The sequence below is a fragment of the Lolium perenne genome, chromosome 7, assembly GCF_019359855.2.
Source record: "Lolium perenne isolate Kyuss_39 chromosome 7, Kyuss_2.0, whole genome shotgun sequence".
Taxonomy (NCBI): domain Eukaryota; kingdom Viridiplantae; phylum Streptophyta; class Magnoliopsida; order Poales; family Poaceae; genus Lolium; species Lolium perenne.
The window spans coordinates 258,021,062-258,085,381 of NC_067250.2; the positions used below are offsets into that span (position 1 = coordinate 258,021,062).

At 43.5% G+C, this 64,320-nt stretch overlaps 1 protein-coding gene and 2 non-coding genes across 3 annotated transcripts; 1 reads left to right on the forward strand and 2 right to left on the reverse strand.

The window, feature by feature from the left end:
• Positions 1 to 31,088: 31,088 nt before the first annotated feature.
• On the forward strand, positions 31,089 to 31,283 carry LOC127318187 (U2 spliceosomal RNA). The gene has a single exon (XR_007861742.1). It is a non-coding gene; the product is annotated as a U2 spliceosomal RNA (small nuclear RNA).
• A 15,170-nt stretch (positions 31,284 to 46,453) lies between these two features.
• On the reverse strand, positions 46,454 to 46,525 carry TRNAP-AGG (transfer RNA proline (anticodon AGG)). Its single transcript has one exon. It is a non-coding gene; the product is annotated as a tRNA-Pro (tRNA).
• Positions 46,526 to 48,402: 1,877 nt separating this feature from the next.
• Positions 48,403 to 49,472, reverse strand: LOC127313530 (uncharacterized). Its single transcript, XM_051344017.2, has one exon. The coding sequence runs from the start codon at positions 49,313 to 49,315 to the stop codon at positions 48,713 to 48,715; it is 603 nt and encodes a 200-aa protein (XP_051199977.1). The 5' UTR covers positions 49,316 to 49,472; the 3' UTR covers positions 48,403 to 48,712.
• Positions 49,473 to 64,320: the final 14,848 nt, after the last annotated feature.

Genomic DNA, 64,320 nt, shown 5'->3' on the forward strand with positions numbered 1-64,320 from the left:
TGCCGTGGGGACTTAGGACTCCCCAGCCTCACCGCTTGCCCCCTTGGATTACAAGTGTACTACGGTAAAGCGCATCCATTGATGAACGAGAGGTGGAAACACTTTTGACTATTCTGTCCCGCTCCGGATCTTATGGTTAACACGGGTATTACGGCACAAGAATCACTGGACGACATTTGTTGTTTAATCCTAGATGGATATAAACCCTTGCAATGGAACCTCCACCATATCAACACAATCCATGGTTCCATTGCCCACCACATAGTCATATTCATAGTTATGAAAATAGTGGTTTTGGTTTTTATGCAATAGTGATAATCATAGTACTTTGCAAGTAATTTGATAAAGATACTCAAATGACATGAGCAAGTGATGAACTTGCCTTTCTTGACTGCAAGATTATGCAGGCAAGGTCTTCGTTACGCAATAACTCCAAATTCTGAAATAGCATCATTGTCCGGTAAGGACGATGTTTAAAAGATTGGCAAGGATGCAATAATGCATAAGTATGAGATGCAATCGCTCTAAACGTGACCTAACCCCAATGATTTAGGATTAGTGAGTGGTAATGATTAGTTCAGGGTGTGTTGCACTTTTAGAGTGATTCACAAACAAGGTTCTTATTCAGGTAGGATTACTTGGTATCATGGATAGGTGAATAATAAAGCATAGTAATCAATTGAGCACACAAAGAATGATATTTGGCATGACGTTAACATGTAAAGAACAATTGTCAGTTTTAGTATTATATGGCATGGTTAATGATTAATTATCATATACTTCAAAAGAATAACTTTTGAAGAACATGTTCTTTAATGAAGAACAAGTATGATAATTAGGGCTGTGGAGTTCTATGGTTTACTATGATTTTAATTGGTTTCTGGAGTAAGGATTAGATGGATCCTAACAAGGTTGGATTCATCAGTAACTAGGCTTGATTGGTTTTTCTTAAGCATAAGCAACTTAAGCAATTAATTATACATGGTTGCTATCATGGTGGGTTCATCTTGTTGGTGATAGCTAGCTAGAGTTTATAGGTTCTATAAAGTAGGGTTGATGATGATTCCTTATTTTCTTCAAAAGAATAACTTTCGAAGAACATACTTCTTAGGTAATAAGAAGTATATCAATTTGGGTTGAGGTGGTCTAGGTTTTACTGTTGGTTCTATTAAGTAAAGAATAATTGGCTCCTAAATAGGATGGTGGATAAGTATCCAACACTAGTAGGGTTTAGTGGAATATGGTATGTAATACAAAATCACATGTATAGTTGCTATTATGGTTCATCACAAGGATGTGATGTTAAGCATGGTTAATTAAGGATGATGATTTTTTTGTAATGGAATCTAGGGTTTACACTTGGTTGGACCTACTTGATTATTTAGGTCTGATGAAGATGAACACATGGGATGCTAATTAGTAGTGATAGGGTTCCCATATTTTATGTGGATTTGAACTAGTATTTAGTTGCTAGATATGAATCTATGATAACTAATGAAGTGACATGATCACATGTTACTTGGGGTTTAGGTTTGGAAACCATTTAGGTTTCACACATAAAATAGTAGAGCTAGGGTTTCTAGTGAATTAGGGTTTTGGGTTTACAAATGAAATGATAGGATTGTAATATCATTCCATGTGGAATTTAAGGTTTGCTATTTATCATTTAATGCTATGATTAATAACTTCATTTTAAAGTTGAAGTTATTAGTAACTTGGAATAAAAATAATATAAAATTTGGCATTATATTATTTTTTATAAATTAATAATTAAGGTAATTATTAATTAGGGTTTAAATTCAATATTAAGGATTAAATAAGTTATAACTAAAGAAAATTAGTGTTAATGTTTCCTTTATTTACTTAACTGGTTTTTATTTAATTTAGATAGTTTTCCTAATTTCTGAATTTTAATTGTATTAAGAATTAAATAAAAAAGCTTAAATAACAAGTATTAAATAATTGAATTTTTATTAAAAATAAAAATTTCATTTTATATTTTTATTGGACAGAGTTTACTTTTCTAAGAATTTTGATATATTATTTACCTTTTTCTGTGTTATAATGAATTTTATATGAATTTGCAAAGTATCAGATATTTCTTGGATTTAAATTTAAATGAAATGGCTAAATCTACCCGGCTAAAGTTACCCATGGCCACTGACTAGTGGACAAGAGCCCACGTCAGCTGCCACTGTGGCGTCGATGTGGCAGGGAAGTGGCCGGCCGACGGCCAGTTGCCGGCGGCGATGTCGATTCGGGGCCCCCGCGCCCATCCTGAGCAGCTGGGGAGACGCACGGCGTTGTGCTGAGCCAGAAGGTGGCGGCGCCGTGACCAAATGGTCGTCGGAGCCTTGCCGACGGCAAGTACGAGTGGCGGCGGACGATGAACGACGACGAGGCGGCGCTACGGGGCACGATTGAGCAGGCCAGGGGTACTGCGAGATGCGGGAGCTCACCGGGAGTCTGTAGAGCTTGATGGCGAGGCCGATGGAAGTTTGGTTCGCCGGAATTCATGGTGCCGGCTGTCGGAGGGTTGAGCTCGGCGACGACGCTCTGTGCTGCTCCGGCACGATTCCTTCTGCAGGAGGAGCAAGGAGAGGATGGCGATGACGATGGTGTCCTCGGCGAGGCTCGGGGTGGTCTCTGCCGATGGCGACGGCCGGACTCCGTACGGCTAGGGTTTCGGTTTCGAGCAAAAAATTGGGACAGAGGAGGAAGAAACTCGAGCTGGGGTTCGTCCAGGGTCTTTTATACGGCGAGGGAGCACGCCTCGTCACGCCTTCGGACGAGGAGAAGCTGCCAGCGACGCCACAAGCTGAGCACGGCTTCGTGCTGTCGACCATGCGGGGAAAAGAGGATGAGGACGAGCCTCTCCTCGATATTTTGGATGAAGGGTTATGCGGGCTGGCTTGGGCTGCTGCTGGACTGCGTTGCTGGGCCGCGTTAGTGGACTCCTGCTGGGCTTCTTCGGCTGGCAAGGTCCAGGTAAGCTTCTTCTCCTTATTTTTTTTCCTGTTTTCTTTTTCTTTCTTATTTTCTGTTGTTCAATTCTGTTTTATAATTCTTGTTTTAATTCACATTTAAATCATGTGATACCATGCAGGTATTTGATAATTTGAATTTCAGTAGTACTATTAAAAGGATGAATGCTTTCCTGCATTGTTTTTGGGATAAACATTTAATATATATGAGCTACATTGCAATTGTTTATTAATCATGATTTTATGCACTCATTTTAATTTCCTTGTTCTTGTGTAATCAAATCTGTTTGGAATTATTAGAATTGAGAATTTCTACTCTTAAGTGTTTTAGAGTTTATCATTATGGTTTGATCTTTTAATTGAGAATTTAGTCCCATGCATATGATTTTATGTGAACCTTTATTATTAAGATCTTGTAGTTTGGATTATAACCCTATTTCCAGATAGCACTATTATGGTATGTTAATATCACCTTGAAGTACTTTGAGTAATACAACTCTAATTATGGTTTGATCTTGGTTTTAAAGTTGAGTGGTTTATTACCACACATATGATTTCAATTATAAAATGTAGCACAAGGTTTGTTTCTTATGTTCAAGAAGTGAAGCATAAGATTTAATTAATATGCCATACTAGGATGCTAATGATGTTTACCTAATGGCAATTGGTTTGAGTTTCAATTAGGGCCTAGCTTTATATTTTGATCACCATAGGGATACACAAACTAAGGTTGAGATTAATTCTAGGTTGTAGATATGGGATGACACCATATTGCATTGGCTAGGGTTTAGTCTCCCCTAACCAAGATAAGGTGGTTGCTTACTTAACATTCTATGTTCTCCTCTAGTTACTAAGATATTGATTATTAGTTTTATCTTCTACCAATTGGCTTCTATTATTAATCTCAACTTATCATTTAAGTAACTACATTGGTTTTAGTTTCCTTTTTTTTATAGTTAACTTTGGTCATATGGATGGATGGTTTCTCACCATATTAAGTATGGAGTTTTACTCTAAGGTTTTCTTATGTTCTATAATTTATGAAATATAGATATGGTAGGATTCTACTTATGATCACCAAGTGATTCACAAGTAAAGGTTGGGATATAAGCCTAGATTTGATTACTAGTGATCTCCCTATAATTTCATGTGGGAATGGAATCTATTTATTCTAGTAGGGTTTAACTTATCCTCACATACCTCAAGAGCATGATCATGGATTAGGCATGATCAACTTGTTCTTAATATCTTTACCTCAAGTTCTTAGGGTTTATGATCATCACTCAATTTATAATGTTCAAGGTTTGGCTTCCTAAAGTATTTCTAATGGAATGGTTTTCACTTCCATGATCAAGTGTTGTCTTGATCAACTAAGCATAATATCTCCCTTATAGTTTCTTGGGTGGATATGGCTATGGTTGTCTCTATAGATTATATCCCAGGAGAATGCCTGAGATATTCTGTTAGGGTTCCACTTAAATAACGTTGATATTATCATCTGGGTATGTGGGTAGTTCTCTCCCTCACATCCAAGTGTTGGCTTTAACTTTCTTGAGTGTAACACCTTAGCTTGGGCTCTCTCTCATATAGGAATGGTTTATTCTAGGGTTTATGGTGTATTCTCCATATCTCAATAGATATCAAGTCTAATATTCCACCTGGCTATCTTAGTTGGATTAGTCTCCTCCCTATTTCATCTACTCATGGATATTATCTTATCCAATTGGGTATTTGGTTATCTCACTCCTCCAAGATGAAGTGGTTTACAAATCTAATACTTTAGTTCAATGGTTGTCAATTATTCTTAAATAGGTAAAGCTAAGATTGATATGAATGGTCTCTCTTATTTGGAAAGGACTTGAATACTACTCTAGGGTTCCTCTTGAAGATGATGTTGTGATCATATGGATATTTATATCCAAGGTTTGCCATTGCTTATCTAATAAATAATATAGAACTATCATCTCTCTAGGTTTGATGTATAATAATTTGGAATAGAGGAGGATATATATTTCTGGAGTTGATCTCATTGTCTTGTTTCCAAGAGTGAAGTCAATTGGATACCATGAGGTTCATGGTAGGATCAATGATTAGTCTTAGGACATGGAAAAGATAGATGAAGAATGGTTTCTTCATTTTATGGTTACTTGATTTCCAAATAGATGTATGCTCATATGTTATGGAAAGGATTTCCATGTTATGATCTTTAATAAGATCCAGTAGTTGTTCCTTGATTCATATGTTCTTGTGTTGGTTTTAATTCCATTTGATCTAACCCCTTAGATCAAATCATCTCTACCCAAAACAAGGTTTTAGCAAAGTCACATTGAGGTTTATAGCGCTTGACTTGATGAGCTACTTCAATTCCACCAAGGTCAAGTGAAACTTCAGTTATTGTGACTGTTTTACTTTAAAGCGCGAAAATTCCCCAGATTTTCTATGCATGAATGCAATGCACACATCTGTTTCCTCTATTTTTGTAACCCCATTACCTGGGATATTACAGTCTCTACCCCTTAAACTAAACTTCGTCCTCGAAGTTTGAACTCTCTCACGTTTCGGAGTGTGGATCTGACTTGTGCAGACTACGACTTTTCTCGAACTCCGTATTGTTCTGACTGGATATAATTGAATATATCCCTCGTCCAGATTCTTCCTGGAATCCAATAGTATTTGTCACTGAACAGTGGCTTCTGACTTCAGTTCCCTGATTTTTTTTCCTTGAATCTAATAATACCTGTCTCTGAGCCATGGCTTCTAACTTTAATTATTTGATTTCTTTCAACTCTATAAGCTTGTTTCCTTTCTCATTGAAGATTCAATGATTGGGACTTCTTCTGGTGTTGCTAATCTTAACTGAAGACTAATTTGATAACATACTCCTAATTGGTAACTAGGTCTTTGTTTTCCCTTACTACCAAAACTACAATAATGGTACTTGGTAAGGTACTTACCATGGAAATGGTCGTGATGGTTTATTTCCCTAAGAATGTATTAGACTCATTTAGTCCATCCAATCATGGTTTATAGTTGATACCTATAACTATTTTGGTTCTTTAGGTTCCATGAAAGGAATCATTCTTTTAGTCTTTAATTTTGGTATTGTTAAACTCCTTCAGTCTTTGACCTTCTTGAGCTATATTTGGTCTTCGGTATTTACTTCGTCCAACCTCATTAACCTTAGTTTACTTGAGCTATCATACTTCTAAGTAAATATTTCTCACTTTCTCAAGTTATAGTCCACTTCTTACTTCCTCGAGGTATAATCCTCGGCTTCTGGTTTGACATCCTTCTGAAAGTAGTGTTCAACAATCTTATGAAAATAAGATCGAGCTACCTTTCAGTTCACACCTTCTTCTTCTATCTTGCTCAGAATATTGAGTTATTGTACATCCAACTCAATCTTTACTCTACCCCTTAGAGTTTTCTTATGGTCTTCAACTCCTTTTCTTCCAACCATTGGACTTGTGGTTAGAATATTGGTCTAGGTCTAACTTATGGTTTATACTTCTTCTAAGGTCTCATGAAGAATGTTTGTGGTATATCCACTCAGTTGTGGACATCCAATGTGAATCCTTCGACTAAATGATTTTAGGTCATTGTTATTTGGCTAACAAAATTTTATTTGTTCACAACTACTTGGTACAAATAATCCAATAGTGGACTACTTGATACCCATTGTGGCTATTTGTTATCTAAAAATGGATTCTATTATAGGTTCTGATCAACTGGACGAGACATCTTCTACACTATCTCGCAGTATTGATCCTATACCAATTGTGGTCTTTTGATATCAACTATGGTCTTCTTATTTCTGCTATGGTTTCATATATCATCTTCCTTCATTCAGGGTTTATTTTGCAAGAAAACCACTAGCTGACACTTTGAATATAGTATCTTAAGTGATTTCCCATGCATTCCCTCGTCCATAATGACTATGGTTCTACTTCTACTACTCCATAATCACCAGATTTCTCACATTCATGCTTCTTATGTACTAAAGTACTCCTTTGTTGAGGTAAAGCATGAGTTTTGGTTGATACTTCCTTCCAAAGTATTGTGGTTACTTCCCACAACTTTGTTTCCTTTTTCTGATGAACCTTCATCTTGTCTTCAGAATCTTCCAAAATACGTCACTTCCTCACACGTTTACCATTACCCTCTAGGTCTATAGCACCAAGTAAGAACTTGATATTGCAACATGCATTTGCATATCAAAGTCAAACTTCATGTATGGATCTAGTCAATCAATGAAAATCCAATAAGATCCAAGAAGATTCAGCTTTGTGCATATAATACACACCATCATAAGCCCGAATATACTAGTTGAGTAAGACATCTCTAAACATCAGGCTCTGATGTGTAGTATATAACACCACATAAGATAGGTCTATATCGTGATACTTAGCACGAATATATGGGATTCTACTATTTGTCTCAACCTTTACCTAAATTGCACATTTGCAATGAGATAACTTGAAACAAAGTGGCCTAGGATAGCTAATGTTAACCTAATTTTCTTTGGAAGTATTAACTTAGCTTCCTTTTTATTGAGGACTATCTCACATTATATGTCTAGGTTCTAACATTGCTACTCTAAACACATAACTATGGAAAGATAGCTCCTATACTTCCATATTTTCTTACCATATAACTAGGGTTCTGATGTACTGGACACAGTTCCCATGGTTTTGGAACACAAATCTTACTCTATTGTTTCGCGTCTAACTTCTTATCAAACTCCTCCTAAGTATTTATGATATTCTAGTCCATCACATAACGATTCTCAAGTGAATCATATATGATTTCTATCTCTACCATATAAGTAGGCATATTTTATTCCTATCCCTCTTCCTTATTTTTCCATGATTGACTCATCATGGACTATACTACCTTAAATAACTTATATTTTTCACTTACTATCAGTTGTTTCACAAGTTGGGATAATTTACTTACCCATTACTTGTCTTGGTACACACCTTAATAGGATATTTTCCTCATACAACTATCTTCTTACAATTCTGAATACTTTTATTTAATCATAATAGGTGTTGGTACACATCTTCCAATAGGATATCTTCCTTATGGTTGTATCCTCTCTTTGGTCTACCATGTATTGTATACCAACTGGGGTCTACTCATCTATTGTTTAAGGACTTCATGGTGTCCTACATGTTTGGGATTAGCTAACTTTACTTAGGAAAGATAGATAAGAAAGGTTGACTTAAGTGTGTCAGGATTATTCTCAAGTGAATATCCATCTCAAGTCATAAGAATTTGGTTTAGCTAAGACAACTTCCTATAGACACTACCAATCCTATAGGTCTCCTTTAAAGGGTTTAATCCTAGGGTCAAAGCATTTGCTCTGATACCAACTATGGTGACCCGACATACCACTGCATGGTGTAGTATGCAAGTCTGATATAATACCAATGAAACACCGTTCCACTAGTATTATATCGCTCAGAGTGGTACAACAGAAACATATGCGGGTCCAAGGCATGTCTATAGAATTACATACAGACTCTGTTACATAAGATCAGCACAGCCTCCTACTTTACAATGAGGTAAATCTGCAAATAAACTCCAGAAGAACGACTCGTAGTCTAATCTTATCACGAACTCTATTAGTAGAGTATTTGACTAGCTATAGGGGCTATGAATAGATTCTAACTAAATAGGAACTAGGTTTAGGAAGCTAGTTCCCTTCTATGGCTAAACTAGGTTTTCTCCTTGTTGGATGTGGTATCTGACTCCTCTGACAGGGTCCTGTCTCTTGAAGTAGTTGTTGACTCCTCGGCCTTCGAGTTGCACTGTAGATCCTCCTTCGATGCCTCCATATCTAAGCAGGGGATTTAAGAGTGGGATGAGTACGAGCGTACTCAACAAGTTCATTATAGGAAAGAGGTGTTTTATGCACTAGCTACGGCATTAGACCAGAAAGTCTAATACCAATGCAGGTTTTCATAATCATTTCTTCAAAAGGTTGCTTTTATTCAGAAGAACTATGTCCGTCAGCCTTCACCGGTTTACTAGAACTTCATGGAGCTCCTTTCTGGCCGCGTTCGTAGTTCCATATCCCAGAACAAGGAGTGACAGGTCACGGTTCTTTACACTCTGCAGAGGTGTGTTGCTTTACCCATAAGAGATCTTAACCTTGGTGCCAACCGGGCGCGCAACCCGTCCACACTTCCTATGGTGTGAGGCCCGGTATAAGGTCTAGCTAATCATGTTCCTCCGCTACCTCGAACACCCACCCTTTGTTGCATGCCCCGACCCTGGGTCCACGCCGGTCCCATTATTCCCATATATTTCAGGGTGGACCCCGACCACGACGTCAATGCAGGGCTCTACCATACATTCCTACGCCGGTAGCTGCAACCCATCATAGACCGCAATACCGTGGGGACTTAGGACTCCCCAGCCTCACCGCTTGCTCCTTCGGGCGACAAGTGTACTACGGACAATGCCGTGGGGACTTAGGACTCCCCAGCCTCACCGCTTGCCCCCTTGGATTACAAGTGTACTACGGTAAAGCGCATCCGTTGATGAACGAGAGGTGGAAACACTTTTGACTATTCCGTCCCACTCCGGATCTTATGGTTAACATGGGTATTACGGCACAAGAATCACTGGACGACATTTGTTGTTTAATCCTAGATGGATATAAACCCTTGCAATGGAACCTCCACCATATCAACACAATCCATGGTTCCATTGCCCACCACATAGTCATATTCATAGTTATGAAAATAGTGGTTTTGGTTTTTATGCAATAGTGATAATCATAGTACTTTGCAAGTAATTTGATAAAGATACTCAAATGACATGAGCAAGTGATGAACTTGCCTTTCTTGACTGCAAGATTATGCAGGCAAGGTCTTCGTTACGCAATAACTCCAAATTCTGAAATAGCGTCATCGTCCGGTAAGGACGATGTTTAAAAGATTGGCAAGGATGCAATAATGCATAAGTATGAGATGCAATCGCTCTAAACGTGACCTAACCCCGATGATTTAGGATTAGTGAGTGGTAATGATTAGTTCAGGGTGTGTTGCACTTTTAGAGTGATTCACAAACAAGGTTCTTATTCAGGTAGGATTACTTGGTATCATGGATAGGTGAATAATAAAGCATAGTAATCAATTGAGCACACAAAGAATGATATTTGGCATGACGTTAACATGTAAAGAACAATTGTCAGTTTTAGTATTATATGGAATGATTAATTATCATATACTTCAAAAGAATAACTTTTGAAGAACATGTTCTTTAGTGAAGAACAAGTATGATAATTAGGGCTGTGGAGTTCTATGGTTTACTATGATTTTAATTGGTTTCTGGAGTAAGGATTAGATGGATCCTAACAAGGTTGGATTCATCAGCAACTAGGCTTGATTGGTTTTTCTTAAGCATAAGCAACTTAAGCAATTAATTATACATGGTTGCTATCATGGTGGGTTCATCTTGTTGGTGATAGCTAGCTAGGGTTTATAGGTTCTATAAAGTAGGGTTGATGATGATTCCTTATTTTCTTCAAAAGAATAACTTTCGAAGAACATACTTCTTAGGTAATAAGAAGTATATCAATTTGGGTTGAGGTGGTCTAGGTTTTACTGTTGGTTCTATTAAGTAAAGAATAATTGGCTCCTAAATAGGATGGTGGATAAGTATCCAACACTAGTAGGGTTTAGTGGAATATGGTATGTAATACAAAATCGCAGGTATAGTTGCTATTATGGTTCATCACAAGGATGTGATGTTAAGCATGGTTAATTAAGGATGTTGAGCTCGGCGACGACGCTCCGTGCTGCTCCGGCATGATTCCTTCTGCAGGAGGAGCAAGGAGAGGATGGCGATGACGATGGTGTCCTCGGCGAGGCTCGGGGTGGTCTCTGCCGACGGCGACGGCCGGACTCCGTACGGCTAGGGTTTCGGTTCGAGCAAAAATTTGGGATAGAGGAGGAAGAAACTCGAGCTGGGGTTCGTCCAGGGTCTTTTATACGGCGAGGGAGCACGCCTCGTCACGCCTTCGGACGAGGAGAAGCCGCCAGCGACGCCACAAGCCAAGCACGGCTTCGTGCTGTCGACCATGCGGGGAAAAGAGGATGAGGACGAGCCTCTCCTTGATATTTTGGACGAAGGGTTATGCGGGCTGGCTTGGGCTGCTGCTGGACTGCGTTGCTGGGCCGCGTTAGTGGACTCCTGCTGGGCTTCTTCGGCTGGCAAGGTCCAGGTAAGCTTCTTCTCCTTATTTTTTTCCTGTTTTCTTTTTCTTTCTTATTTTCTGTTTTTCAATTCTGTTTTATAATTCTTGTTTTAATTCACATTTAAATCATGTGATACCATGCAGGTATTTGATAATTTGAATTTCAGTAGGACTATTAAAAGGATGAATGCTTTCCTGCATTGTTTTTGGGATAAACATTTAATATATATGAGCTACATTGCAATTGTTTATTAATCATGATTTTATGCACTCATTTTAATTTCCTTGTTCTTGTGTAATCAAATCTGTTTGGAATTATTAGAATTGAGAATTTCTACTCTTAAGTGTTTTAGAGTTTATCATTATGGTTTGATCTTTTAATTGAGAATTTAGTCCCATGCATATGATTTTATGTGAACCTTTATTATTAAGATCTTGTAGTTTGGATTATAACCCTATTTCCAGATAGCACTATTATGGTATGTTAATATCACCTTGAAGTACTTTGAGTAATACAACTCTAATTATGGTTTGATCTTGGTTTTAAAGTTGAGTGGTTTATTACCACACATATGATTTCAATTATAAAATGTAGCACAAGGTTTGTTTCTTATGTTCAAGAAGTGAAGCATAAGATTTAATTAATACGCCATACTAGGATGCTAATGATGTTTACCTAATGGCAATTGGTTTGAGTTCAATTAGGGCCTAGCTTTATATTTTGATCACCATAGGGATACACAAACTAAGGTTGAGATTAATTCTAGGTTGTAGATATGGGATGACACCATATTGCATTGGCTAGGGTTTAGTCTCCCCTAACCAAGATAAGGTGGTTGCTTACTTAACATTCTATGTTCTCCTCTAGTTACTAAGATATTGAGTATTAGTTTTATCTTCTACCAATTGGCTTCTATTATTAATCTCAACTTATCATTTAAGTAACTACATTGGTTTTAGTTTCCTTTTTTTTATAGTTAACTTTGGTCATATGGATGGATGGTTTCTCACCATATTAAGTATGGAGTTTTACTCTAAGGTTTTCTTATGTTCTATAATTTATGAAATATAGATATGGTAGGATTCTACTTATGATCACCAAGTGATTCACAAGTAAAGGTTGGGATATAAGCCTAGATTTGATTACTAGTGATCTCCCTATAATTTCATGTGGGAATGGAATCTACTTATTCTAGTAGGGTTTAACTTATCCTCACATACCTCAAGAGCATGATCATGGATTAGGCATGATCAACTTGTTCTTAATATCTTTACCTCAAGTTCTTAGGGTTTATGATCATCACTCAATTTATAATGTTCAAGGTTTGGCTTCCTAAAGTATTTCTAATGGAATGGTTTTCACTTCCATGATCAAGTGTTGTCTTGATCAACTAAGCATAATATCTCCCTTATAGTTTCTTGGGTGGATATGGCTATGGTTGTCTCTATAGATTATATCCCAGGAGAATGCCTGAGATATTCTGTTAGGGTTCCACTTAAATAACGTTGATTTTATCATCTGGGTATGTGGGTAGTTCTCTCCCTCACATCCAAGTGTTGGCTTTAACTTTCTTGAGTGTAACACCTTAGCTTGGGCTCTCTCTCATATAGTAATGGTTTATTCTAGGGTTTATGGTGTATTCTCCATATCTCAATAGATATCAAGTCTAATATTCCACCTGGCTATCTTAGTTGGATTAGTCTCCTCCCTATTTCATCTACTCATGGATATTATCTTATCCAATTGGGTATTTGGTTATCTCACTCCTCCAAGATGAAGTGGTTTACAAATCTAATACTTTAGTTCAATGGTTGTCACTTATTCTTAAATAGGTAAAGCTAAGATTGATATGAATGGTCTCTCTTATTTGGAAAGGACTTGAATACTACTCTAGGGTTCCTCTTGAAGATGATGTTGTGATCATATGGATATTTATATCCAAGGTTTGTCATTGCTTATCTAATAAATAATATAGAACTATCCTCTCTCTAGGTTTGATGTATAATAATTTGGAATAGAGGATGATATATATTTCTGGAGTTGATCTCCTTGTCTTGTTTCCAAGAGTGAAGTCAATTGGATACCATGAGGTTCATGGTAGGATGAAGGACTAGTCTTAGGACATGGAAAAGATAGATGAATAATGGTTTCTTCATTTTATGGTTACTTGATTTCCAAATAGATGTATGCTCATATGTTATGGAAAGGATTTCCATGTTATGATCTTTAATAAGATCCAGTAGTTGTTCCTTGATTCATATGTTCTTGTTGTAGGATAACGTTGCATAGAAAACAAAAATTTTCCTACGGCGAACACGCAATCCAAGCCAAGATGCAATCTAGAAGACGGTAGCAACGAGGGGTTATCGAGTCTCACCCTTGAAGAGATTCCAAAGCCTACAAGATGAGGCTCTTGTTGCTGCGGTAGACGATCACTTGCCGCTTGCAAAAGCGCGTAGAAGATCTTGATCACGATCGGTTCCGGCGCCACGAACGGGCAGCACCTCCGTACTCGGTCACACGTTCGGTTGTTGATGAAGACGACGTCCACCTCCCCGTTCCAGCGGGCAGCGGAAGTAGTAGCTCCTCTTGAATCCGACAGCACGACGGCGTGGTGTCGGTGGCGGTGTAGAAGTCCGGCGGAGCTTCGCTAAGCTATGCGGGATGTGGAGGAGCGGGCGGCTAGGGTTTGGGGAGAGGGGGGCGCCGGCCACTATAGGGGTGCGGCCACCTTGGTGGTGTTTGAGGTGGCCGGCCCCCTCCCCCTTGGCCCTCATTATATAGGTGGAACCCCAAGAGGTGGTGTCCAAGTCTTCGAATAAGACCCGAACCAAAAACCTTCCATAGAACCTTCCGCGACATTTTATTCACATAAAATGACATCCTATATATGAATCTTATTCTCCGGACCATTCCGGAACTCCTCGTGATGTCCGGGATCACATTCGGGACTCCGAACAAATATTCGAACTACATTCCATAATTCAAGTACTACCATTTCAACATCCAACTTTAAGTGTGTCACCCTACGGTTCGAGAACTATGCGGACATGGTTGAGTACTCACTCCGACCAATAACCAATAGCGGGATCTGGAGATCCATAATGGCTCCCACATATTCAACGATGACTTTAGTGATCGAATGAACCATACACATATATTACCAATTCCCTTTGTCTCGCGATATTTTACTTGTCCGAGGTTTGATCTTCGGTATCACTCTATACCTTGTTCAACCTCGTCTCTCGACAAGTACTCTTTACTCGTACCGTGGTATGTGGTCTCTTATGAACTCATTCATATGCTTGCAAGACATTAGACGACATTCCACCGAGAGGGCCCAGAGTATATCTATCCGTCATCGGGATGGACAAATCCCACTGTTGATCCATATGCCTCAACTCATACTTTCCGGATACTTAATCCCACCTTTATAGCCACCCATTTACGCAGTGGTGTTTGGTGTAATCAAAGTACCTTTCCGGTATAAGTGATTTACATGATCTCATGGTCATAAGGACTAGGTAACTATGTATCGAAAGCTAATAGCAAATAACTTAATGACGAGATCTTATGCTACGCTTAATTGGGTGTGTCCATTATATCATTCACACAATGACATAACCTTGTTATTAATAACATCCAATGTTCATGATTATGAAACTAATCATCCATTAATCAACAAGCTAGTTTAAGAGGCATACTAGGGACTTCTTGTTTGTCTACATATCACACATGTACTAATGTTTCGGTTAATACAATTCTAGCATGATATATAAACATTTATCATAAACATAAAGATATAAATAATAACCACTTTATTATTGCCTCTAGGGCATATCTCCTTGATCTCCCACTTGCACTAGAGTCAATAATCTAGATTACATTGTAATATACCTAACACCCATGGCATTCTGGTGTTGGTCATGCTTTGCCCTAGGGAGAGCTTTAGTCAACGGATCTGCTACATTCGGATCAAGGTGTACTTTGCAAATCTTTACGTTTCCATCTTCGATGTACTCGCGAATCGAGTGGTAACGCAGCTTGATATGCTTCAGCCTCTGGTGTGACCTTGGCTCTTGTGCATTGGCGATGGCACCCAAGTTATCACAGGAAATCATTAATGGGTCCAATGCACTAGGAACCACACCGAGCTCTACAATGAACCTCTTCATCCATACCGCTTCGATGAAGCCTCCGAAGCCGCTTATGTACTCTGATTACGTTGAAGACTTCGCCACCGTGCACCGCTTCGAGCTTGCCCGACTTATCGCAGCACCATTCAATATAAACACGTACCCAGATTGTGACTTAGAGTCATCGAGGATCAGTGTTCCAACTTGCATCGGTGTAACCGTTTACAACGAGCTCTTGGTCACCTCCATAACAAAGAAACATATCCTTAGTTCTTTTCAAGTACTTCAGATATTCTTGACCGCTGTCCAGTGTTCCATTCCTGGATCACTTTGATATCTGCTAGTCAAACTAACGGCATGTGCTATATCCGGTCTAGTACATAGCATGGCATACATGATAGATCCCTCTGCCGAGGCATAGGGGATGTTACACATCCTTTCTCTTTCTTCTGCCGTAGCCGGTCCTTGAGTTTTACTCAATACCTTGCACAGTAACATAGGTAAGAACCCTTTCTTACTTTCGTCCATTCTAAACTTCTTTAGAATCTTGTCCAGATATGTACTCTGTGATAGCCCTATTAGGCGTCTTGATCTATCTCTATAAATCTTGATGCCTAATATATACGATGCTTCACCAAGGTCTTTCATTGAAAAACTATTATTCAAATAACCCTTAACAACGCTTAATAGTTCTATATCATTCCCGATCAATAATATGTCATCTACATATAATATCAGGAATGCTACATAGCTCCCACTCACTTTCTTGTAAATACAGGCCTCTCCATGACACTGTATAAACCCGAAGTCTTTGATCACCTTATCAAAGCGTCGGTTCCAACTTCTTGATGCTTGCTTCAGTCCATAGATTGAACGCTGAAGTTTGCATACTTTGTCAGCATTTTTAGGATCGACAAAACCTTTGGGTTGTACCATATACAACTCTTCCTCAATGTCTCCATTAAGGAACGCCGTTTTGACATCCATCTCGCCAAATCTCATAATCGAAAAATGCAGCTATTGCTAACAAAATCCTCACAGATTTTAGCTTCGCTACAGTGAGAATGTCTCATCGTAGTCAACTCCTTGAATTTGTCGGAAACCCTTTGCGACAAGTCGAGCTTTATAGACAGTAATATTACCATCGATCTGTTTTTCTCTTGAAGATCCATTTATTCTCGACAGCCTTTCGGCTATCAGGTAAGTCTACCAAAGTCCATACTTTGTTATCATACATGGATCCCATTTCGGATTTCATGGCTTCTTGCCATTTGTTGGAATCTGGGCTCATCATCGCTTCTTCATACGTCGCAGGGTCCTCATCATTGTTATCCACAATCATGACATTTAGACAAGGATCATACCAATCAGGAGTGGCACGTTCCCTTGTCGATCTGCGAGGTTCTGTAGTTTCCTCGTTCGAAGTTTCATGATCATTATCATTAGCTTCCTCTGTTGCAGGTGTAGGCGGTATGTACAACTTCCGGCATCGCGCTACTCGATCAACGAGTATAGATTCATCAATCTCATCGAGTTCTACTTTTCTTCCAGTCACTTCTTTAGTGAGAAATTCTTTCTCAAGAAAGGTTCCGTTCTTAGCAACAAAGATTTTGCCTTCGGATCTGTGATAGAAAGTGTACCCTATAGTTTCCTTAGGGTATCCTATGAAGACGCATTTCTCCGCTTTGGGTTCTAGCTTGTCCGGTTGTAACTTCTTTACATAGGCTTCGCAACCCCAAACTTTCAGAACGACAGCTTAGGTTTCTTATTAAACCATAATTCATACGGTGTCGTTTCTACGGATTTTGATGGTGCTCTATTTAAAGTGAATGCGGCTGTCTCTAATGCATAACTCCAAAATGATAACGGCAAATCAAGAAGAGACATCATACTACGAACCATATCTAAGAGAGTTCGATTACGACGTTCGGACACACCGTTTCGTTGTGGTGTTCCCGGCGGTGTCAATTGTGAAAGTATTCCGCATTTCTTTAAATGCATGCCAAACTCATAACTCAGATATTCACCTCCACGATCAGATCGTAGAAATTTGATCTTCTTGTTACGTTGATTTTCTACTTCACTTTGAAATTCCTTAAACTTCTCGAAAGTTTCGGATTTATGTTTCATGAAATAGATATACCCATATCTACTCAGATCATCTGTGAAGGTTAGAACATAACGATAACCACCGCGATGCTACGCTCATTGGTCCACATACATCGGTATGTATGATTTCCAATAAGTCGCATGGCTCGCTCCATCATACCAGAAAATGGAGTCTTTGTCATTTTTCCCATTAGACATGCTTCGCATCTATCAAGTGACTCAAAGTCAAGTGATTCAAGTAATCCATCGGTATGGAGTTTCTTCATGCGTTTCACTCCAATATGACCAAGACGACAAGTGCCACATATAAGTAGAATTATCATTAAGTTTAATTCGCTTAGCATCAATGTTATGTATATGCGTATCACTACTATCGAGATCTAATAGAAATAAGCCATTCTTTTGTGGTGCTCGACCATAAAAGATATTATTCATAAAAATAGAACAACCATTATTCTCGCACTTGAATGAATAACCGTCTTGCATTAAACAAGATCCAGATATAATGTTCATGCTCAACGCAGTACATAATAACAATTATTTAGGCTTAAAACTAATCCCGAAGGTAGATGTAGAGGAAGTGTGCCGATGCGATCACATTGACCTTGGATCCGTTTCCAACGCGCATCGTCACTTCATCTTTCAGCGGTTGTCGTTTATTCTTTAGTTCTGTTTCGAGTTACAAATATGAGCAACCGAACCGGTATCAAATACCCAGGTACTAGAACGAGAACCAAGTGAAATGGACATCTATAACATGTATATCAAATATACCTTCTTTCTTCTTCTTGACAAGGCCGCTCTTCGGATCAGCCAGATACTTGGAGCAATTACGCTTCCGTTGTCCCTTCTCTTTGCGATAATAGCACTCAAGATCGTGCTTAGGGCCGTTCTTAGGTTTCATAGGAGGCGTGGCAGCTTTCTTGCCACCCTTCTTGAATTTTCCCTTAGACTTGCCTGTTTCTTGAAACCGGTGGTCTTGTTGATCATCAACACTTGGTGCTTTTTCTTGATCTCAATCTCAGCAGCTTTTAGCATGCCAAAGAGTTCGAGTAACTCCTTGTTCATGTTCGCATATTGTAGTTCATCACAAAGTTCTTGTAACTTGGTGGCGATGATTGAAGGACACGATTAATCCCCGATCTGTTAGGAATCACTATTCCCAAGTCACTGAGTTTCTTCGCATGCCCGGTCATGGCGAGCATGTGCTCACTAACGGAGCTGCCTTCTTCCATCATACAGCTGAAGAAATGTTTCGATGCTTCATAGCATTCCATCGCCGCATGAGTCTCGAATATAGCTTTCAGCTCATTCATCAACTCATGAGGATCATGGTGCTCAAAACGTTTTTGAAGATCGGATTCCATCGCACAGGATGGCACACCGAACTTGAGAGTACCGAGTTTTCCGAGTCGCGTAAACAGCTTTTACTTCATCGGATTCATCTTCTGCAGGAGGGTCACCTAGCGGTGCATCAAGCACAAATTGCAGATTTCCGCCGTAGAGGAAGATCCTCACATGACGGAACCAATCGGTGAAGTTGCTACCGTTGCTCTTAAGTTTCTCTTTCTCTAGGAACCGATTAAAATTGATTGGGGACGCCATCTCTACAACATATATTTGCAATAGTTTAGACTAAGTTTATGACAAATTGAGTTCAAATTTTAATTCAACATAATTAAAAACCTAAGTGAACTCCCACTCAAAACAATATCCCTCGCATTGTCTTAGTGATCACACGAACCAAATCCACCGCACCTAAACCCGATCATCACGAGAAAAGGTGTGATTTCAATGGCGAACACTCAAAGTGTTCATCATATCAACCATATGATTCATGCTCTACCTTTCGGTATCACGTGTTCCGAGACCATGTCTGTACATGCTAGGCTCGTCAAGGCCACCTTAGTATCCGCATGTGCAAAACTGTCTTGCACCCGTCATATGTACTTATTGAATCTATCACACCCGATCATCACGAGGTGCTTCGAAACGACAAGACTTGGCAACGGTGCTACTAAGGATGAACACTTTATTATCTTGAGATTTTAGTGAGGGATCATCTTATAATGCTACCGTCGCGATCTAAGCAAAATAAGATGCATAAAAAGGATTAACATCACATGCAGTTCATATGTGATATGATATGGCCCTTTTGTTCTTGCGCCTTTGATCTTCATCTCCAAAGCACGGATATGATCTCCATCATCTTCGGGCATGATCTCCATCATCGTCGGCGTAGCGTCAAGGTCAATGGCGCCGTCTTCATGATTGTCCTCCATGTAGCAACTATTACAACTACTTTGAAATACTACTCAACATGAAATTTAAAGACAACCATAAGGCTCCTGCCGGTTGCCACAATACAATAATGATCATCTCATACATATTCATCATCACATTATGGCCATATCACATCACCAAACCCTGCAAAAACAAGTTAGACGTCTCTAATTTGGTTTGCATATTTTACGTGGTTTAGGGTTTTCGAGAGAGATCTAATCTACCTACGAACATGAACCACAACGTTGATACTAATGTTTTCAATAGAAGAGTAAATTGAATCTTTACTATAGTAGGAGAGACAGACACCCGCAAAGCCTCTTATGCAATACAAGTTGCATGTCGAACGAGGAACAAGTCTCATGAACGCGGTCATGTAAAGTTAGTCCGAGCCGCTTCATCCCACTATGCCATAAAGATGCAAAGTACTCAAACTAAAGATAACAAGAGCATCAACGCCCACAAACCATTGTGTTCTACTCGTGCAACCATCTATGCATAGACCTGGCTCTGATACCACTGTAGGATAACGTTGCATAGAAAACAAAAATTTTCCTACGGCGAACACGCAATCCAAGCCAAGATGCAATCTAGAAGACGGTAGCAACGAGGGGTTATCGAGTCTCACCCTTGAAGAGATTCCAAAGCCTACAAGATGAGGCTCTTGTTGCTGCGGTAGACGATCACTTGCCGCTTGCAAAAGCGCGTAGAAGATCTTGATCACGATCGGTTCCGGCGCCACGAACGGGCAGCACCTCCGTACTCGGTCACACGTTCGGTTGTTGATGAAGACGACGTCCACCTCCCCGTTCCAGCGGGCAGCGGAAGTAGTAGCTCCTCTTGAATCCGACAGCACGACGGCGTGGTGTCGGTGGCGGTGTAGAAGTCCGGCGGAGCTTCGCTAAGCTATGCGGGATGTGGAGGAGCGGGCGGCTAGGGTTTGGGGAGAGGGGGGCGCCGGCCACTATAGGGGTGCGGCCACCTTGGTGGTGTTTGAGGTGGCCGGCCCCCTCCCCCTTGGCCCTCATTATATAGGTGGAACCCCAAGAGGTGGTGTCCAAGTCTTCGAATAAGACCCGAACCAAAAACCTTCCATAGAACCTTCCGCGACATTTTATTCACATAAAATGACATCCTATATATGAATCTTATTCTCCGGACCATTCCGGAACTCCTCGTGATGTCCGGGATCACATTCGGGACTCCGAACAAATATTCGAACTACATTCCATAATTCAAGTACTACCATTTCAACATCCAACTTTAAGTGTGTCACCCTACGGTTCGAGAACTATGCGGACATGGTTGAGTACTCACTCCGACCAATAACCAATAGCGGGATCTGGAGATCCATAATGGCTCCCACATATTCAACGATGACTTTAGTGATCGAATGAACCATACACATATATTACCAATTCCCTTTGTCTCGCGATATTTTACTTGTCCGAGGTTTGATCTTCGGTATCACTCTATACCTTGTTCAACCTCGTCTCCTGACAAGTACTCTTTACTCGTACCGTGGTATGTGGTCTCTTATGAACTCATTCATATGCTTGCAAGACATTAGACGACATTCCACCGAGAGGGCCCAGAGTATATCTATCCGTCATCGGGATGGACAAATCCCACTGTTGATCCATATGCCTCAACTCATACTTTCCGGATACTTAATCCCACCTTTATAGCCACCCATTTACGCAGTGGTGTTTGGTGTAATCAAAGTACCTTTCCGGTATAAGTGATTTACATGATCTCATGGTCATAAGGACTAGGTAACTATGTATCGAAAGCTAATAGCAAATAACTTAATGACGAGATCTTATGCTACGCTTAATTGGGTGTGTCCATTATATCATTCACACAATGACATAACCTTGTTATTAATAACATCCAATGTTCATGATTATGAAACTAATCATCCATTAATCAACAAGCTAGTTTAAGAGGCATACTAGGGACTTCTTGTTTGTCTACATATCACACATGTACTAATGTTTCGGTTAATACAATTCTAGCATGATATATAAACATTTATCATAAACATAAAGATATAAATAATAACCACTTTATTATTGCCTCTAGGGCATATCTCCTTCACTTGTGTTGGTTTTAATTCCATTTGATCTAACCCCTTAGATCAAATCATCTCTACCCAAAACAAGGTTTTAGAAAAGTCACATTGAGGTTTATAGCGCTTGACTTGATGAGCTACTTCATTTCCACCAAGGTCAAGTGAAACTTCAGTTAGTGTGACTGTTTTACTTTAAAGCGCGAAAATTCCCCAGATTTTCTATGCATTAATGCAATGCACACATCTGTTTCCTCTATTTTGTAACCCCATTACCTAGGATATTACAGAAGCCATGCTTAAAGAATTTATTAGTACAGAAACTGCTTTTAACAAATCCGTTGAAGAAAAGCTTGGTAAAATTGATGTTCTTGCTTCTAAGGTTGATAGTCTTGCTGCTGATGTTGATCTTTTAAAATTGAAAATTCTGCCTAATGAAACTAAAGATATTAAGTCATTTGCTACAGCAAACGCTATCCAAGTTTGAATTAATGAAAATATTAGATTGATGGCTGAATTGCATGCTAGGTGGGAAAGAGAAGAAAAATTTGCTAAAGAGAGTAATGTAGCTAAAGTTTGGACTATTACCACCACTAGTAATGTTGATGCTTCACATGTTGCTAAACCTCCTACTATCAATGGTAAAATAATTGGTGTTGGCAATGTTTCTACTCCTAATGCAAAGCGTGCAAAACTGCCTGAAACTACTAAAACTGCTGAAACTGTTTGTGATAAAACTGCTGAAATTTTTCAAAATATTGGGGACAATGATCCCATTGCTTTAGATCATAATGGTTTAGATTTTGATGATTGTCATATCTCTGAAGTTATTAAGTTCTTGCAAAAACTTGCTAGAAGTCTTAATGCTAGTGCTATAAATTTGGCCTTTACAAAACATATTACAAATGCTCTCATTAAAGTTAGAGAAGAGAAATTAAAACTTGAAACTTATATTCCTAGGAAGTTGGAAGATGGTTGGGAGCCCATCATTAAGATGAAGGTCAATGATTTTGATTGTAATGCTTTGTGTGATCTTGGTGCAAGTATTTCTGTTATGTCTAAGAAACTCTATGATATGCTTGACTTGCCACCATTGAAAAATTGTTATTTGGATGTTAATCTTGCTAATAATTCTATAAAGAAACCTTTGGGGAGGATTGATAATGTTCACATTACGGTCAACAATAACCTTGTCCCCGTTGATTTTGTTGTCTTGGATATCGAATGCAATGCATCTTGTCCTATTATTTTGGGAAGACCTTTTCTTCGAACTGTTGGTGCTATTATTGATATGAAGGAAGGGAATATTAAGTATCAATTTCCTCTTAAGAAAGGTATGGAACACTTTCCTAGAAAGATAATGAAGTTACCCTTTTATTCTATTATTAGAACAAATTATGATGTTGATGCTTCATCTCTTGACAATACTTGATTCACACTTTATGCGCCTAGCTGAAAGGCGTTAAAGAAAAGCGCTTATGGGAGACAACCCATCATTTTATTTCTGCAATTTTGTTTTATATTTGAATCTTGGAAGTTGTTACTACTGTAGCAACCTCTCCTTATCTTTATGCCAAGTAAAGTCTTTGATAGTAAGGTTGATACTAGATTTGGATTACTGCGCAGAAACAGATTTCTTGCTGTCACGAATTTGAGTAGGTCTCTCTGTAGGTAACTCACAAAAATCAGCGAAAATTCATGAGTGATCCTCAGATATGTACGCAACTTTAATTCAATTTGAGCTTCTTCATCTGAGCATGTTAAGTGTCTCTAAAAAATTCGTCTTTACGGACTGTTATGTTTTGACAGATTCTGCCTTTTATTTCACATTGCCTCTTTTGCTATGGTGAATGGATTTCTTTGTTCTATTAACTTTCAGTAGCTTTGAGAAATGTCCAGAAGTGTTAAGAATGATTGTGTCACCTCTGAATATGTGAATTTTTGATTATGCACTAATGAGTTTGTTTTGAGTTTGGTGTGGAGGAAGTTTTCAAGGGTCAAGAGAGGAGGATGATACAATATGATCAAGAAGAGTGAAAAGTATAAGCTTGGGGATACCCCCGTGGTTCATCCCTGCATATTTCAAGAAGACTCGAGCATCTAATCTTGGGGATGCCCAAGGCATCCCCTTCTTCATCGACAACTTATCAGGTCACCTCTAGTGAAACTATATTTTTATTCCGTCACATCTTATATGCTTTACTTGGAGCGTATGTATGTTTTTTTTGTTTGAATAAAATCGGATCCTAGCATTCTTTGTTTGGGAGAGAGACACGCTCCGCTCGTTCATATGAACACTGGTGTTCTTAGCTTTACTTTTAATGTTCATGGCGAAGGTTGAAACTGCTTCGTTCATTGTTATTTGGTTGGAAACAGAAAATGCTTCATGTGGTAATTGGTATATGGTCTTGAATAATTTGATACTTGGCAATTGTTTTGCTCAAATAGATCATGTTTAAGCTCTTGCATCATGTACTTTGCACCTATTAATGAAGAACTACCATAGAGCTTGTTAAAATTTGGTTTGCATGATTGGTCTCTCTAAAGTCTAGATATTTTCTGGTGAAGTGTTTGAACAACAAGGAAGACAGTGTAGAGTCTTATAATGCTTGCAATATGTTCTTATGTAAGTTTTGCTGTACCGGTTCATACTTGTGTTTGCTTCAAACAACCTTGCTAGCCAAAGCCTTGCACTGAGAGGGAATTCTTCTCGTGCATCCAAAACCTTGAGCCAAAACCTATGCCATTTGTGTCCACCATACCTACCTACTATGTGGTATTTCTCTGCCATTCCAAAGTAAATTGCTTGCGTGCTACCTTTAAAATTTCATCCCTTGTCTTTGCAATACATAGCTCATGGGAAAATAGCCTTAAAAACTATTGTGGTAAAGAATATGTAGCTTATGTATCTTATTTCTTATAAGTTGCTTGTTGAGCGGTAGCCATATTTCTGGGGACGCCATCAACTATTACACCTTTGTTGAATATCATGTGAGTTGCTATGCATGTTCGTCTTGTCTGAAGTAAGGGTGATTTATCATGATTAAATGGTTTGAGTATGCATATTGTTAGAGAAGAACTTTGGGCCGCTAACCAAAGCCATGTATCATGGTGGAAGTTTCAGTTTGGACATTAATCCTCAACTCTTATGAGAATATTATCTGTTGTTGAATGCTTAAGCATTAAAGAGGAGTCCATTATCTGTTTTCTATGTTTTCCCGGTATGGATGTCCTGAAGTTGAGATTTATCAAAAACGAGAAATCAAATGCGATCTATCTCCTTGGACCTTTGTACAGGCGGCATAGAGGTACCCCTTTGTGACACTTGGTTGAAACATATGTAATGCAATGATAATCCATGGAAATCCAAGCTAATTAGGACAAGGTGCGAGCACTATTGGTATTCGATGCATGAGGCTTGCAACTTATATGATGTCTTATGCATAACACATATGAATTATTACTACCGTTGAAAAAATTGTTTCTATGTTTTCAAAATAAAAGCTCTAGCACAAAAATAGTAATCCATGCTTCTCTCTGCGAAGGGCCTTTCTTTTACTTTATGTTGAGTCAGTTTACCTATTTCTTTCTATCTTAGAAGCAAACACTTGTGTCAACTGTGTGCATTGATTCCTACATACTTGCTTATTTGCATTCATCATATTACTTTGTGTTGACAATTATCCATGAGATATACATGTTGAAGTTGAAAGCAACTGCTGAAACGTATATCTTCCTTTGTATTGCTTCAAAACCTTCTACTAAGAATCTATTGCTTTATGAGTTAACTCCTATGCAAGTCTTATTGATGCTTGTCTTGAAAGTACTATTCATGAAAAGTCTTTGCTATATTATTCAGTTGTTTAGTCACTATCTTTACCATTGTTTCGAATCACTTCATTCATCTCATATGCTTTACAATAGTATTGATCAAGATTATGATAGCATGTCACTTCAGAAATTATCCTTGTTATCGTTTACCTACTCGAGGGCGAGTAGGAACTAAGCTTGGGGATGCTTGATACGTCTCAAACGTATCTATAATTTCTTATGTTCCATGCTAGTTTTATGACAATACTCACATGTTTTATATACACTTTATATCATTTATATGCATTTTCCGGCACTAACCTATTAACGAGATGCCGAAGCGCCAGTTCCTGTTTTATGCTGTTTTTGGTTTCAGAAATCCTACACAGGAAATATTCTCGGAATTGGACGAAACAAAAGCCCAGGGTATTATTTTCCACGGAGCTTTCCAGAAGACCGAAGGAGATACGAAGTGGGGCCACGAGGTGGCGACACCACAAGGCGGCGTGGCCAAGGAGGGGCCCGCGCCGCCCTATGGTGTGGGCCCCTCGTGCGCCCCCCGACTCTACCCTTCCGCCTACTTAAACTCTCCGTCGCGAAAACCCTATCACCGAGAGCCACGATACGAGAAAAGTTCAAGAGACGCCGCCGCCGCCAATCCCATCTCGGGGGAGTCAGGAGATCGCCTTCGGCACCCTGCCGGAGAGGGGAATCATCACCCGGAGGACTCTACATCACCATGATCGCCTCCGGACTGATGTGTGAGTAGTTCATCCTTGGACTATGGGTCCATAGCAGTAGCTAGATGGTTGTCTTCTCCTCTTGTGCTATCATGTTTAGATCTTGTGAGCTGCCTATCATGATCAAGATCGTCTATTTGTAATGCTACATGTTGTGTTTGTTAGGATCTGATGAATATGGAATACTATGTCAAGTTGATTACTGATCTATCATATATGTGTTGTTTATGATCTTGCATGCTCTCCGTTGCTAGTAGAGGCTCTGGCCAAGTTGATACTTGTGACTCCAAGAGGGAGTATTTATGCTCGATAGTGGGTTCATGCCTCCATTGAATGCAGGACGATGACAGAAAGTTCTAAGGTTGTGGATGTGCTGTTGCCACTAGGGATAAAACATCAATGCTTTGTCTAAGGATACTTGTGTTGATTACATTACGCACAGTACTTAATGCAATTGTCTGTTGTTTGCAACTTAATACTGGAAGGGGTGCGGATGCTAACCCGAAGGTGGACTTTTTAGGCATAGATGCATGCTGGATAGCGGTCTATGTTATTTGTCGTAATGCCCTAAGTAAATCTCATATTAGTCATCATGATATGTATGTGCATTGTTATGCCCTCTCTATTTGTCAATTGCCCAACTGTAATTTGTTCACCCAACCTGCTATTTATCTTATTGGAGAGACACCACTAGTAAACTGTGGACCCCGGTCCATTCTTTTACATCTGAATATAATCTACTGCAATCATTGTTCTCTGTTGTTCTTCGCAAACAAATATCATTCTCTACACCATACATTTAATCCTTTGTTTACAGCAAGCCGGTGAGATTGACAACCTCACTATTAAGTTGGGGCAAAGTATTTTGATTGTGTTGTGCAGGTTCCACGTTGGCGCCGGAATCCCTGGTGTTGCGCCGCACTACACTCCTCCACCAACAACCTTCACGTGGCCTTCATCTCCTACTGGTTCGATAACCTTGGTTTCTTACTGAGGGAAAACTTGCTGTTGTGCGCATCACACCTTCCTCTTGGGGTTCCCAACGGACGTGTGCTTCACGCGTTATCAGTTGCTGATTCGCCGCCTCGTCCGGGTGTGGCCCATCGTCGTCGTTGTCCTCCCCCTCTGCCCCACCTCCTCCTCCGACCCCGCCTCCTCCTCTGTCTCCTCCTCCGCCATTTGCGCCTCCAGTTGCGCCGCCAACGCGTCGACCTCCCCCGCCAACGCATCCGCCCTCACACCCCAGGCTACCTTCGTTGCCGCCAGCGCCGCCTCCCGCTGCTCACGCTCCTCCACCGCCTGCCGCTACTGACACTCCACCACCTTCCGCTGCCGCTCCTCGATCACCTCCCGCCGTTGACGGTACTGGATCTCCCGCTCCATGCGCTGGCGCCATTGCTCTGCACACCACCGCTGGGCCATCTCCTCCGTCCGGCGCCGCCGCGCCTCTTCCTGCGTGGTGGCGTCCAACGCCGCAATGTTGTGCGCTAGCGCCGCCTCCTCCCGCTGCTGACGCTCCTGCTGCTCCATTGCCGCCAGATGATGCCACCGCTCTGCACGAACCCGCTCCGACCGGCGCCACCGCGCCACTTCCTCCGCGGTGGCATCGATGTCGAATTGCGGTGCTTCCGGTGGTGGAGGTGGTGGAGGAGACCATAGTGAAGGGAACTGGCCTGCGCCGGGGCGGTTCATCATTGCACAGTGGTGTTCGAGCGACGGGGGATGTGCTTGTGGCAGAGAAAGGGGTGTCACCGGCTGTGGTGGCTGCCATTGAGCCCGGGGGGGGGGGGGCTTTATAGACGCCGGCGTCGGGAAGAGGCTAGAAGCGGCGGGAAGGAAGCGCAGGAACACGCGGTGGCGTGCGAACGCCGGCAGCACGTGGAGGCTGTGCAGCACCGACGCGACGTCTCGCCTGCCCTTCCGTTGCCATTAAGGAAAAGCTGCAGCGCTTCGGTCGTGTGTCACTGTGCGCGAATAACTTCTATCGCGAGGTAGGCGACGGTTAGGTCCAAACTTGAATGTGACGCTGACGTGTCGGTCCCGCCACTACTCGCCTCGCTTTTCGTTGTGTCCGGCGTGCCCGGAGCATCCCCTGTGGGGCGGGGACGGGCTCGAGGCGCCAGACACTGTATCGGGGCGCCGGACAAAAATAGGCTTTGGAGGACGCGGCTGGGAATGTTTTTTTGTCCGAAACTCCCCAAATTTCTGTGGGGAACGGTTTAGGGAACGGGACTGGAGATGCTCTAAATGCTCCTACTTTTTAGGCTTTGATAACCACACTAGTCCGGCTATCCATTGCAGAAATGAACAGGATGGTGGATATATAATTATCAAGGTTTAACATAGCACACCATTTCTTTGATAATAGCACGCTATAGCATATTTCACAGTCCATGCTAAATTTGATTCCTCATAATCCCTAGTGAATCTTCTTACTCTTGGATTCTTTGGTTCCCTAGACGGAAGATTTCAGCCTTGAAGCTGTGTGCTTGGTGTTGTAAAGGTTCACTTGGAAGCCTCCAAACTGAAATGTGCAGAGATCCCATATCTTTTGTAAAGGTTCGATAGCTACCTTGAAGGTAATCCCTTAGTGGAGCATAAGCTTGCTTTCGTGGCTTGCGCAATAGGGTGAGGTTTTTGTGGTGTTGCTTAGCTTTTAACGAACCAAACCCCTTCTACGTATACCTACTTCACCTTCTGTGAGATGTGCTTTCGATTACTTATGTCCTTTACCACTTTACTATGTGTATCTTATTTATTTTCTTGTGTGTATCTTGCCTTATACCGGCTACCACTGAAAAACATATGATACACGAGTTAGGGTTTTGCCACATCTATCTGCTTGCGCTAACACCGTAAACTACTCAATCCCGCCCGTCGGCGTGCACCGGCGAACAGCAGGTCTCCGGACCCATTCGCCTTTGTGATCCTGTACGGGAGAGGGCAAATTAGGAATTTGGTTAGCGATCTGCACGACTGCTCAAACTCTTCATCACGAGTCGTCTACCGGACAAGTCGGATGGTGTCGCGTCGCGTACTGCCGTCTACTTCAACATGTCTTCATCAACGTAGTCATCAACAATGTCACCACTACATCGGCATCTGCTTCATCTTCAACCAATGGGTATGTGTGATATATTCCGATCTATTTAGCGGTGGTTGTTATACCGTATGCATTGTTGTTCATGTTACTTAATACATCTGGTATGTTCCATGTTAATAGCTGATGTAGTCATATTTTATATTATAAAATTAATCATGAAAATTATGCCTAATTATTGAACACCAACTTCTAGCACCGTCCAAAGATAAGAGCCGCTGTGATGAAAAGGTGAAGTGAACTCTTTAGGCGTCATTTTTCTTTTCCTTTTGACGTGACATATGGCTCTAATCTGCATGAGCAAGGAACCCCATCAGGCCCTCCTTTTCTATCAAAATGTCCACCAATTTATTAATAATTAACAAGTAGCTATAAAAGTAATAAAAAATATAATTAGTTTTTTAGACCACCTAGCGAATACTATAAACACTAAAGCAAATCGAAGGCGCGTTGCCGTCCTCGCCCCTTCAACACTGGAGTTGGGCAAAGTTTATCGTAGTAGAGTTTATCGCAATAGAAAATGAGAAATTATCATAATAAAGCATTAAAAAACCAGTGCACCAGTGTAGCAACCATTGTGAAAGATGACAACCATAGATAGAAAGGATCTGAAACCACACCAACTGACAAGAACATCGACCAGATTCCAGAAGATCATTCGGGAAGACAACCCCACACGCCCTCCGGCGAAGCTAGGCGCACCATCAAAATGGGGATATGGCAGAAGGACCTCATTCCGACTTCGGGATGTAGTCGCCGCCTCATCACCCAGAAGAAAACACTACAAATACCCTCTTGCCGGCAAGAGGCCATGGACCGCCCCATTTCCTAAGCCTTAAGGCCGCCGGAGGCAAGGCGGACAGGTAGCGTCTCTGACAAAGGGACAACAACTCGATCATCTTCTACTTGAGGAATCATGTTCTAGTTGAGGAATCGTGGGGTTTTTTTTTTTTTTTACTTACTTCTAGCCTGTTTCTTTTCTTACTTGACTTGGGGGATAATTACCTCGAGTGTCATTTTTCAATTCTTTTGTAAGGATCTTCCTTTTACAGTATGTTTGAGAGCGATCTTCTTTTCAGAACATTTCTTTTGCAAAGACGTAAACATGTTCTTTTTGGCAACGACAAGTGAAACAACATCCATCAAAGCTTCACGTTCTATATTCTGGGCCAGACAGGGGAAACCAGGCAACGAGTCTGCTGGGCCTCATCTTAGACCAACCGAACCGAACACGATGCGCTACTCTGTGTTTCTTCTGGCTTCGTTCGTTTAGTCCCACATCGGCCAGCGACGAACTTGGGGGATAATTACCTCGAGTGTCATTTTCAATTCTTTTTGAAAGTATCTTCCTTTTACAGAGAGCGATCTTCTTTTCAGAACATTTCTTTTGCAAGACGTAAACATGTTCTTTTTGGCAACGACAAGTGAAACAACATCCGTCGAAGCTTCACTTACTATATTCTGGGCCAGACAGGGGAAACCAGTCTGCTGGGCCTCACCTTAGACCACAGCCCAAATCTTACCGAACCGAACACGATGCGCTGTGTGCTTCTGGCTTCGTTTGTTTAGTCCCACATCGGCCAGCGACGAACGCAGTCCGGTAGAGACACGCTATATAAACCGACCCACGGCAGCAGCACAAATCATACCTTTCTCGGCCTTTTGGCTAAGATCAAGTGTAGTATCTGTTCTTATCAGTTTAATATCTGATATGTGGGCCCTCGTGTCCACACGATATTAAATTAATTTTTTGTGGGGGAGAGCCCACACGGTAGCTTGCTATCGGGCTCTCAGGCGTCGCCTCGTCGTTGCACTGCAGACTTGGCCTGGCGCGCCCCAACCAAAGCAAACATTAACATTTTCTTCATTACTTTTACTCTGAAAAATTAGTTGCTGGTTTGCCGGCGAAAGAAGGAGCTTTCCTGAAGCCCCTAGTTCTTGCTTCCATATGCTCCAAGACTATGGAGTCAAAACATTTGCGTTTCTGTTTCTTCTCTCAAAGCGCCACCAGGAGGGAGACAACTGATCAGTATTGAAAGTGCGCCTCGATGTTCAGACCTCGAACACATTGTACCACGCTTGTCTCGCATACACACACTGAATCAGAATATATTCAGTATTATCTTGTAGGCAGCCGAAACATTCCGAAGATTGATCCTGCTGCCCTTGTGTGCTCTTTTTTTTTTTGTTTTTGTCTTGCGAATGTCCTTGTGTGCTCTTGCGCCAGAGATCCACAGTATGTTGCAAGGCCATTCAGGTGAAGATTTTACAATTGATGGGCTCCCAGCTCTTTCAGATGGCTTTTGGAAGGGTGGAAAGTTCAGATTCAGAACAGAGAATGTTGTAAACCGCTTTTTTAAAAACAAATAAACCATCTTTTTTTAACAAGTAAACCGCTTTAGCTGAATATATTCCGGTTGCAGATCCCCTCCAAATGAGCTCATCCTTAACTCCAGTAGTCAATGGGCTGGCACAGATGACAGTGCCTATCAAAATCTTTCTAGCACCTTTTGTCAGCCAGGCATGAAGTTTTTAAAGAAGAGTCCAAATTTTTTTGCCAATCAGATATTGTCAGGGGTCCAATGGACAATTTCAGTACAAGCGAAAGTAGTAATCTAGCAGTTTAAAACTGAAGTCGCCATCTCCACATCCGTCTTCTCCGCTGATTACCACAACACTAGATTTCTCATAATTCATACAGACAAACCACAAGCTTCACCAAAGATTTTTAGTGCCTCATGGACAAGATTGAGCTCCGCGAACACTACTTTGGTAAACAAAGCTACATCATAGCAAATATGGAAATCCTCTGTAAAGGTGTACATCCTACCATTGCGCTCAATGCTCCCACTTCTTGGGATTTGATAACCACCCTAGTCAGGCTATCCATTGCAGACATGAACAGGATGGTGGATATATAGGATCCCCTCGCCTCAAGCCTCTGACATGCTTGATCCTCTGACCACAGCTTCCATTCACAAAACCTTTGGGCTGGCAGTAGATAGAATAATGGCAATAAGAAATTAAGAGACCGAGTCAAAAGCTGTAGATATATCAAGCTTTAGGAAAACTCCTTTCGCTCTTCTTTGATGATTATTTTCTGGCCACTTGTCTTACTAGGATAAAATTATTATGCAAATTTCTCCCTTTAACAAAAGTATACTCAGTTGCTCCAATGAGTCCATTCATGCAGGGCCTCAATCTCATTGCAAGAAGTTTCGAGAAGAGTTTGGAGAAACTATGGACAAGGCTAATCAATGGGCCTATAATGTCCAACTTCAGAGGCATCTGGCCTTTTAGGAATCAGAGTAAACAGTGCTTGGTTTAGTTTCACGAAACCCCTACCATCTCGAGTAGCTAGCTTCTGAATAGCTTCCATGATATCTCCTTCAAATAACTGGTCATGTTTTGATATATAATAGGTCAATGAACCCATAAGGGCCAGGTGCTCTGTCAGTCGGCATTTCTTTGATAGCTTCCCAGACTTCATCTTCAGAGAACACACCCTCAGTACTCTCTATGTTAACAGCCTCCATGCCAAGAAAATCCAAGTTTAGTGTGTGATCTCTTGGCTGCACTGTACCTAGTTGATCATGAAAAGCTTGAGTGAAGATTTGCTCCTTTCTTTGTTGATTAATTACTAAATCATTTCCCCACTTGGCAGCTAGTATGATTTTTTTTTGCTCTACGGCCATTTGCAACCAGATGAAACAACTTTGTACTAGCATCTCCCTCATGCAACCACCTCAACCTCCTCTGTCTATCAATTGTATGCTCTAGGGAAGCCAGCTGGCGAAGGATATGTAATTTCAGGGATCTTCTCAGCCATAACTATCCTTGTGATAGAAGCCTAAAATCGCGTGCAGCTTCTAGCATGAACATAATGATATTTGCCACAGCTAGCTGCAATTTAATATTTCCCGTCCTTCAAGTATTTAGTTGTGTTTCTGTAGAGGGCATCTAATCTCTTGATCCACAATCTGAGGATCACATTGCCAGGCCTCTTTGATTGCTTCAATCAAAACCCTCCAGATTCGCCCATAAAACATTGAACTTGAATCTCTTATGTGCCTGCATGTCTAGGTAAGAGACAGATGCAAGGGGACAGTTCTCTGAAATGTTGGAGGATAAAGCTTGAAGCAGACAATCTGAATGCTCCAATCCCCAGTCCACTGATACAAAAGCACGGTCAATTCTAGTAAGAGTAGATACATCGCGTTCATTGCTCCATGTATAGACTCTATCATCAAGATACACAACTCTTTTATCTCGTGTGAATCCACAAAGTGCCTAAATCCCCCCATCATCCTTTTGTCCAGGATTGCATTATTCTTATCAGCTTCCGCCAGGATAAGGTTGAGATCACCTATCATCATCCAAAGGTCCATTGCAGAGCAGCCTGTGTTTGCTCTGCTAGAACGTCTAGGTGTAGGATCTGTGCCGGGAGAGAAACAGTCTGTGAACATTTACCTTCTTCCTGGAGAAGGACGAAACCCGTCGACGTTGACATGGTGACGGCGGCGGATGGGTGAGGGAGTGGTGGCAGCGGAGCTTCCCGTTGGCACTGCACTAACCCTAATCTGTGGGTCGTCTGGTGGGGTGAGTGGCAGCTCAGGGCAACCTCGTGATGAGTGCCACTTGCCCCCACCACTCTATATAGTGCAGGCGACAGAGGCCCACCAACCAGCGAACGGTTGGGCGCCCCCGATCAGGGCGCGGGCGAGGTCAAGGGGTCATGCCAGAGCCGTTGGGCTCTGGTGCGGTGGAGATCAATCCTAACATTCTCCCCCTTGATCTCAACTTTTCTTTTAACTTTATACTTTCACTTTATTCGTTTCATTTTGGATCAGTCCATAGGGCATGTTTCATCGTCACAGCTCTATTGCCGATAGAATCAGACAGCCACAATATACTTCTCTGTTTTGAAACAAATTCTTTTACTTTTGGGCCTCTTATGATCCAGGATAGGTAAGACTTTCCCTTAAACTCATGCCGGCTACGTGCTCCTTGAACACGCTGGGTGGTAAGCCTTTCGTTAGCGGATCCGCAAGTATATTTTTTGTCCTTATATGCTCGAGACTTATAGTTTGATCCTGGACCTTGTGTTTCACAACATAATACTTAACCTCAATCGGTTTAGTAGCATTACTCGACTTGTTGTTGTGAGCATAAAATACTGCAGCCTCATTGTCGCAGTACATCTTTAGTGGTTTGTCAATACAATCTACCACTTTCAAGTCGGGTATGAATTTCTTTAACCATAATGCCTGCCCCGTGGCTTCATAACATGCTATAAATTCTGCATACATCGTGGATGATGCAACTATCGTCTGTTTGGAGCTTCTCCACGAAATAGCTCCCCCTGCGAGGGTGAATACGTATCCAGATGTGGATTTTCTATCATCTTTATCCCCCGCAAAATCTGCATCTGAATACCCTCTTATTTCTAGGGAATCAGATCTTCTGTATGTTAGCATGTAACTCTTTGTGCCTTTCACATAACACAATGCCTTCTTTACCATTTTCCAGTGTTCAAAACCTGGATTTTCTTGATATCTACCGAGTACTCCGGTGATAAATGCTAAGTCAGGGCGAGTGCACACTTGTGCATACTGTAGGCTTCCAATAGCCGAAGCATATGGAACCGCTTTCATTTGATCGAGCTCGTATTGATTTTGGGGACTTTGATGTTTCCCAAAACTGTCGCCCTTGACTATAGGGGCAGGTGTGGCACTGCACTTATGCATATTATACTTACTTAGAATCTTTTCTAAATAAGCCTTTTGCGATAGTCCTAATACTCCATTGTTTCTATCTCGGTGAATTTCTATGCCCAAAACATATGACGCTTCACCAAGATCTTTCATATCAAAATTTGAGGACAAGAAATTCTTTGTCTCTTGCAGTAGACTAACATCACTGCTGGCAAGCAGAATATCATCCACATACAAGATTAGGAAAATATATTTCCCACTTTTAAACTTTGCATAAACGCAATTGTCCTCAATATTTTCTTTAAATCCAAATCTCTTAATTGTCTCATTGAACTTTAGATACCACTGTCTGGAGGCTTGCTTTAATCCATAAATGGATTTCTTTAGGCGGCATCCCATTTCTTCCTTGCCTTCCATGATAAAACCCTTGGGTTGTTTCATGTAGACATTTTCTTCTAAATCTCTGTTTAGAAATGCCATCTTTACATCGATTTGATGCAACTCTAAATCAAAATGTGCAACTAGTGCCATGATGATTCTGAAGGAATCCTTACATGAGACCGGAGAAAATGTCTCATTGTAATCTATCCCTTCTCTTTGTGTAAATTCTTTTGCCACAAGTCGTGCTTTGTACTTTTCAGGAGGTGTCTGTTGTTGCTCCCATTTCATGCTCAACAAATTTTTCATTCGGCTCCTGACGGACAGATTTCGAACTTTCACTCATCGTTGTCATGGGTGGAGTCACAACAGGCGCTTGCACTACAATCGCAGGGATCATCGGTACAGGTGCACATGGTAGCGCAAAAAATGGCTCATGAGTCATCGGATTAGGTGCATGCATCCTCAAGATCAATTTTCGTAGCTACCATGCTCCCCCTCATCATTTCGTCTTCTAAGAAGACAGCATGTCTCATTTCCACAAACTTTGTGTATTTCTCTGGACAGTAGAAACGATAACCTTTTGACTTTTCAGGATAGCCAATAAAATGGCAGCTGATTGTTTTGGTATCTAACTTTGCGTTATTTGGATTGAATACTTTGGCCTCAGCAGGGCTCCCCCATACTTTTAGGTGGTTTAGAGAAGGCACTCTCCCTGTCCATAGCTCATACGGCGTTTTGGGCACCGATTTGCTTGGTACTCTGTTTAGAATGTGAATAGCGGTTTTTAGCGCCTCAATCCACAATCCCAATGGTAGGGTGGAATAGCTCATCATACTGCACACCATATCCATAAGGGTACGGTTGCGCCTTTCAGCTACCCCATTCTGCTGAGGTTCGCCCGACATCGAGTACTGGGCGACTATTCCAGTCTCCTGTAGGAACCTTGCAAAAGGTCCACGGACTTGGCCATATGGAGTATGTCGACCGTAGTACTCCCCTCCACGATCAGACCTGACTATCTTTATTCTTTTATCATGCTGATTTTCAACTTCAGCTTTGAATATTTTGAATTTATCCAATGCTTCTGTTCTTTCTTTTATTGGATAAATCGACCTTCTTTTCTCCATTCAGTGTAGTTGTCACCTTTGAGGGTTGGAACATCCTTGATGCAGCTCATCAAAGTAGTATTCTCCTTTAAACCATAATGAAAAGAGATCATAACAACAATTGCATGCAATAATCCAACGTTGGTCAAAATTAGAACATACAACTGTTTGTGCAATTAAATCTATATCACCGTTGGGCAGAAAATAGAGATAAATGCACACCTTATTGCAACAAATCATGATCATGTCATTAATAACGTTGGTTAAAAAATAACAGAACCATAATTGTCACAATAATCACTTTGATTATCACTTTTGCACATGTTATTACAACAAAACATGATCATGCCATCAATAACGAGGGGTCATAAGATGAGATATCATAATTGTTTCAACAATCACTTTTAAGCAACTTTTTAAATTTTAATCATCACTTTTGCATTTTTCCAAATTGAAAATGCATCTTAACTATTTGCAGCGGAAACTTTGAAGTCAAACTTTAAACTTTTCAGAGGCATTACTGTTACTTTATTTCCTAAAACAAATATCTCGTTGGTTCAATTTGCTTAGGAAAAAAACTAGACAAATTTGGCCCAAAAAAAGAGTCCAAAAAAAGCCTAAACTGTACAACTGTGCAGGCCTAAAGAAGCTCCCGCGGCCCACAGCCCACGTGAGCAACTTTTGTCTGTGCGCCGCTCGGTGTGTCAGACTTCGGCTCCTGGACGCGACCCGTGGCCCGCCACTGGCCTGTCAACGCGGCCCGAACGCGGCCTGTACGCGATGAGCGGCGCTCAGCCACGGCTCGCCCACGCGGCGGCCTGCTACGCGGCCCAGCCCACGACGCCCACACGGCCTGGCCACGGCGCCCACGTGGCCCACGCAGAGAGCCCGCACCGCACGTTCCAGGCCGTCGGATTAAATCCGACGGTGGGACGCTTCTTTCGGCCGGTATAAAAACCGAACCGCCCAGGGAAAACCCTAACCCTAGATGCATTTTCCCCTTTGCCCCCTTGATGTCTACGGGTGCTTCTATTCTTGTAGACAGTGTTGGGCCTCCAAGAGCAGAGGTTTGTAGAACAGCAGCAAGTTTCTCTTAAGTAGATCACCCAAGGTTTATCGAACTCAGGGAGGAAGAGGTCAAAGATATCCCTCTCATGCAACCCTGCAACCACAAAGCAAGAAGTCTCTTGTGTCCCCAACACACCTAATAGGTGCACTAGTTCGGCGAAGAGATAGTGAAATACAGGTGGTATGAATAAATATGAGCAGTAGTAACGGCACCAGAAAATAGCTTGATGCTACGACTGGTGTGTAGTTGATGGTGGTAATATTGCAGGCAGTACAGATGCAGTAGAACAGTAAACAAGCAGCGATAGCCGTATTTGGGAACAAGGCCTAGGGATTATACTTTCACTAGTGGACACTCTCAACATTGATCACATAACAGAATAAATAAATGCTATACTCTACACTCTCTTGTTGGATGATGAACACCACTAATTGTGTAGGATTACACGAACCCTCAATGCCGAAGTTAACAAGCTCCACAATATTCGATATTCATGTTTAAATAACCTTAGAGTGCATGATAGATCATTGCAATTACACCAAGTACTAACATAGCATGCACACTGTCACCTTCACACTATGAAAGGAGGAATATATCACATCAATACTATCATAGCAATAATTAACTTCATAATCTAGAAGAGATCACAATCATAACCTACGCCAAGTACTACACGATGCACACACTGTCACCATTACACCGTGCAGGAGGAATAGAGTACTTTAATAACATCACTAGAGTAGCACATAGATGAATTGTGATACAAAACTCTTATGAATCTCAATCATGTAAGGCAGCTCATGAGATCATTGTATTGAAGTACATAGGAGAGAGATTAACCACATAGCTACTGGTACAGCCCTTAGCCTCGATGGAGAACTACTCCCTCCTCATGGGAGACAGCAGCGTTGATGAAGATGGCGGTGGTGTCGATGGAGATGCCTTCCGGGGGCACTTCCCCGTCCCGGCGGCGTGCCGGAACAGAGACTCCTGTCCCCCAGATCTTGGCTTCGCGATGGCGGTGGCTCTGGAAGGTTTCTCGTACCGTGGCTTTTCCGTATCGAAGACTTAGGTCAGGGGCTTCTTATAGGCGAAGAGGCGGCGTCAGAAGGGGTCTGGGGCCACTAGACACTAGGGCGGCGCGCCCCCCCTGGGCCGCGCCGCCACCATGTGTGGGACCCCTGTGGCCCCTCTCTGGCGGCTCTCGGGTGTTCTAGAAGCTTCATGCAATCCTAAGATGCTGGGCGTTGATTTCGTCCGATTCCGAGAATATTTCCTTACTAGGATTTCTGAAACCAAAAACAGCAGAAAACAGCAACTGGCCCTTCGGCATCTCGTCAATAGGTTAGTTCCGGAAAATGCATAAATATGACATAAAGTATGCATAAAACATGTAGATATCATCAATAATGTGGCATGGAACATAAGAAATTATCGATACGTCGGAGACGTATCAGCATCCCCAAGCTTAGTTTCTGCTCGTCCCGAGCAGGTAAACGATAACAAAGATAATTTCTGGAGTGACATGCCATCATAACCTTGATCATACTATTGTAAAGCATATGAGATGAATGCAGCGATTCAAATCAATGTTAAATACAATGGTTAAACAATTGAATCATATAGTAAAGACTTTTCATGAATAGTACTTTCAAGACAAGCATCAATAAGTCTTGCATAAGAGTTAACTCATAAAGCAATAATTCAAAGTAAAGGTATTGAAGCAACACAAAGGAAGATTAAGTTTCAGCGGTTGCTTTCAACTTATAACATGTATATCTCATGGATAGTTGTCAATGTAAAGTAATATAACAAGTGCAATATGCAAGTATGTAGGAATCAATGCACAGTTCACACGAGTGTTTGCTTCTTGAGATGGAGAGAAATAGGTGAACTGACTCAACATAAAAGTAAAAGAATGGCCCTTCGCAGAGGGAAGCATCGATTGCTATATTTGTGCTAGAGCTTTGATTTTGAAAACATCAAGAGAGTATAAAAGTAAAGTTTTGAGAGGTGTTTGTTGTTGTCAACGAATGGTAGTGGGCACTCTAACCCCCTTGCCAGACAAACCTTCAAAGAGCGGCTCCCATTTTATTTTATTTTTGTGTGGCACTCCTTCCAACCTTTCTTTCACAAACCATGGCTAACCGAATCCTCGGGTGCCTGCCAACAATCTCATACCATGAAGGAGTGCCTTTTTATTTTAGTTTTATTTGGATGACACTCCTCCCCACCTTTGCTTTCTCAAGCCATGGCTAACCGAATCCTTCGGGTGCCGTCCAACAATCACATACCATGGAGGAGTGTCTATTTTTTTGTTAATTAATTTGGGACTGGGAATCCCATTGCCAGCTCTTTTTGCAAAATTATTGGATAAGCGGATGAAGCCACTAGTCCATTGGTGAAAGTTGCCCAACAAGATTGAAAGATAAACACCACATACTTCCTCATGAGCTATAAAACATTGACACAAATCAGAGGTGATAAATTTTGAATTGTTTAAAGGTAGCACTCAAGCAATTTACTTCGGAATGGCGGAGAAATACCATGTAGTAGGTAGGTATGGTGGACACAAATGGCATAGTGGTTGGCTCAAGGTTTTGGATGCATGAGAAGTATTCCCTCTCGATACAAGGTTTAGGCTAGCAAGGTTTATTTGAAACAAACACAAGGATGAACCGGTGCAGCAAAACTCACATAAAAGACATATTGTAAATATTATAAGACTCTACACCGTCTTCCTTGTTGTTCAAACTCTTACTAAGAATTATCTAGACCTTAGAGAGACCAATTATGCAAACCAAATTTTAGCAAGCTCTATGTATTTCTTCATTAATAGGTGCAAAGTATATGATGCAAGAGCTTAAACATGAGCACAACAATTGCCAAATATCAAATTATTCAGGACATCATACCAATTACTACATGTAGCATTTTCCGTTTCCAACCATATAACAATTAACGAAGCAGTTTCAACCTTCGCCATGAAAATTAAAAGCTAAGAACACATGTGTTCATATGAACCGGCGGAGCGTGTCTCTCTTCCACACAAGCATTTATTCAAACAAAAACAAAAATAAAAACAAACAGACGCTCCAAGTAAAGTACATACGATGTGACCGAATAAAAATATAGTTTCAAGAGAAGGAACCTGATAATTTGTCGATGAAGAAGGGGATGCCTTGGGCATCCCCAAGCTTAGATGCTTGAGTCTTCTTGAAATACGCAGGGATGAACCACCGGGGCATCCCCAAGCTTAGACTTTTCACTCTTCTTGATCGTAGTATATCATCCTCCTCTCTTGACCCTTGAAAACTTCCTTCACACCAAACTCGAAACAAACTCATTAGAGGGTTAGTGCATAATCAAAAACTCACATGTTCAGAGGTGACACAATCATTCTTAACACTTCTGGACATTGCTCAAAGCTACTGGAAGTCAATGGAACAAACAAATCCATCCCACATAGCAAAAGAGGCAATGCGAAATAAAAGGCAGAATCTGTCAAAACAGAACAGTCCGTAAAGACGAATTTTAAAGAGGCACCATACTTGCTCAAATGAAAATGCTCGAATTGAATGAAAGTTGCGTACATATCTGAGGATCACTCACGTAAATTGGCATAATTTTCTGAGTTACCTACAGAGAATTAGGCCCAGATTCGTGACAGCAAGAAATCTGTTTCTGCGCAGTAATCCAAATCTAGTATGAACCTTACTATCAAAGACTTTACTTGGCACAACAATGCAACAAAACTAAGATAAGGAGAGGTTGCTACAGTAGTAACAACTTCCAAGACTCAAATATGAAACAAAAATACTGTAGCAAAATAAACACATGAGTTATCTCCCAAGAAGTTCTTTCTTTATAGCCATTAAGATGGGCTCAGCAGTTTTAATGATGCACTCGCAAGAAATAGTATTTGAAGCAAAAGAGAGCATCAAGAAGCAAATTCAAAACACATTTAAGCCTAACATGCTTCCTATGCATAGGAATCTTGTAAATAAACAAGTTATGTAGGCATAATGCAACAGGCATAGGAAAACTAGACAAGCTCAACTTCAAAATTTTAAGCATATAGAGAGGTGTTTTAGTAACATGAAAATTTCTACCACCATATTTTCCTCTCTCATAATAATGTCCAGTAGCATCATGAGCAAACTCAACAATATAACTATCACATAAAGCATTCTTATCATGAGTCTCATGCATAAAATTATTACTCTCCACATAAGCATAATCAATTTTATTAGTTGTAGTGGGAGCAAATTCAACAAAGTAGCTATCATTATTATTCTCATCATCAAATATAGGAGGCATATTGTAATCATAATCAAATTTATCCTCCATAACAGGCGGCACCAAAAGACTACTATCATTATAATCATCATAAATAGGAGGCAAAGTATCATCAAAGTAAATTTCCTCCTCAACGCTTGGGGGACTAAAAAGATCATGTTCATCAAAACCAGCTTCCCCAAGCTTAGAATTTTCCATAGCATTAGCAACAATAGTGTTCAAAGCATTCATATTAATAACATTCACATTAGCATGCATATAAAGTTCCATGGGTTTTTTAATTCTCTCTTCAAACACATCATGTCCTAATTCAAGATAAAGTTCATAAAGAGCTCTCATATTTTTGTTGTTTTCCATTATGCCTAACTAGTGTAAACAAGAAACAAAAAGATGCAATTGCAGGATCTAAAGGAAATAGCTTCGAGCACACACACAATGGCGCCAGAAAAGTACTTAGTTACCTGGAACCGGAGTATGAGTGCCTTTTACCTTTCCTCCCCGGCAACGGCGCCAGAAAAAGTGCTTGATGTCTACGGGTGCTTCTATTCTTGTAGACAGTGTTGGGCCTCCAAGAGCAGAGGTTTGTAGAACAGCAGCAAGTTTCCCTTAAGTGGATCACCCAAGGTTTATCGAACTCAGGGAGGAAGAGGTCAAAGATATCCCTCTCATGCAACCCTGCAACCACAAAGCAAGAAGTCTCTTGTGTCCCCAACACACCTAATAGGTGCACTAGTTCGGCGAAGAGATAGTGAAATACAGGTGGTATGAATAAATATGAGCAGTAGTAACGGCACCAGAAAATAGCTTGATGCTACGACTGGTGTGTAGTTGATGGTGGTAATATTGCGGGCGATGATGCAGTAGAACAGTAAACAAGCAGCGATAGCAGTATTTGGGAACAAGGCCTAGGGATTATACTTTCACTAGTGGACACTCTCAACATTGATCACATAACAGAATAAATAAATGCTATACTCTACACTCTCTTGTTGGATGATGAACACCACTAATTGTGTAGGATTACACGAACCCTCAATGCCGGAGTTAACAAGCTCCACAATATTCGATATTCATGTTTAAATAACCTTAGAGTGCATGATAGATCATTGCAATTACACCAAGTACTAACATAGCATGCACAATGTCACCTTCACACTATGAAAGGAGGAATAGATCACATCAATACTATCATAGCAATAATTAACTTCATAATCTACAAGAGATCACAATCATAACCTACGCCAAGTACTACACGATGCACACACTGTCACCATTACACCGTGCAGGAGGAATAGAGTACTTTAATAACATCACTAGAGTAGCACATAGATGAATTGTGATACAAAACTCTTATGAATCTCAATCATGTAAGGCAGCTCATGAGATCATTATATTGAAGTACATAGGAGAGAGATTAACCACATAGCTACCGGTACAGCCCTTAGCCTCGATGGAGAACTACTCCCTCCTCATGGGAGACAGCAGCGTTGATGAAGATGGCGGTGGTGTCGATGGAGATGCCTTCCGGGGGCACTTCCCCGTCCCGGCGGCGTGCCGGAACAGAGACTCCTGTCCCCCAGATCTTGGCTTCGCGATGGCGGCGGCTCTGGAAGGTTTCTCGTACCGTGGCTTTTCCGTATCGAAGACTTAGGTCAGGGGCTTCTTATAGGCGAAGAGGCGGCGTCAGAAGGGGTCTGGGGCCACCAGACACTAGGGCGGCGCCCCCCCTGGGCCGCGCCGCCCCCATGTGTGGGCCCCCTGTGGCCCCTCTCTGGCGGCTCTCGGGTGTTCTAGAAGCTTCATGCAATCCTAAGATGCTGGGCGTTGATTTCGTCCGATTCCGAGAATATTTCCTTACTAGGATTTCTGAAACCAAAAACAGCAGAAAACAGCAACTGGCCCTTCGGCATCTCATCAATAGGTTAGTTCTGGAAAATGCATAAATATGACATAAAGTATGCATAAAACATGTAGATATCATCAATAATGCAGCATGGAACAAAAGAAATTATCGATACGTCGGAGACGTATCACCCCTCTCTGTCCTGTGTCCGGCGGCTGGGGAAGAGCGGCCGGCGCCTCCCGCCGGCGACGGCGAGCGGACCACGGCCGGCTTCCTTTCTGCTTCTTTCTCTGCGATGGCGCGGAGGCTACTCCTCCCGCCCGCGTGCGCGGCCTGGCAGCTCGCCGGTGACAACGGGGACCTCCCCGCGAGGCTCCCCCGCGCCTCTGTGTAGCGGCGAGGAGGCAGCGGCGCTACCCAGCATCTACTCGCGCGAGCACGCAAAAGTGTGCCGGCGTCGCTCTGCCCTTCCTCTCTTTTACCTTTCTGTCTTTTTTCTTTCTCTGCTCATCCTCCACCCAAAAACGATGACCTCCAGGGGAGAAGAAGCAGCAGCCGGCACCCTTATGGCCCTTTTGCCGTCGCATGCGTGCACCCGAGGGTGGACGCACCGGCGTCAAACGGCTCAGTGGTGGTGCCCTACACTTTGCCGGCGCCATTAGAGTAGCAGCAACCGGTGACTGTCGGGGTGGCGGCATGCTGGCCCTACTGCCCCTGTACTTTCTCGCCGGCGAGCCCAAGGACCCGGCCTTTAAGAATCTTTCTTTCCCCTTTTCAATCTAGGGTTTCTGTGCGGTGACGAATTAGGATCTGCTTTTTCTTTTTCTTACTGTCCCGAGCGCAAGATCTACAACTCTAGCGGCTCTGATACCAATGTTTGCTCTGCTAGAACGTCTAGGTGTAGGATCTGTGCCGGAAGAGAAACAGTCTGTGAACATTTACCTTCATCCTGGAGAAGGACGAAACCCGTCGTCGTTGACATGGTGACGGCGGCGGATGGGTGAGGGAGTGGTGGCGGCGGAGCTTCCCGTCGGCACTGCACTAACCCTAATATGTGGGTCGTCTGGTGGGGCGAGTGGCAGCTCAGGGCAACCTCGTGATGAGTGCCACTGGCCCCCACCACTCTATATATTGCAGGCGACAGGGGCCCACCAACTAGCGAACGGTTGGGCGCCCCCGATCAGGGCGCGGGCGAGGTCAAGGGGTCATGCTAGAGCCGTTGGCTTTGGTGCGGTGGAGATCAATCCTAACAGCCTGAATTCTGCGCTAACTCCTGCAAAAAAAAAATACTCGTAGTTAGCTAGCTTCTGTCCAATCAAATAGATTGTCCCAAGGGCGCCATATTCTAGGAGCCCAAGTTATGCTATTGAAAATGAGAAGTGCTCCGGTGTCCCCCCCTGGTTGAAGAGATAAGTTAGCCAAATAAGTTTAGATAGCTCACAGATGTTTCACGTTTTGGAAACAACACCCCTCAACTTCAAACTGACACAGATTAGGTTCAGCACGGTGCATAGATTACAAGGGTGGGTGTGAGCCTGTACCCAGATTCGTATGTGTGCGTGCGTTTGTTGCTATTAGCTTATCTTTGAACTTGCTAGCTAGCATATGATAATATACGCTGATCTGGTTGACCATTAAGATGCATGCTATCTTGATATAGATTTATACATTCGCGTATTGCTAGAGGTTTACCTAGGTGTTGTACACGCGACTCGACGGAAAGTCCGGTCAGCCCCGGGTCCATGGTGTTCTGTGCACTGTTCGATAAGTGCACGCCTTGTTCGTGGTCGTGGACCTGATGTGCGGACCGTGCAGCAGAGGAGCTCCATGACGTTACCATAGAACAATTTCCTCGAGAAAACCCGCTCTTCAAAATTGTTTATCAGAGTTAAGAGTGAATGACATGGTTTTAAGAAGTTGAGGGGGTTAACTGTACCACTTTTAACTTGAAGGGGTATTGTGTTTAAAACATAAAACATCTAGGGATTATGTGGAATGATTTTAAATTGGCCTACGAAGAGGTATCAGAAGATCCTAGCCATCCGCAAAAAACAAAGGTTGGAGAGGGGGGACACCGGAGCAAAAGCCATTGAAAATTAGTTCCTCTAGCAGTTTCGGTTTGAGCATTCCGTTTCCTTTTTCAAACTCCACTTCTTTTCATATAGCAATCCCTGATCAAAGAGAGAACAATATCCATTTCAAAACATTTCTAACGGATTCCTTGGTTCGGACCGACGAAGTAATGGCACTCGATTATTATCAACACGCTGAATCCTATTATCGTTGTCATCTGCGTTTTGTTTCAGTCAGACTGTCACAGTTAGTTAAACCATTTGTACGTGGCCAGAGCTTTGAGTTTGTTTTCTATGATGGCGCGTCCCCACTTCGCCTGAAAACTGATGGTCGTCTCATATCGATGAAGCAGGAGTTGGTTTGGATTGTAGTGACAGCTAGTTTTGATCCAGCTGCACAATTCTTCTGCAAGTCCACACAAAGCAGGAATAACAAAACGTTGCTATGGGTGTGTTGTTACGAGCTGGAAGGAACCAAATCCAAAAGGGAATCGAAGATTCCTTTCATACAAAAAGGAGCAAAAATGGGGCATTCCGAGAATTGAACTCGGGACCTCTCGCACCCTAAGCGAGAATCATACCACTAGACCAAATGCCCTTGAGTGTTTTGTTGATTGTACCGTATCTTATTACCGTACGTGAAAAGTGCATTCTGCAAAAATACCCCATACAAGAATTGCTGCTTCAATGAAATAATCGCATTTTGTAGTCATGTTTTTGGCGTAGCAGTTCGTGTATGTATTTCCTTACTTGGTGAAGGGCTTTCTCACACTTTTTGTCACAACCGCCACGGATCAAGACACTTTTGTGTGCCGTACATCGGATCCCACATCCCGTTGTGCGATATAGGCACTGGTGGTGCCGACGGTCGCAAAGGCGACACAATCGTCAGCTAGGGATGCGCGAGTAGTCATGGCGACGGTGGCCTCCATGTGTCATTGCGGTAGGGGGGCGACCCTCGATGACCGCAATAAGGAGATCAAGTGGCGCATTAGCGCATATGTAGGCGCGTCAAGGAACAACAGCCATGGTCACCAGAGGCACTCGCTGGCTGTGCAAATAAGTTTTTTTTTTCGTTGCGTGGGCAGCTACCATTGCATGAGGATGCTTGAGGCGCCATCGGCAGAGTATGGCGCTGATGAGGACAAAGGCACATTGACACTGTTGGTTTCCGCCAGCTTCTAGCACTAGCGCAAAGGCTCTGACGGTATTGTGAATTGTGTAGTGTGCTTTGTACCGATGTGGAGTAGCGGTGGCCAGTTCTGCGCTGAGACATGGGCGTCCCATAACAGCCGTGGCAGTGGTCTAAGGTGGGAAGTTGTCCCAAAAGTTTCCTAATGTCATTTTGGCCTAGCGCGGAGTACTGACTGATGCAACTGACGACCAATATGCTGATTTGAACATTGCTTCGTACCCGAGGTGAAAGCCCTTGTATTGGTCTCATAGGATCAGCTCAACTGCGACAACTATGTGTCATTTCCTTGTTGAATGTGTTATCTAATTGCTATATTATGATGGTCTTCATTCGTTGGTCTTGACATATATTTACAACCTAATTTGTATCTATAACTAAAATATGTCTAAATACATTTATATTAGCGATAAGTAATTAATAATATGGATCTTGGAACCTCCAAAGTTCCAATAGCACAGTCTGAATTTCTTGCTATGTCACCCTGTCAGTACATATGGTAATGGAAAGAAAACTGCAATACAATCTTTGCAGCTCCTAGCATTCTCACAACTTTCTCATATAATACCCTAGGAAAACCGGTACCGCGTATGCCAACTCTCTCAAATCTGGCCACCGTGATCAAGGCATCAAGCTGTACGTAGCTAGCTAGATACTATATCACAAGTGGATCAACGAGAGTTCTTCTAAATTTCTCCAAGTAGAAGTGGTCTGCATGTACGCAATGAGTTCTTTCGAATCAATTAAGCACATAGTTCATAAGATCATTTCCATTAGTCGTCTTGATTTGGTAGAAGAAACAAATTTATTACTTGTGTGAACCTATCAGTACATCTATATATGTATTCCTATATTTGGCAAAGGGCTTGACCCACATGTTTTTGTTACCCCTTGAGCATGATAAAGTTATCAAGACTAGACCCCCACAAGGTTCCACATATTAGTCTGAAATTTCTCGCTCTGTCAGTACATCTAGTCAAGGAAATCTCCTTATCTCCTCGATGAAAAATTGATACCGGGTATGCCAAGTCGCCAACTCTTTCAAATCTGGCGCCACGGTGATCAAGCTGTACATAACTAGCTAGATACTATATCGCTAGTCGATCAACCAGAGTTCTGCTTAATTTCTTCTACTAGCAGAAGTGGTTTGCATGTACGCAATGAGTAATGAGCATTGAGCAGGATATGTATTCTTTGGAGTCAATCATATAGTTCATAAGTTAATTAACCAGCTGTTGCAATCACCTCCCTGTCAATTACAACTTGCACACAAACTAAGCGAATCAACAAATAAATCAATTTCATATATCTCGTGGGTGCACCGATATGTTATTACAATTAATGTACAGCAAGAACTGCAACCAAAACCAAGATTAACACCAAGCACATAAAATCAATACCGCAAGAACCTACACTATTAATTTACAGCTTTCGGAACCACGCTAGATGACACCGGGCTAATTTGATCATCGTGTGAGGGGGAGCATGCGAGTTGTTCATGCAGAAACCCTAATGCATTTTGAGTGTAGAAGATTTCTGAGTTCTGACGTACTTCTGAACATATGTCACCACCGGTTGAGGGGTTTGATCCGATCACTGATTCTGCGAGGACATCGGCCCGAAGATGTCGAGGAAGGCAGACGGCGAGCCGAGCGCCTGCCCGCCGGCGGGGCTCAAGAAATGGTCGCTGACTTGGTGCATCCAGGGGGAGATCATGGGCGTCTCGCCCTTGAGCGCGCCGCCGCGGAGCGGGCTGAGGTCGGTGAACAGGAACCCCGTCGTGGGGGACGGCGACGGCCCCGCCCACGACGGCGGCACGGCCTGCTGCTGCAGCCTCGTGGCCGTCACCGACACGGACACCGCAGGGCCGGGACGGTTCAGGGCGCGCGCCTTGACGCGCACCGGCTGCGCGGACCTCCCGCCGGCTCTCTCCGTGCCCCTTGGGGACGACGACGTCGACGCCCTCTCCTGCCCGTCGTCCCCGGCGCCCTCCGGGCCGGTTAGTCGCTGCACGAGCGACATGAACTCGTGGGCCTCGACGTGGATCACCTTCGGGGACACCATGTAGATGATGACCGGCTTCCGATTCTGCTGCTGCGACGGCGAGGGCGACGACGACTTGCCGATCTTCCGCGACGCGCCGTGCACGCCGAGGCCCCTATGCCGGGCATCCCCCTCGTAGCTCGTTGCGGCCATGGAAGGAAGGACGTACGGGCCGGCGACGGCGACGACGATGGATACAGCTAGCTACCTTGCGCGGTAATGGAATGGATATGTGCGACTTGACTTGAGGGCGAACACGAAAGGTACGAATGGGACAGCAAGAGGTTTAAACCGATCTATCATCGGTGCTGTGGGGGCAGAATGGGTTATATAGCCATGACGCCGTCGTGGCCTCTTGGAGTTTTTATGGCTAAATCGAATGAGACAAGAGTTTTGAGGCGCGGCACGTGCTCATGTTTCATCCGGTGTGGTCGCGTCTTCGCAGCCCCAGTTGTGCTGCATTGTAGACACGCCACCATCCTTTTTTACCAGCTAGAAGAAACCCATTTGATGTGTAATACGTGATGATGTTTATTTACAACAAAATATGATGTTCGGTAGTAACAACACGTGTTGAATATATATGAGAAAGTTTTTAATTAAATGATCACCATAAATTACGCACGCACATGGACAAGACTTGGAAAACCCTATCCGCTACCTCCCTTGCCTCCGCCTCCAACCTACAGTATCTTCCATCTGTTGATCGCGGCACCTCGTGTGCTTTTGCGGGACATGGAAGGCTACCATCAACTGGGTGGCATAGCATGTGTGGTTAGAGTTTGTTTCCAGGTTATGTTTTGGTCATCGGTTGCTGGTGGCGAGCAACGACGTTACACTTGACAAAATTTGGTGTCAAGTGTTTTAGATCGATTTGAGACACTAGTAGAAAACCTCACATCCATCTAAGCCATTGGTACCGGTTCCCTTACGAACCGGTACCAATGGGCCCATTTGTACCGGTTTGAGGGCTCAGGTGGGCGAGGAGCTTTCGTACCGGTTTGGTAGGGGCTTTCGTACCGGTTCGTGTTAGGAACCGGTACGAAAGGTCTTCGGCCAAAATTAAAACGCGTGGTGGGGCCCGGGCTGGACCTTTGGTACCGGTTCGTAACACGAACCGGTACCAAAGGGTACCCAGCCATATCAAAAATCGCCCAGATCGTCCCGAGCCCCCTGGCTCTCATTTTTCTCTTCTTCCTCACACTCTAAATTTTTCTCCACCTCTCACACACTCCAATAATCTTTATTTTTCTCCACCATTTTAACAAGATTAACGGCATACATCTATCCAAGGGTTAGCAATATCATCCTTCCTTCCGGCGTTCCTAATTTAGCTCAGTTCTTTGGTAGTTTTAACTCGTACTATTTTTGTAGTGCAATCAAGGTGTTCGATGAAATGCCTAAGTTAGTGATTTTATTTTTTTATATGCAATTTGAGCTGAAATTATGGTATGTTTTGTAGGTTTTAATTAGTATCATCCCCGTCCTCACCGCCGTCGATCGCTAGCGTCGTCCCCTAGCCGGCACGGTACCACCTCGGTGAGCCCCTCTTCTTTTTTATAAAAAACAATTAGTTTTATGTGATGAACTTGAATATTAATTAAGTTGGTCACTCATATATCCATGATGTTGTGTACTTAATGATTTTTGATATACATATAAAATGCAGATGAGTCGACAATGGATGTACGGTGACCGGTGCCATCCCGAGTTCATTATCGGCATGCATTATTTTCTCAACGTGGCCGAGGCAAACAGCAAATCGAATGGTTTCATGTATTGTCCATGTAGTTCCTGTAAGAATATGAAGGATTACTCTACCTCGAAGACCCTTCACGTCCACCTGCTGGAGAATGGTTTCATGCCCAGCTATAATTGTTGGACCAAGCACGGAGAAAGAGGGGTTATATTGGAAGACAACGAAGAAGAAGAGGATAGTGACAACTATCCCAGCTTATTCACTGAAGACGGTGGTAGTAGAATGGGGGAAGACGAAGTGAAGAAGAGCTCATTTTCGATGAGCCGATTTTTGATGACCCGGATGACGATTTGGGTCGGGCCATTCTTGATGCGAAGATGAACTGCGGAAATGAAAAGGAGAGGTTGAAGTTGGAGAAAATGTTAGAGGATCACAACAAACCGTTGTACCCAAATTGCGAAAATGGTCAGAAAAAGCTGGGTACCACGCTGGAATTGCTGATGGAAGGCAGAGAATGGTACTTGACAAGGGATTTGAAAAGTTGCTGAAAATAATAAAGAAGATGCTTCCAGTGGGAGAACGTGTTGCCCTCTAGCACGTACGAAGCAAAGAAGGTTGTCTGCCCTCTAGGATTAGAGGTGCAGAAGATACATGCATGCATCAATGACTGCATCCTCTACCGCGGGGAGTACGAGAATTTGAATGCATGCCCGGTATGTAGTGCATTGAGGTATAAGATCAGGCGAGATGACCCTGGCGATGTTGAGGGTGAGTCCACCCCCAGGAAGAGGGTTCCTGCGAAGGTGATGTGGTATGCTCCTATAATACCACGGTTGAAACGTTTGTTCCAGAACAAAGAGCATGCCAAGTTGTTGCGATGGCACAAAGAGGACCGTAAGAAAGATGTGATGTCGAGACACCCCGCCGACGGGTCGCAAGTGGAGAAAAATCGACAGAGAGTTCAAGTCATTTTCAGATGACGCAAGGAACTTAAGATTTGGTCTAAGTACGATGGCTTTAATCCTTTCGGGGAGCAGAGCTCCACCATAGCACCTGGCCAGTGACTCTATGTATCTATAACCTTCCTCCTTGGTTGTGCATGAAGCGGAAGTTCATTATGATGCCAGTGCTCATCCAGGGCCCGAAGCAACCCGGCAACGACATTGATGTGTACCTGAGGCCATTGGTTGAAGAACTTTTAGAGTTGTGGCGTGACGAAGGTGTACCTGTGTGGGATGAGCACGAACAAAAGGAATTTAACCTACGAGCGTTGTTATTTGTAACCATCAATGATTGGCCTGCTCTTGGTAACATTTCAGGGCAGTCAAACAAGGGATACAATGCATGCACACACTGTTTAGGTGAGACTGATAGTATTTATTTGGGAAACAAGAATGTGTACCGGGCATCGTCGATTTCTTCCAAAACAACATCACGTAAGAAAGAGAGGAAAGCATTTCGGAGGTGAGGCAGATAACCGAACCAAGCCTACCCGCCCTAATGGGGAAGTTATATATGATATGGTCAAGGATTTAGAAGTGATCTTTGGAAAGGGTCCCGGCGGACAATCTGTTCCGCATGATGTTGACGGACACGTACCCATGTGGAAGAAGAAGTCGATATTTTGGGAGCTACCCTACTGGAAATTCTTAGAGGTTCACTCTGCAATCGACGTGATGCACGTGACGAAAAATCTTTGCGTGAACCTCGCTAAACTTCTTGGGCGTGTATGGGAAGACAAAAGATACACCGGATGCACGGCAGGACCAGCAAAGTATCCACGAAGGAAACAACCTGAATCCAGAGAAGTATCAAGGTCCTGCCAGCTATGCTCTTACCAAAGAGGAGAAGGAGATCTTTTTTGAAGTCCTGAGTAGCATCAAGGTCCCGTCTGGCTTCTCGTCGAATATAAAGGGAATAATAAACATGTCGGAGAAAAAGTTTCAAAACCTAAAGTCTCATGACTGCCACGTGATTATGACACAATTACTTCCGGTTGCATTGAGGGGCTTCTGTAGGAAAATGTTCGAGTACCCATTGTGAAGCTATGTGCGTTCCTCAATGCAATTTCTCGAAGGTGATCAATCCACTTACTCTACAAAATTTACGAAGGATGTGGTCCAATGTCTAGTCAGCTTCGAGTTGGTGTTCCCACCATCCTTCTTCAATATTATGACACATCTCCTAGTTCACCTGGTCGAAGAGATTGGCGTTCTCGGTCTGTATTTCTACACAACATGTTCCCCTTTGAGAGATTCATGGGAGTCTTAAAGAAGTACGTTCATAACCGTGCTAGGCCGAAGGAAGCATCTCCAAGGGCTATGGAACAGAGGAGGTCATTGAGTTTTGTGTTGACTTTATTCCTGACCTTAAGCCGATCGGTGTTCCTGAATCGCGCTATGAGGGGAGACTGCGTGGAAAAGGCACGCTAGGAAAGAAATCAGCAACGTGTATGGACGGACATTCTTTCACTCAAGCACACTACACTACTTAATTCCATCTTGGTGGCTCCGTACAAAGAGGAACACAAGGAGATCTTACGCTCTAAATACCCGGAGCAACGTGAAGATTGGATTGATGGAGAACACATGAAGACTTTCGGCGGTTGGTTGCAAACACGTCTCATGAATGTCACCGATGACGAGCAGCTGTACTTGTTGGCCAAGCAACCATCTTCTACTATATCGACTTTTCAAGGGTACGAGATTAATGGGAACACATTTTACACTTTCGCCCAAGACAAAAAGAGCACCAACCAAAACAGTGGTGTCCGCTTTGATGCAGAAGATGGCAATGGGAACAAGGTCACATATTATGGGTACATAGAGGAGATATGGGAACTTGACTATGGACCTAATTTCAAGGTCCCTTTGTTCCGGTGTAAATGGTTCAACCTGAAAGACGGGGTACAGGTAGACCCGCAGTACGGAATGACTACAGTGGATTTCAAGAATCTTGGGTACGACACCGAACCATTCGTCCTAGCCAGTGAAGTGGCTCAGGTTTTTTATGTGAAGGATATGTCTAGCAAACCGAAAAAAAGAAAAGAAATGCAAGAGGACACATCATACGATGAGCCAAAGCGGCACATAGTTCTTTCAGGAAAAAGAAACATCGTGGGAGTAGAGGACAAGACAGACATGTCAGAAGATTATAATAAGTTTGACGATATTCCACCCTTCAAGGTAAAAATTGACCCAAGCATCATCTTAAACAATGAAGATTGTCCATGGTTGCGTCGCGATGAAGAAGAAAGGGAAACGGGCGAAGAAAACTCAGAAGACTAGAGGAGATGGAGTATAACTTGTGTATCTCAATATGGAAATCACTTTTGTGTAATGATGTTACTGTATGTAAGATATTAACAATGGAGATGGTTGGCTTGTTTTACTAGTTAAGTCACGGGCTTGCAGGGAAATTTTTCCGAGGCGGAACTTCCGAATATGCCATATATAGGGCATGTGCACCAAGGGCATATTCGAGAAGTTCCGCCACGGGTGATTTCCCAACCCTTTCCGCAACATTGTTAGAGGAGATGGAGTCTTCCACGGGCTTGCAGGGAAATTTTTCCGAGGCGGAACTTCCGAAGATGCCATAGGGCGTGTGCACCAAGGGCATCTTCGACAAGTTCCGCCACGGGAGATTTCCCAACCCTTTCCCCAACATTGTTAGAGGAGATGGAGTCTTCCACGGGCTTGCAGGGAAATTTTTCCGAGGCGGAACTTCCGAAGATGCCATAGGGCGTGTGCACCAAGGGCATCTTCGACAAGTTCCGCCACGGGAGATTTCCCAACCCTTTCTTCCATCCATGGTGATGAAACTCTCCATCCATGTTGGCTTGTTGAGCTGCTTCCCATGGTCTATCGATGCTCCTTTTATAGGCAGAGCGTCCTTATCCTGCGACGACTTTAGTACCGGTTGCAGACACGAACCGGTACTAAAGGTTACCCACGCGTCCTTATCCCACCGACAGGGCGTCGTGCGCTACATACTTTATCTCATCGAGCAGGGCGTCCTTATCCTGCCGACAGCTTTAGTACCGGTTGCACCTACCAACCGGTACTAAAGGTTACCCACGCGTCCTTATCCCACCGACAGGGCGTCCTTATCCTGCCGACAGCTTTAGTACCGGTTGCACCCACCAACCGGTACTAAAGGTTACCCACGCGTCCTTATCCCACCGACAGGGCGTCCTTATCCTACCGACAGCTTTAGTACCGGTTGCACCCACCAACCGGTACTAAAGGTTTGCCTCTGTCTTCCCGCCTATTTTCTTCCCACGCTTTCCACCGGTTCCCGCCTTTGTCTTCCCGCCATTTTTTCACTATATATATGTAGGCTTGGCCACCATTTACATATCACATCTAGACTCATATCTGCAAACCTCATCATTCTCTCCCATGGCTTCCATCGCATCTCTAACCCCCCGGGAGGCGGAGGCGCTTTGCGCCTCGAACTACCCTGCCCGCCGGGCGACCGCGTCCCGACCGGCTGGTTGCTAAGCGTCGGAGGCGTACCGGTCCCTCCAGTCCCTCTAGGTGTGGCGCGCGAGATGGCCATCACGAACCACTACTACTTCGAGCTCACGCCAGAGCAGCGGAGGAATCCCCAGTGGCATCCCGACTACAGCCCGACTTGGGAAAGCTTCTTCATCAATCGGCGTGAGAGGGCGCTTTCCAGGCATGAGGAGGGCGGTCCGCCTCCTTCGAACTTCAACGAGGCCGGCCGTCGGCTGTGGTGGCGCGGCCGAACTCTCCAGGGCGTCATGGCCTACCGTGGCCCCCGCCTGCGCTACCCTCAGTCCCAGCCCACGCGTGCTCACCCGCCGACCGGAGAGTACCGCGACCCCGATGCGCCGACGATGATGACGGCGACTACGACGACTACGGTGGCGACTACTACGGGGCTAGGCACGAGTATGACTGAATGACTCCAACGAGTAGAATTTGGCCATGTATCTTTAATTTTCGGTTAAGCTATGTACTTTTAATTCGAGTTCAATCGTAATAAAAATTTATTCCCGCCCTTTCTTTCTCGCCTTTTTTCTCCCACGCGGCGTCGTGGCGGGAAAGTTTCTGCGCGACGTCGTGGCGGGAAAGTTTCTGCGCGACGTCGAGGCGGGAAACTTTCCCGCGAACGGCGTCGTGGCGGAGTGTAAAGAAAGAAATAGAAACAATAAATAGAAAAGAAAATAAATAGAAAAGCAATAGAAAAAATAAATAGAAAAGAAACAGAAAAGAAAATAAATAGAAAAGCAACGAGAAAAAGAAATAGAAAAGAAATATAAAAGAAAATAAAAAAAAAAGAAACAGAAAAAGAAAAGCAACAGAAAAGAAAATAAATAGAAAAGCAATAGAAAAAATAAATAGAAAAGAAACAGAAAAAAAAAATAGAAAAGCAACAGAAAAAAGAAATAGAAAAGAAATAGAAAAGAAAATAAAAAAATAAAAGAAACAGAAAAAGAAAAGCAACAGAAAAGAAAATAAATAGAAAAGCAATAGAAAAAATAAATAGAAAAGAAACAGAAAAGAAAATAAATAGAAAAGCAACAGAAAAAAGAAATAGAAAAGAAATAGAAAAGAAAATAAAAAAAGAAAAGAAACAGCAAAGAAACAGAAAAAGAAACAGAAACAGAAAAGAAAAAGAAAAGAAACAGCAAAGAAAAGAAAACAGAAAAAGAAAAACAAAAAACAAAAAAAAACCTTTGGTACCGGTTGGTACCACCAACCGGTACGAAAGGCCTTTCGTACCGGTTGGTGGTACCAACCGTACCAAAGGTTCTTTCCCCAGAAAACACTTAGCCGCGCGGCCATCTTCTTCTCCATTCTCACACTTAGCCGTGCCGCGCGCCGTTCGCACCCACGCCGCACCGCCGCGCACCCACGCCGCGCCGCCATCGGAGCCACGCCGCGCCGCCATCCGAGCCACGCCGCGCCGTCCGCAGCCACGCGGTCGCCGTCGCCGTCGCCGCGCCCCGCAGTAAGTCCGCCGCTCCCTCCCGGCCTTCTTCCCTCCCCCGCTCGCACGCGCGTCGCACATCCGGCGTCGGCGCCGCCGACTTCGCCTCACCACGCCCGCCGTGCCCCGACGTCGCCTCGGCACGCTCCGCCGTTCCCCGACGCTCGCAGACGCCCACGCCGACGACGCCAAGCCGCACTCTGCGGCTTCGTCGACACCACCCTTAGGGTGTTCGACGAAATGCCGCGAGACGCCCACGCCCATGCCCCTGCCCTGCCGCTGCTGCCGTGCCTGCCCGTGCCGTGCCGCTGCCGCTGCCGTTGCCGTGCCGTGCCCTGCCCGTGCCGTGCCACTGCCCGTGCCGCCGCTGCCGCTGCCGCTGCCGTGCCCTGCCCGTGCCCTGCCCGTGCCCTGCCGTGCACCGCCCGTGCCCTGCCCGTGCCGCTGCCGCTGCCCTGCCCTGCCCTGCCCTGCCCTGCCCTGCCCTGCCGTGCCCTGCCGTGCCCTGCCCTGCCCTGCCCTGCCCTGCCCTGCCCTGCCCTGCCCTGCCCTGCCCTGCCCTGCCCTGCCCTGCCCTGCCCTGCCCTGCCCTGCCCTGCCCTGCCCTGCCCTGCCCTGCCCTGCCCTGCCCTGCCCTGCCCTGCCCTGCCCCGCTGCCGTGCCACTGCCGTGCTGCCGCTGCCGTGCCCTGCCCGTGCCCTGCCCGTGCCTCGCCCCCTGCCGTGCCCTGCCCCTGCCGCTGCCGTGCCGTGCCGCTGCCCTGCCCCAGATCAATAGTACTCATAAAAGTGAACAACTTGGTTAAAGTCAACCTTGCTGATTCAAAGTCAAACTCTTAATATAAGCATGCAAAGTGGCAACTTTGAAACAAATTTTAGATTTCCCCAAATTTTGGAATATTCACAAACCGCCGCGACATAGAGAGAAGAGCGAGAGGAGGAGCGCCGAGTGTTAGGGTTAGGGTCTGTAGCGGTGCCGAGTCCGTGGCGGTGCCGCCGTGTCATAGAGAGAAGAGCGAGAGGAGGAGCGCCGAGTACATGATTGTGTTTTTGTTTGGCATATTCATTTCAAAAGGAGGGCATATGTGTTTGTATTTCACATGATTATGCTATTAATTGCTTTCTTAATTTTGCAGTGACATTGAGGTATGGAGGACGGCACCTTCGTCCGAGATGAGGAGGGGGAAGAAGCGGTGCAGCGATTGATCTATGAGAGTGCCCGTGGTCCGGAACCCGACGATGGAGATGACAACGAGTACGCCGACTTTCTGAATGATTTTGGCGAGGGACTTGAGTCTGAACAAGTTAGAAAAGACAATGAAGTGTCCATCACAAACTCCGGCGAGGTGTATATCTATGTATCAATTAGTCTGTGTTCATCCCTAGATGCATTCATTTATTTGTATTGCACTTATTAACGAATAATTTTTTCTTTTAGCCTTCTGGATCATCGAGCAAGTCTGTTAGAACAAAACGAGGCCCGACGCGGGTGCTAAAGGGCGAGGGCAGGTTAGCCCTCACGGCATTCAAGGCTAATGGTGAACCAGTGGAGCCCAAGGAGTTTTGCCGCAAATTTACAAGTCAATCCGGAGTTATTGTTAGGGACCATGTACCGATCAGCATTCAAGAGTGGCATAAGCCGAAGAACCCGGAGAGTGGTGCTACTTATGTCAACGACGCATGAAAAAATTTCTTTGGGAAACGCTATCGACAAAGTTCAGCCTACCGAAGACATGACGGAAGGCCGGAAGGATAAAGTCAAGGAATGGACATGGAAGAAGATGGCCATACAATTCCAGAGCTTCAAGAAAAATTTATGGGACAAATATAAGAATGAAGATCCAGTATTCGATGATAATACCGAAAATCTAGTGAAGATAAAAGATCACTGGGCCGCATTTAAGGAGTATAAGAAATCGTCTAAGTTTGTGTCCCGATCGAAGAAAATACCGAAAATGCTGCAAAGAAGAAACTTCCGCATCATTTGGGGTCAGGTGGCTACAAGAGTGCCATTCGAAGTGGACAGCGTTTGAGAATAAACTGATGGATCATGGAATCACTCCACGTACATGGGGTGGCCCGAACGGTCCAAGTTCTGGTTGTTCGCTCATGGGGCAGGGTTGGACCCAAAGACAGGGTTGATCGTTGCGAAGGGAAAATGGAAGGAAAAAATTGAGGCAATTGTACCGAAGCTGGTAGATGCAATTGAAAAGGTCGAGAAAGGAGAGTACATTCCCGATCGAGAGAATGACGAGCCGACACTCGCTCTGGGAACCCCGAACATGTTGGACGGGTACGAGCTCGCCCAGGTCTCACCATGAAGGAAGCGTGGCCGGACAGCGCCGACACTTATAGAAGCCGTTCGCGAAAGAAGAAGAAGGACGCCGACATTGTAACGGAGTTGTTATCTAGGGTGGAGGCTCTTGAGAGAAATCAGAGGGCACCCGATCAGCCGCTGTTTCTACAGATCCACAAGCCGATGCTGCCCCATCTCGGCGAAGAAGCGATGTCGGTTCCTCGCATCTTGACGGATGTGGAGGAAGCTACCCCGTGGATTATGTCACGGAGAAGACAGAGTGCGAGCTACAATTCTTAATCGGGACCGCGTACGTTAAGGGGGCGGTCGTCTATGTGTACATTAGTGAAGTTGGAGCAATGCAGCTTCATATGGCGATAACACATGGTTGTGTTCGTGTCGGGGTGGATGACGTTGTTACGGGGTTTGAAAAAGTGGAGCTTGATATTCCTAGAGGTGAAGATGAGAGGACACCGGGCGATGTCAAGCACGGTTTCGCCCTATGGCCGAAGAAGTACGTCGTCCTTTTGCAAAGGCCACCGACTCCTACACATGAGCAGCAAATGCCATCGACTCCTCCTGGTGGCAGTCCTGGTGAGCAGCCAAGTCCACACCTACGAGAGGGACCCCAGCGTGAGTCCACCATCTCGAGATCCTCCGCGTAAGACAGCGTCCGTTAAGCGGAGCAGTACGCCGCCTAGGAAGAAAGCTAGAAAGGAGAAACAACCGCCGCCTCCCGAGAAGTTACCTTGGGAAAAAACTCCGAGAGGAAAACGCGGGAGGCCGTTAAGGCCGAGGTGAAGAAATTTTTTGCGCCGAAAGTGCCAGTAGATACCTTTCGAGAAGACACTAGATCGGGAGAAAGTTGTGCGTACCGTTGACAATCTATATGACCCTGTACCATCGCCGCCATCCGACTATGCGCGTTCTATTGAAAGGTCGTATGACAAGATGATCGAGGCGACAAAACCCGTTAAATCGGGTATCGGGGAGATAAAAGGGATACACAAAGGTGTCTACCAGCTCGGACAACAACCCGTTCAATCGGTCGCCCCTCTCAAGGTGTTTGACGGGAAGACCGTTCAAAGTTCTCGACAAGACGCAACTGATTACGCCTTAGCTGAACGAGCATATCGGTTTGTTCAAGGGAAAGATTTGGTCGAGAATCTCAGGAAGGTACCAACATGTATGCGTAACTTGCATTCGTGGTACCTTAAGGCCTCAAAGGAAGGGATCGAGACTATCATGGTGCGAGTTAGGGAAGAGCACTACTTCCAGAAGTACTTGTGTGAACGTTGACTTCGCCGAACTCTTTCGGTTATATAATCTCCGGGCCCTCGACAAATCAATCATCGGTTGCTATTGTCTCGTAAGTGATTTATTTATTTAATTTGAGAAGTCGTTCATTGTCTGCAGATTATAATCTTTTGTGCGCTATATTATGCAGATCGAAGATGCTCGAATGCAAAAGGGACGATATCACGTACATTGGGTTCATTGACCCGAACACAATGCATGTCAAAACCATAGATGATCCCCTCTATAACAAGGATACACCGCAGACTTTGCTAAGGTTTTTGAAGCGACAACGTGACAAAAAGCTAATACTTTGGCCTTACAACTTCGAGTGAGTCTTCTTGTCTTATAACACATTATATTTTGCTCACCGTATGTCAAAATTTTAACTAATGACTACATATTGAAACGTGCGTAGGTTTCACTTTATTCTTCTCGTCATCAATTTGGAAATTGGAGAAGTTGAAGTCTTGGACTCACTAACCAAAGAAAAGGATCTATACGTGTCTTGTTTTTTAATGCTCGAAGGTAATTTGAATTCTTATCGGTTTGTTTCGTTAATTTCCTGCTTTGAACTAATTGATGACTCTTTTATGCATTTTCTTTTGTCGAGCAGCGTATGGCAAACTTTCATCAAGGAAGATACGTCCCGTGAATGGCCACCGAAGCTGCGATGGCGTGCGAAAGTAAGTAGTACTACCTAGGTCCACACACCTTTCAATTATCATACTTGACTATTGTTTGATTGAATTATATTCTTGTAAAGAAATGCCCGCAACAACCTCCGGGGACCGATCTCTGTGGATTCTTCGTTTGCGAGTTCATCCGCAGAATTGTCAACGAGAGAACGAATAATGAGAGAAATAAAGAGGTACAAAAACAATCTTCACAAATTTGTTTTGTTATCATAAGTTGTGCCGAGTTTCAGTAATAGTTGTTTCATGTATTCATTTGTATCTTATTCTTTTATAGTTGGCAAGAAAGCGGAACAAGCTCTCAATCGATGACCGCTTCATAGCAATAGGCGAGGAATTGGCGGGATTTTTCCTTCGGGACGTCATACCACCACTCGCAGAGCACCACAATGAATGAAGATGTACATGTTACATATATCGTTGACTCGAAGAGTACCACTATGCTACATGTAATAGACATATATAGAGTACGCCTCGGAGAGCACCACTATGCATGAAGATCGATCTTCATGCATAGTGCTACTTAATTTGCGATCTCATGCAATAACATGTGTGTTATATTATATGCACCAACTTGCTATGCATCATCTTGATCTTCATGTACTACCTAAACCCAAACGCGTTTCTGGTGCATCGACGCGATATGAATCAAACCGATATCCCTAAACCTCTCCAAAACCCTAAAAAGCCAATTCTCTGCCGCGGCAGAGATTTGGGAAAATTCCCTGCCGCGGGGGGAACCTTTGGTACCGGTTCGTATTACCAACCGGTACCAAAGATCCTCAGCCCTGAGCTCTCCTGGTGGCCCACGTGGAGGCCCGTTTTATACCGGTTCGTAAGCAACCGGTACGAAAGGGGGGGGGGCTTTAGTGCCGAATAATTTGTACCGGTTGCTAAACCGGTACGAATGGCCCTCTGGAACCGGTATAGATGGGCGTTTTTCTACTAGTGAGAGTTCAGGTTTGTGCACGAAGACTTTCCATGTTTCATCAACAAAGTTAAGCTAGATATGATAGTGGAACGGCGACAATGGCCCATCGACGCTCTCATTCTGGTGGTGGTAGTGGTCGTTTGGTAGACGATTGACCTTCACATCGGATTTGAGGCAACCCATGTTGTAGCGCGCAAAACAACGATGTCGTGTGAGAAGTCACACGAGTGAACTCCCAAGAAACCTTTATGTATAGGTTTTCAAGAGATTAGGATCCGGTATGGGGGCATGCTCTCCCAGTTAGTTGTGCACGTTGAGATGAATGCGGAAGACCTAGAGGGGGAGCAAAGCTTTAGGGTTTGTGTGGTGATTTTTTTCTACGGGAGGAGCGACCTCTTATATATAGACCTAAACGAGCCACGATGGAAGACATTGCACGCCCTACCCGTCCCGACATGACTGCAGATGGAGGGTAACCATGTGCATCGATCCTCTTAAATACAAAGCTCCTAGTGGAAGGTAGAGAGGCAAACATTGTATGTTGGTCTAACTCACTCGATCTCCACTAGCATTGTAAGAATACACTCGGTTCCATCACTTCTGATGCAGTGGTGTGTCTTTTGAGATGCAGTTAGCAATTGTTGTCTTTTATATCACGGGCTTATAATCCAACAATTTGAACAATGTTGTCATCTTTTCTAGGTCGGAATTTCACTCTTCAAATTTTACTCCATGTCTGGCTTCGGCGTATATATGACAGTTTAGTTTCTCGGCATTTTCCTAGGAGAAACCCACTTGAAGTGCAACACGATATAATTGTATACTCCCTCCATCCTGAAATAAGTGTTTTATATATAAAAAAATTAAAACTTTTTGTAGATACAGATGTATGTAAAACTAAAAATCATCTGATATAGATAAAACGAGATAATTATTTTAGGATGGAGGCGGCACTAATTCGATAATAGTGTTTGGTTTGCACGTTTGGTAGCCACAACAGATCCTGCCTCCATCTGACGCAACACCTCGTTTGACAATGCGTATCTGCCCCCTAAACCAGGGCCCACACGCGGTCCGCAGGCAAGATTTAGCCGACCAATGGAAAACCATGGCCTTTGCCCCCCCAAAAAAAATATAAAAACGAGCGGCGACCGGGCAAAGGCTGAGAGCCCCGCGGCAACCAACCCCTCGGAAAAACTAATTAAGAAACACAAGCTGCATGACGACCATCATCTTCTTCATCATAGTATACATTTGGTGTCCACGTCGGCGATGAGCAAGGACGGCGACGTGGAGCACTCCACCTCGCGCCATTGGCTCCCCCAGACCGCCAAAGTCAGCTCGCGCAACCATGGACGCGACTAAGGACGGCATCGTTCGATGGATCGGGGCAGCTAGCTAGCTGTGTGGTCATCTTTCCCGGTGGCGAATTGCAAGTTGAAACATGCACACAATATAGTTTTTATTTTCTTCCTTTTTTTCCAGCGCGCGGCAGGCGGCCGGCCGGCGATCGCCGGGGCGCGAGCGGCGTCCTGTGTAAGTTCAGCTGGCGGAGCTAGGGCAGGTAACAGGCCAAGCACGCGAGCGTGGAGGAGACTGCGTACGTGAAGAGGCGATGACGGCTTGACCGGAAGAATTTTCGAGGGCGCCGAGACGATCGCGATGACCAAATGCTTGAACACGTTCTTGGTTCCTCGCTTGACGCTTAATTTGTAACATAGCTCGATCGGGCAGATAGACTATGCGACACTGGGACGGCCTCGTGCGCTCGATCCTGCAAGACTTCGGCAGGAACTAGGGACGGATTTGTGGACAAAAGTGTTTTTCTATTGAACACGATGCAGTGTAAACATTCTTTTTTTAGCAGAGCAGTATAAACATATGATTATGCACGGGCCACGAACCTTCGAAAACAGCCGCAGGTTAAAACGTGGCATATATTCACCCGGCCCAATACGTCATCGATCATCGACGGGTATGGATTGTTCCACGGTACACCAACTCATCCAAACTGAAACAAGACGAACGGGCTCAGATCTTTTGCCATGTTTTAATTGGTTGTGGCTGGGAATGACATTGTTGAATGTATTGTTTTGTAAGCACGGATTTTCTCCAGGAACGATAACGGTATTTGTGCACCGTTTCCTTCTTAGAGAAATGGTGTCTTGGTGATGTTTGGCCAGCTGCTAAGAGGAACAAATCACTCTAGCGGGACTTTTGCTTCCTGTATTTTTTGGCTGTGTACATCGACCACTGAGTTGTTGCAGAGCCAGGATGTAATTGA

Coding starts and splice junctions, on each gene's coding strand:
- LOC127313530 (XM_051344017.2), bottom strand. CDS start 49,315: ATGGCCGCAACGAGCTACGAGGGGGATGCCCGGCATAGGGGCCTCGGC.